Source organism: Mus caroli, unplaced genomic scaffold (assembly GCF_978045245.1).
Source record: "Mus caroli unplaced genomic scaffold, Mus_caroli_1 scaffold_6, whole genome shotgun sequence".
In the NCBI taxonomy this organism is placed as follows: Eukaryota; Metazoa; Chordata; class Mammalia; order Rodentia; family Muridae; genus Mus; species Mus caroli.
Window position 1 is genome coordinate 20,386,958 of NW_028227261.1, and position 71,078 is coordinate 20,458,035.

The 71,078-nt window shown below is 44.5% G+C and overlaps 2 protein-coding genes across 3 annotated transcripts in view; one reads left to right on the top strand and one right to left on the bottom strand.

The window, feature by feature from the left end:
• Positions 1-12,050: 12,050 nt before the first annotated feature.
• On the top strand, positions 12,051-49,484 carry Cdc42 (cell division cycle 42). 2 transcript variants are annotated; one of them, XM_021159845.3, is made up of 6 exons: positions 12,051-12,155; positions 34,158-34,312; positions 36,902-36,974; positions 40,168-40,277; positions 40,385-40,582; positions 47,994-49,484. In XM_021159845.3, exons 2-6 carry the CDS (start codon positions 34,208-34,210, stop codon positions 48,081-48,083), a joined length of 576 nt encoding a protein of 191 aa, XP_021015504.1. In that variant the 5' UTR covers positions 12,051-12,155; positions 34,158-34,207; the 3' UTR covers positions 48,084-49,484. The 2 variants fall into 2 exon arrangements, with proteins under 2 accessions (XP_021015504.1, XP_021015505.1); XM_021159846.3 differs by lacking the exon at positions 47,994-49,484 and adding an exon at positions 46,566-46,752.
• A 20,799-nt stretch (positions 49,485-70,283) lies between these two features.
• The window catches only part of Wnt4 (Wnt family member 4), a 21,898-nt gene continuing 21,103 nt past the window's right edge, over positions 70,284-71,078 (bottom strand). Inside the window, exon 5 of the mRNA XM_021161073.2 lies at positions 70,284-71,078. This exon is cut by the window's right edge and continues 2,280 nt beyond it. The gene's annotated coding sequence lies outside the window, so the exon portion shown is untranslated.

The following is a 71,078-nucleotide window of genomic DNA, read 5'->3' on the forward strand; positions in this document are numbered from 1 at the left end:
ACCCGCCTTTTTTTTTTTTTTTTTTTTTTTTAAGAGGAGGGTGGCTTTTTAAGACATGGCTTCTCTGTGTAACAGAGCCCTGGCTGTCCTGGACTCTCTTTGTACATCAGGCTGGCCTCAGACTCGCAGAGTCCTCTTGCTTCTGCATCCCAAGTACTGAGTACTGGGATCAAAGGCATGTGCTGGTGGCAAGCACCTTTTCCAGGAAACACCTTGTTGGCTCCTCTGTTTTTGTTTTTGAGATAGTCTCATAATAGCTTCATAGTGGCCTTGAACTTGCTATGTAGTCATAGGTGACCTTGAAGTCCTTATCCTTAGGCCTTGTCCTAGGATTACGGGTGCCAGCAGCACCTCCAGCTTTCTTTTCCCCTTCTCCCCCCTTTCTCTCCTTTTCTTTTGACTGGCTCACACCCTAAAGTGCCGGTTGGCTTAGAGTTTATGATTCTGCTTCAGCTTCCCAAGTGCTGGGAGTACGGGTGTTTACTGCCATGCCTGGCTTCCTTCATCCCTTCCTGGTGATTGAATCCTGGGTTTCTCGCATGCTAGGCAAGCATTGTGCCACTGAGCAGCACCCAGATCCTTTTATTATTGCTATTTAAAATTCATGTGTGTGTGTGTCTAGCCTACAGGTATATGTGTGCACTTCAAGTGTGTATGATAACCCATGGACCCCAGAAGCAAAAGTTTGATTCCCTGGAAATTGGAGTTACAGGTTATAGGTGATTGTGAGTGGCTATATGGGTGCTGGGAACCAAACCCCTGAGTGAGTCTTTTGCAAGAGCATCCAGTACTTTCAACTGTTAAGGCATTTCAATAGCTCCCATCCAGCCCCTCGGTCCTTTTTTTGTTTGTTTGTTTTTGTTTTTGTTTTTGTTTTTCGAGACAGGGTTTCTCTGTGTAGTTGTGGCTGTCCTGGAACTCACTCTGTAGCCCAGGCTGGCCTCGAACTCAGAAATCCGCCTGCCTCTGCCTCCAGAGTGCTGGGATTAAAGGCGTGCACCACCACGCCCGGCTCCTTTTTTTTTTTTTTTTTTTTGGTTTTTCTGTGTAGCCCCAGCTGTCCTGAAACTCTCTCTGTAGACTAGGCTGGATCTGATAGCCTTTGCCTCCTAAGTACTGGGATTAGAGGCATGTGCTACTATCATTTGGTCAGCCCCTCATTCTTTATAACAGACACTAGTGGCTTCTTTTGTGGTTTCTGGCCTGAAGCAACATCTGAAGGACTCCAGTATGCTACTGTGACATCTTAGACTTGATTCTTTCTCAGTCCCTTCTCCTCAGCAAATATGTATCATATGTCTAGGGTTCCCTCCCACATTCTGGTCTAGGTTCGTCGCAGCAGCAGCAGCAGCAGCAGCAGCAGCACACCCTCCTGGCTTATGCTTCTGGCTTCAGGAGGAGCAGTCTCTTCATTTTTGTAACTAGCCCAGCACCAGTACAAGGTGGGAAGCTCGTGGTTGCTCTCTGATCTTAGGCGGTCACAAAGAACTTCAGCTTAGAGGAGACCATCAAATGTTATTCTAGGGTGGGAACAAGAAGTAAAAGAAATTGCTGCTTCCTGTGATGGGGACAGGGCTAGAAATAAAACCAAGAAGAAGAGGAGGAGGAGGAATGGGGGAGGGTTTACCAGCGGCTACTTCCTTTTCAGCTTTTGGCTTCTCTGTATGAAAGCTGGAGGGCTCTTGGGTACTTAGCAACAACTGTGACTGCCCAGCACAGAAACTGGGTGTGTCTCCTAGGCAGGAAGCCACTAACTCAGCTCAAGCAGCCACTTCCTCTGGCCACAAACTCAGCCCCTAGTTAGCTGAAATTTAGTGGGTTTTTTGTTTGTTTGTTTGTTTGTTTTTGTTGTTTTCTTTCAAACAAGATCTCTTAGCACTAGTCCAGGATGCTCTGGAACTCACTAGGACATCTGAGCTGGCCTCCAACTGATGACAATCCTCCTGCCTCAGGCTCTGGAGTGTTGTGATTACAGGCATGAGTCACTACACCCAGCTGCTTGACATCTTGGGGCCCCATGATCACTTCTAGGGCTTAATAGGGTATATGAGCTCACACACACCGCACCTCGTCTTTGAGCTATTCTGTCTGTCTGATTTCTGTGTCTTCTCAGGTAGGAGCAGCCTAGAATAGCACCTGAGGTGCAGACGATCTCAGTCAGCATCCGTTGTCTGAGCCTACAGCTCAGGGAGGACCAAGTCATTCTTTCTCAGCTGCCTCTTGCATCCTGTTCTTCTGAGTAGCTCTTAAGCCAAGGCAATCTACAGTCTCACCCCTCCCCTGTCTGCCTCTGTCTGCCTCTGTCTCTCTGTCTCTCCTCTGTCTCTCTGTCTCTCTGGCATTTTGCCATTGTTATCATCATCATTATTATTATAGTCTGCCTGCCCTGAAACTTTCTATATAAACCGAGCTGGCCACGAACTCACAGAAATCCACTTGCCTCTGCCTTCTGAGTGCTATGGTCAAAGGTCTGTGCCACCATGACTTGTGCCCCACCCCACCCCCTGGTTAAAGAATTTTTTATTGTTTTTGTATGAATGCAGGGGTGTATGCACACCATGTACATGCCTGGTGTCTGTGGAAGATAGAAGAGGGCTTCTGATCCCTTGGAACAGGAATTGAGGATGACTGTGAGCAACCATGTGGGTGGTGGTAACTGAACCTGGATCCCATTTACAAAGAACAAGTGCTCTTTTTTTTTTTTTAACATTCCTTTTGGGGGGTATTTATTTCATTTACATTTTCAATATTATCCCAAAAGCACCCCACCCACTCCCACTTCGTGGCCCTGTCGTTCCCCTGTACTGAGGCAGATAAAGTTTGCACGACCAATGGGCCTCTCTTTCCACTGATGACCGACTAGGCCATTTTCTGATTCATAGGCAGCTAGAGACATGAACTCCAGGGGGAAGAACAAGTGCTCTTAACCACTGAGCCATCGCTGGGTCCTCCTTTCAACACCATCAACTTAATTAATTAATTGTTTGTTTGTTTATTAAGACAGGGTCTCTCTACATAGCCCTGACTGTCCTGAAACTCACTATGTAGACCAGGCTGGCCTCGAACTCACAGAGATCTGCCTGTCTCTGCCTCCTAAGTATTAGGTGAGTTTTGTCTTTTTTTTTTTTTTTTTTTAAATCTCTCATTTGTATATTTCACACACTGAATTTTAGTCTTCCCCTTTTCCCATCTCTCTTGGCTTTCTCTTTCCCAGGGCCAACAAACCTCTTTATTAAGATTTCCTGCTGGGGGCTGGTGAGATGGCTCAGTGGGTAAGAGCACCCGACTGCTCTTCCGAAGGTCCAGAGTTCAAATCCCAGCAACCACATGGTGGCTCACAACCATCCATAATGAGATCTGACTCTCTCTTCTGGAGTGTCTGAAGACAGCTACAGTGTACTTACAGATAATAATAAATAAATAAATCTTAAAAAAAAAAAAAAGATTTCCTGCTGGATCTGCAATCCCTGCACTCAGGGGGTAGAGGCAGGAGGATCACCCTTGCTTACACAGGGAGTTAAGGCCAGCCTGGGCTATTTAAAACTTTATCTCAAAAAAAAAAAGTGCTCAAATCTTTACTGAGTGACTTAGTATTTTTTGCAAATAGCTAACTAATATCCCATAGTTCCTGTGTGGCAGTCAAAGGCAAACAGGTAGGAGTTTGCTCTCTCTGCCCACCATGTGGGTCCTGAGGCTAGAGTTCAGGTTGTCATGCTTAGCAGCAACTGCTTCGAGCTCTGGGCCACCTCACTGGCCCTCCCCCCTCCTCTCCCTGTTGTGTCTCCTCTTCTGTTTTGTTCTGTTGTCTTTCTCTCCCTCAGTTCTCACAGGTTCCTTCCTGATCGCCTGCCCTTCACTCCCATTCATCCCCACATGGATGCACATTTGTAACAACCAAAGGCAAGGATCTACGTTCAGGAGGGAGCGTCTTTCTGAGCCTGACTTATCTCCATATAATGTCCCCCATGTTTTCCTTTATACCTGAATAGTATTCTGTTGGATATATGTGCCACATTTTCATTTCCACCCACTGGTCAATGGCCATCAGCTGATTCCATGACATTGCCACTTGAAAAGAGCATCACGAAGCATGGCCCAGTGCGAGGGAGTGCACTGTTTTGAGGCACTGCCTCGCCGGAAGCCCTTAGACAGCCTTTTTAACCGGAGGAGACAGAGCAGAAGAAAAATAAAGAAGTGAGATCATTGGAGATTGTGACAAACCCCTAGAGGGAAGTGAAGCATTGTGGTGAGGCAGAGCTGGGGCGCCACTTACACCCCATCAGGAAGGACGGATGTCCTGCCGGGCAGTGGTGGTACACTTGGGAGGCAGAGGCAGGTGGATTTCTGAGTTCGAGGCCAGCCTGGTCTACAAAGTGAGTTCCAGGACAGCCAGGGCTATACAGAGAAACCCTGTCTGGGGGGAAAAAAGGAATGGATGTCCTTAAAGAGGCAAGGTTCCTACCAAGACTGATAGGGGGATGAGCCAGCTGAGTGACAGAAGAGGCAGGCGCGATAAACATCTGTGCGAGACGAAAACAGCAAAGACCACAGCTTGCTGGAGTTCAGTGAGCAAGCGTGTGGTCCAGATAAGGTATCGAGGTGAACAGAGACAATTAACTGCTCACAAGAGCAGTTCTCAGATTGCTTTCCTCTTAGGGCTTCACCCTTATGTGTGTGTGTGGGGGGGGGGGTCTCATTGAATCCTACTGGTCAAGGGCAGAGATGCTTAGCTTTTTTTTTTCCCTTCTTCTTCTTCACTTTCCCTTGCCCACCATGTCTTTGTCTTCAGTCACCTAGCTTTGTCTGGAGATGAAGTGGGCAAGCCTGGGCCAGTCAAAGGAAAGTCAGCCAGAGAACAGGTTGAGTGAGTCCTTGTTTCTTTGACTCCAGCAAAGGTCCAGGTCCCTGGACAAGCCCATGTTGTGGGCACAGACTGGGGAGGATAGCAGGAGGGGTGGCACGGTTCATGGATGCCTGGGCCATGGAGCAGGCTACGGTTGCAGGTGCTGCATAGCCACATAGACTGGACAGGCATTCCTGGAGGGCATCTGGAGTCCAGCAGCAGGGTGGGGCTCCCAGCAAGGCCTGAGCTGGGTAGTCATGGATAACCTTGAAATTCTGGTCTTCCGACACTCCACTACCTCCCAAGCGCTAAGACAGAGTATCTCCACTTCCAACTTTACATGGTGTTAGGGATCAAACCCAGGGCTTTGTGCATGCCAGGTTAACACTGTACCGAGGGAGCCACATCTCTGCTATGGCTTTGAGACAGGGTTTCTTTATGTAGCCCTGGATGTCCTGGAACTCACTTTGTAGACCAGGCTGGCCTCGAACTCAGAGATCCACCTGCTCCTGCCTCCCGAGAACTGGGTTTAAAGATGTGTGCCACCCCCACCCCCACCCCCACAGCATGATTTTCTTTCTAAGGTCCAGCCTTAGACTGGTTGCAAGCTTGCTGTATGAATATGTAGCCAAGGATGACCTGGAACTCCTGATCCTCCTGTCTCTATCTCCCAAGTGCTAGAAGTTCAAATAGGCAATGACATCGGACCCGCTTTTTTTTTTTTTTTTTTTTTTTTTTTCTCGAGACAAGGTTTCTCTGTGTCGCCTTGGCTGTCCTGGAACTCACTCTATAGAACAGGCTGGCCTCGGACTCAGAAATTTGTCTGCCTCTGCCTCCCAAGTGCTGCGATTAAAGGCGTGAGCCACTACTGCTCAGTTGTAATTTTTGAGATTGTAATTTAATTATAACATTTCTCCCTTCCCTTCCTCCCTCCAAACCTTCCCATGGTGTCCTCCTTGATCTCCTTCAATTTTATGGCTTTTTCTCTCCCCCCACCCCCATTTTTTCATGTTACTACATGCATATATTATTTGGGGTACACCTTCCTAAATATAACCTGTTGGGTCCATATAATGTCATTTGTATATCTGTTTTTTGGGCTGGCCACTTGTTACTGGACAACCATTTGGTGTGCTCTTCCCTAGGAAGGACCAGCTCTGTTTGGGCCTGTTTGACTCAGTCACCTCTACTTCTTTCTGTAGGGCTCTCTCCTCATGGGTTTTCCCCCTTCGGTGTGGCGTGGTGGCCATGTTGGTGAGGCCTTACAAGCATAGCTTCTGATGTTATCTCACAGCAAAGTCTCCAATTCTCTGGCCCATACACTCTTTCTGCCCCCTCTTCCACAATGTTCCCTGAGTCTTAGGTGTGAGAGTATTTTGTAGGTGTATCCATTGGGACTGCACAGCTCTGAGTTTTGACTGGTTAAAGTTTTCTGTAGTGGTCTCCATCTGTTGCAAAGAGAAGTTTCTTTGATGGGGTGCAATCTATGCTTATCATCCTATTTGTTTTTGTTTTCTTTCTTTCTTTCTCTTTTTTGGGTTTTTGAGAGAGGCTTTCTCTGTAGCTTTGACTATCCTGGAGTTCACTCTGTAAACCAGGCTGGCCTCACACTGAGACCTGCCTGCCTCTGCCTCCCGAGTGCTGGAATTACAGATGTACACCACCACCGCCAAACCATCCTCACCTATTTAAAAAGGCCAGCGCAGGCTGGCCTAGCACTTGTGGAAATCCCCCTGCCTCTGCCTCCCATGTGTAGGATTAGAGGTATCTGCCACTGTGTTTGGCTAAAAGATATTTTATTTTATTCTAATATAATCTTCATGAAATAAAATCTATAAAACATTATTTGTGAGAAAAACCAACTTATAAAACAGATATGCAAAAATTATGGATGATCATGAAGCAAATGTCCATGCCCTGATCCTCAAGCCTTGAGCATCTCCCATTCCCGTCCAGATGGGAGCCCCTCGGATGATACCAGGAGCTGGGATTTTATGACAATGGCTATGTTCTCTCTCTCTCTTTCAGATTTATTTACTTATTTAATGTATATGAGTACACTGTAGCTGTCTTCAGACACAGCAGAAGAGGGCAGCAGATCCCATTACAGATGGTTGTGAGCCACCATGTGGTTGCTGGGAATTGAACTCAGGACCTCTGGAAGCGAAGTCAGTGCTCTTAACCACTGAGCCATCTCTCCAGCCCGGCTATGTTGTTTCTTCTTGTACTTTTCTCATGAATCATGGGAAAGTGTTCAATGAGACTTCACTCAGGTAAATCCCAGGAACACAGACCACAGGGCAGTCTCCTGTATGCAGGGCCTGGATCTTCCTGCTTTCCTTTCTTCAAAGGCACTGGGGACAAGTAGGGTACATTCGAAGTTTCAAGGCTCCTCCTGCTCATTCCATGGTTCATGTTCAAGGCATCAGTTTGCCGCTGGGATCCCACAGGAGACAGACCCAGCCTGGACAGACCTGTGAGGGAATGCCGGGGCTTACCCAAGGGCACCCATAGTGCTCTGGGGCTTTGAAAGGGGCAAGGATCACTTTTGGCAGGGGTAGGGGGAGTTGGCTTTGTGGAAAGAGTGCCACTCTGTTCATTCACGAGTCATTGTGCAATGTTAGTGTGTGTGTATCTGTGTGTGTGTGTGTTGTGAGGTCAACTCTGTACTCGAGGCAAAGGACCCCCCTTTTAGCTATAACCTTCACCACACATGTCGAATCATTTCCTTTTGAGACAAGTTCTTGTGCAGCTCAGGCTGACCTTGAGCTTTAAACATTAAAACATTTCATTTATTGAGGGTGTGCTCCTGCACAGGCACGCTAAAACATACCTGTGGAGGAGAACTCATGGGGGTCTGTTCTCGCCATCCACCTTTCTTCAGGTTCTGGGATTTGAACTCAGGTCCTCAGGTTTGTGCAGCAGGTGCTTTACCCACTGAGCCATCTTGCAGGCCCTATGATATTCTTTAAATGAAAAGATAGCTATTTATTTTCTTTTCTTATGAGTATGAGTTTTGCTCCCATGTATGACTATGTATGTGTGTGCCTGGTACCTGAGGACCTGGTCAGAAGAGGGCTTTGGATCCCCTGGAACTGGAGCTCCGGGTAGTTGTGAACTTCCATGTGGGTACTGAGAATCAAATATAGGGCAGGTCCTTTGGAAGAACAACCAGTTAGTTCTCTTAACTGAGCTATCTCTCAGGCCATCCCCATATTTAAATACAAAGTATCACAGGAGTGACTGGGAAGTTTCAGAGCTGTAGCAAAGATGATGGTGTGTCGGAGGAGAGGAGTTGAACCATAGTGAAAAGAGGAGTGGATCTCCAGACAGGAGGAGGGGAAGCACACAGGCTGTGCTCCAAGTCTGCGGTGGGCAAGGAGATCTGAGATTCTAGCCCTTGTGGAGGGGAGGCAGGAGGCTCAGGATTCTGTGGCCACCCTGAGTGGCATGAGTGTGAAGTAAGTCAGAGCAGCACAGCACCACCCTGTCAAAACCTGGGAAAACCTAATAAAGAGAGAGGAGCTTCCCTGTGGCTGGGAATCTGGAGATGGGCGTGGTATCAGGACCTGGATGAGATGGAGACCTGGGAGTTATGTAGAGAGGCAGTAGAGTGTGGTACTGCATAGGTGTGGCACTGCATAGGGGCAGACAAGGAGGCAGGGCAATTTTATCCAAGATCCTGGTGTTTGGAGTTGGTGAGATGGCTCAGTGGACACACCACACACACAATACAGTACCTTTTTTTTTTTTTTTTTCCTCTTTAAGTCTTGGCTACAGCGCTCTGAGAAATAAGCTCAGCACCAAGGGAGGGTTTGGGAAAAAACCCAAACAAACAGGGGAATAAAAAATAGTCAAGCCGGGCGTGGTGGCGCACGCCTTTAATCCCAGCACTCGGGAGGCAGAGGCAGGCGGATTTCTGAGTTCGAGGCCAGCCTGGTCTACAGAGTGAGTTCCAGGACAGCCAGGGCTACACAGAGAAACCCTGTCTCGAAAAACAAAACAACAACAACAACAACAAAAAAAAAAAACAAAAAAAAGTCATGTTTGTGATAGAAACCCATGCAGCCTGGTCCAGGCAGGGGAGGGTATTTGTTGGCTAATGAGACTGAATACTGAATAAAGCCCGCACCCAGCGGACAGCACAAAGCTCCTGGGTCTTGCTTTTGCATATGGCTTTGTGTGGATCCCATTCTCAGGAGTTAAGAGGCTGGCTGACAGGAGTAATACCTGCCCTCAGCACCTCCATTCGTTTAACTGGACACTTCTCACCAGGTTCTAGGACAGAGTCTCACTGGGTCCCATGCCTGCTGCTGATTCAGCATTGCAGTGATTGATCAAACCTGGGTTACACACACCTATCCCTACAGGTAGGAATGGCTTCAGGTTCATCTCTAGTGCCGCATTAAAGCTGGGATCGAGGGCGCTGAAGTGGTGGCTCAGTGGTTAGGAGCACTGACTTGCAGAGGACCAGGGTTCAATTCCCAGCACCCACATAGCAGCTCACAACTGTCTGTAACCCCAAGATCCGACACACTCACACAGACATACATGCAGGCAAAACACAATGCACATAAAATAAAATAAAATAATTTTTTAAAAAGTCGGAGTTGAGGCTGCTTCAAGAGAAATGGCAATGAGAGACTATGAGAGACAAGAAGTAGATGCTTGAACCAGAACTACAGGTGAGGTAGAATTGGGCACCCTATGATAACCAGTTTTATGTCAACTTGACACAAACTAGAGTCATCAGAGAGGAGGGAGCCTCAATTGAAAAGAATGCCTTCATAAGACCAACCTGCAGGCAAGTCTATAGGGCATTCTCTCAGTTAGTAATTGTCAGGGGAGCCCATTGAGAGTGAGCCATCTCTGGGCTGGTGGTCCTGGGTTCTATAGGAAAGCAGGATGAGCAAGCTAGGGGGAGCAAGGCAGTGAGCAGCATCCCTCCATGGCCATTGCATCAGCTCCTGCCTCCAGATTCTTGCCATTTGAGTTCCCGTTCTGTCTTCCTTCAATGATGGGCTACAACGTGGAAGCATACACCGAATAAACCCTTTCCTCTCCAAGTTGCTTTTGGTCATGGGGTTTCATCATAGCGATAGAAATCCTACCTAAGACACCTGCCGCCTGCCATCCTGTTCATTTAACGGAGCTGGAGCTAGGAGGACTGGGGTGTGGGAAGGAGGCAGGAGAGACTGGCATCTGGGCTGGCAGCAAGGGATTAGGGTCAAGGAGTAACCCCACTCCAACTTGGGGTGGTGGAAAGGTCAAGGTCAAGGGTACTTTCTGACAAAAAATCAGCCCAAGAGACAAAGTTAGTCCTTGTCCTCAGAATAGATGAGGAAAAGCCAAACACTTGGGTGACATCCCATCAAGATAGAGCAGCTGGTGGAAAGGCCAGACATTGTCTGGGACATTCATGGGACTGCGAGGCAGGATAAAAGAAAGGACACAGCCAACCTGCTTTGGGAACAGAGAAAACTGTACTCTCTCTCAAGCCGAAGAAATTGATGAGTTTTTTGGTTGTTTGTTTGTTTTGTAATCACAAGTTGCCATTTATGGTCGTCTGAGTGGAGGGTGTGGCTGAGTGGTAGAGCACTTGCCAAGTATCTGGTGGGCCCTGGGTCCTCCCTGGCATCGGAGAAAGGCTAGAAAACTTCGATCCCTACAGGGTGAGATTGCCCACATAGGGAAATGCCCACAGGGTAGAATGCAGCCTTGCTATAAGTGGGGCTTCGTTCGATACAGAACGATGTTTACAGTATAGCTTTGAAAGAAGTAGATTGCAGGCTGGGAGGTGGCTTAGAGGGCAAAGTGATTGCTGTGCAGGTGTGAGGACTTGAGTTCCAATCCCTAGGGCCCACATAAAGCTGGATGCAGGAGCACACATCTGAGGTCTCAGAGTTCTGCCTCCTCAACGACACACCCTCCTGTTTTTTGAGAATGGATGTTTTGTATCCTAGGACACTCTGAATCTTCTATGCAACCAAGGGTCACCATAGATTTTTCTGCTTCCACCTCCCAAGTGCTGGGATTACAGCTGTCCATCCCAGAGCTTGGATTATGAATGTGGTACTGAGGCACTAATGTGGGGCTTCGTGCATTCTTGGCAAGCTCTCTACCGACTGGGCTACATCTCCAGCCCGCAAGTGAACATTACTGAGATAAGGTTTCCTCTAATGTTGGGGAGCATCTGACAGTAGGCTAAGCTCTCTATTCTCCAGCAGCTAGTACACGGCCAGAGAAGGCAGCTATTCAACAGGCGCCGAGATGACAGGGAAGAGAAGGATTTGATAGGTCAGAAACAACCAAAGGGGCCGGGGGAGAACACTCAGGGACAGTAAATGCAGGACTTTTTGAGGGGCGAAAGTCTTTAGTTCTAAACAAAACCGAGGGTGATACTCAACTCCCACTCCAAAAACAGACAGATAAAGCTGTGCACAGCAAGTCACTTCCTCTCTCAGAGAAGCAAAGAGGCAGGCTATGGAGGGGCATGCCTACAAGCTTAGCACTTCCGGAGGTAGAGGCTTAGCAGTTCAAGATCAACCTCTGGTACCTAGTTAAGCGTTCAAATCCAGGCTGTGCTAAACGAGATCACGTTTCAAGTCATTAAAACACCAAAAACAGTAGCCTGAGTATGGTGATGCACATCTTTAATCCCAGCACCCAGGAAGCAGAGGCAAGGGATTCTCTGAGTTCCAGGCTAGCCTGGGCTCCACAGCAAGTTCCAATACAGCTAGGGCTACCCAGAGAAAGAAACTCTTGTCAAAAAACAAACAAACAACAACAACAACAACAAAAGAGAGAGACAGCTCAGGCATGGTGGTACATTTCTTGAAATATCAGAACTCCGGAAGCAGAGGCAGTAGGATTGCTGTGTTCTGGGACAGCCTGATCTACATAGCCATTCTAGGATAGCAAGGGCTACATAATGGCACCTTGTCTCAATAAAATAAACAAAAATATAAAAGTAAAACATATTTACAACACTTTTCTTCACGAAGTTGCAAGACTCAAAATAAACTTTAGTTACAACACCGTGCACATCGCTGTTCATAGTTTTATTACGGATAAAAATCACCGTTAAAAGGCGCAGAGAGCAAACCTGAGCATGCAAGGAACGCAGCCCGCGCGCGTGCGCGACAAGGGGCGGAGTCCGAGCCGCCCTCAGCCCCTTCTCTCTCTTTGTCCCTCCCACTTCCGCGGGCACCCAACCATGCGTCCCCTGCGTGCTGACGTCAGGCGCGTGCCCCTGTCCGGCTGCCGAGGAGGCCCCGCGCAGTGCTGCCAACGCCCCGGCGGAGAAGCTGAGGTGAGTGCGGGGCCCGAGTAGCCTCCCTGCGGGAGCGTCTTCTGCGTCGCCCGGTCCCCTTCGCGTGTACCCCCGTCCTCCCTCGGTTCTCGAGGAGGCTCGCGGGCGGGGGCATCCCGGTGCTTGCGGGCGGCGGGCCGCGAGGGAGGGCTTGCCGGGGTCGCGTGCGCCCGCCGGCCCGGGTTCTGAAGGGAGCGAGGAGGGGTCGCGGCGAGGCTTGGGGCCGGAATGGCGGCGCTGCGCGGCCGGGGATGGCGGCGGCCGAGGGCACAGCCCGGCCGAGCTGTCAGCGGCGGCGGCGGCGAGAGGACCGGGCACACCCATCCCACCCGCTCCCCTCCCCCTCCGGCTGCCCGCGGGCTCCGGAGGCCCGGGGGCGCGGGGTGGGAGACGCCCGGTCCGGACCGGGGTCGGAGGCCGGGGGCTGTCTCTCCGTTGTGGGCCTCGACTTCCTGCTTCCCCGGCCCCGCCACAGACGCGTTGCGGCTGGCGGGGGAGGGGAGCGGAACTGCGGCCGCAGGGCCGGGCCGGGCCGGGGCCGAGGTGACGGACCGGGCGGCTCTGCGCCTGCGCCCCTCGGCGGTCTCCAGCCCCGCGCCGTGTCCTCTCCTGCCCCGCGGCTCCCGGGGCTCTCCTGCCGGGGCCGGCCTCTTTGCCATCCGGGACCTGCCTAAGCACCTCCCGAAACCCCGCCTGGCCACTTACTCAGTTCCTCGTTCCTAGCAGGAAATTTTCTTTGTCGGTTATTATTACTATTTTGTAAATTCCTCTTTCCACCCCTTTAACTCCGGGAGAAATTCAGTGTGGAAGATTACGTCATCGCAGCATAAGGGGTGAGAGTTTTAACTCCTACAAGTCAGGGCTATCCAAATTAAGACAGCATCTTGCGGCCTTTGTGGGTCATTCCACATTGGTTCAGAGTAAAGTGGCAATTTTTTTTTTTGTTGTTGTTGAAATCCTTTTGCCTGTCTTCAGGCTGCCTGAGATGCACCTAAAATACGGAAGGTTCAAAATCTTAGGTTTAAGTTATTTTGGTCAGGGAATATATACACTGTCTGCAGTCACTTGTGTAGGTATGAACTTTAAAGGACCCCTTGACTATATACTCGGGTGAATTGCAGGAGCAATTCTTTGCCACACTAATTGTGACTTACCTGATGTAAAGAACCCAACTTCAGTGCATGGTTTGAAGGATGAGCTGAAAAGAGAATTTAGTCATACCCCTGATTTGTCTTTGTTAGGATTGCAACTTCAAAGTTGCATGTTTTAGTTTTACCATTAAAAGGGCTTTTGGATTTTTTTTTTAATCTTGAGACAGGGTCTCCATATGTAGCCCCAGTTAACCTTGAACATAGAGGGACCTCCTAGTCTCTGCCTCTCAAGAGCTGGGATTACAGGCATGAGCTACTTGAATTACCAACCTTGATTTTAATTTCTAACCCTAAAAACTTGAGTAATATTTTTAGATCACTAGAATGGTGTGGCCTTTGATTGTAGTACACACTAGTGTTGAAGAACATTAACACTGCAAAGCAAATGATATCCAGTGTGTTGTGCATCCCTGTAAGGGTGGCTCTTGTTTGAACAAGACTTTTCCCATTATTGCTCATTTGTATAGAAAATGGTGTTTGTAAAATACTGGGGTGGTGGATTCAAATTGGCTTTCTGTAGTTGGTAGTTGTGGAGCTTGAATCTTCCAAAATACATTTGTTAGCCTTAATGTGACATATAGGAATATAAAATTGGAGTACTCACCTACTATTGTGGGTTTTTTTAGCCTATATTTAAAAGGTTTATATGTGCACCATTTTTTTTTCTTTTTAATTAACTAGTTTGGGTTGGTGAGATGGTATAGTGGATAACAACACTTGTTCAACAGGCCTGACTGCCTTAGTTGGGTCCCCCAGAACCCAAAGTGGAAGGAGTGAATCCCCTCCAAAGTTGTTCTCCATTGGGCCTTAGTGGTCCTAGCCTTTAATCCCAGCCCTGGGGAGGCAGAGGCAAACTCTGAGTTTGAGGCCAGACTCGTCTACACAGCCTGTCTTGAAGAAACAAAAACAAAAGCTGTCTTCTGATCTTCACACTCTTGCCAGTGTGTATGTGTACACATAAATGCACACGATAATAATAAAAATTAAAAACACAGTTAGTTTGAATTTGACATAAGAGATTGGCAACTGAGTATTTACAAGGAGTTTGTTTTTAAACAATTTGTTCAAGACCCCAAAGTGCCTTATATTCTGTTAAACTCTTATTTAAATTCAAGATGTTTTCATATTGAGACAATACCTGTGCTTAGTAAACACACTCCCTGCTCCAGTGATCCTTGTAAACCCATCAAGTCTAAAGTTTACAAAGTTTACAAATCTTTGCAAAAAGATTTGTTTTCTTAGGAATATTTTTGTACTTGAAATATTTTATAGACTATTTTATTTCAGATTTTCATACATGTATGTAAAGCATTTTATATTTTGACCACCCTATCTCTCTCCTCTGTCCCTTAGCTCTCCCCTCAGTGAGTCCATCTCCCAACTCTTGTTCTTTTTTGTGACCCACTGAGTCTAATGCTGCCCCACATTTCTAGTTACTTTTATGATACGTATACTGCGAAAAAAAAATTTTTTTTTGGTCTAATGTACTTTTTGGAGGAGCATTGATGGGGCTTGAGTGCACAGTCAAACTGATTCATAGGGCTATAACTTAAGTGGTTCTTCCATTTTAGTTTTAGTTTTTTTTTTAAAAGAGGATAAGGGGCATTTAATTACAAGATCTCTTATGAAAGGGAACAATTCATATTGAGTGTATTTTTCTCCCATAAACAGCTCTCTATATTCCTCAATGTAAAAGGGCTATTCTTTATTTCTCTGATACTGCCTTTTCAGTCTTTGCAGAATGTTTGCTGCCAGTTTCCCCTGATCAAACATAAGTAAGTTGTGGGAAGTCAGGGCTTTGACTTGGTATGGTTATTCTGTATCCCTGGCACCTAGGTAGGATACTGCCATACATATGGTGGGCTTTAATAAATATTTGTTGAATGAGTAAATTTGGTAATAATGTCTGAGGGTTATTCATTTACTGCACATCCTATAGGCTTTCCTGTTTGTTTCCTCAGATTTGTTTACTTATATGCCTAGTCAACCGTATCCAAATCTGGGCTCACTGAAACTTGCTAAGCTCTTCTTGCTTGACCTTATCCATCTGTTTAGTACAGGGTTTTCTACAGCTACACTATCTGGAAAATTTGCCATCAACTAGAAAGTCATCTGGACATTATTCTTTTATTCTTCTAAAACAAATCCAGATTTAACCTGTTTCCTCATTTTCCTGTATTTATGTGTTTGCAAATAGTAGCTTATTTCTGTCCCTTTCTTCACCCCCTGCTGTGTCAAGTTTCCTGGTCATGTGATGTTTTGCCCCTTGTGAGTTTCTACTTTTAGTTGCTCATCTCTTCTATCCAAAGTATTTTTACTGAAGCGTTTTTTTGTTAGTGCTATTCCACTTTGTCTGCCACTGCTGGTGTTAGTTTAGGGTGTTAAGAGTTCCTCTTCACTAGTTACCCTGGGACGTGGATCTCAGACTGTTTATTCCTAATGAAGGACACCTACATGGTGTTCTTCCTTGCAGTTTTGAGAAGAATTAAGAAGCTGGTCAAGGCAGCACATCTCTATAATCTTACAGAAGAATCTGGAAGAAGTTTAAGGCCAACCTTGGTGACATGCAGTTCTAGGCTAGTCTGAATTACATGAGACCATGCCTTAAAAAAAAAAAAAATCAGTTTTCAATTTTTTTTTTTTTTTGGTTTTTCGAGACAGGGTTTCTCTGTGTAGCCTTGGCTGTCCTGGCACTCACTTTGTAGACCAGGCTGGCCTCGAACTCAGAAATCCGCCTGCCTCTGCCTCCCGAGTGCTGGGATTAAAGGCGTGCGCCACCACGCCCGGCTCAGTTTTCAATTTTTAAAATTAGAGTCTCCTAAGTTACCAAGGTTAGCCTTGAACTTTCCTTACTTTTATCTCACTTTCTTTCAGTAGCTAGGGTTACAGACCTGAGCTACCAGGCCCAGCTTAGAATTAGTATGTGTCTAGATTTATTTTGTGTGAATGAGTATTTTGTTTGCATGTGCGTATGTATGTGTACTGTGTGTGTGTGCCTGGTGCCCACAAAGGTCAGAAAATGTGGTGGGATTTCCTGGCACTAGAATCACTGCTGGCTGTTCATGCCAGGAGCTAACCTGGGTCTTCTGCAAGAGTAACAGGTAATCTTAACAGAGGAACCATCTGTCCAGCATGATCATTTTCTTCTACAACTTAATACCTAGAATTAGTCGTTAATGCTGCAGTGTGGGTACACTGACATAGAAAGAGAACTTAATGACTTGGCTGTGTTGCTCACTGTTTTTCTTTTCTCTAACACTTTCTACTTCTTACACATTATTTTCTTGAGGTTCTTTGTTTCCATTTGTTGCTTAAATTCTGCTGATGTGTATTCTTGAGCTGTTGCTGCTGCTTAGAGTGGTTAGAAGCATAGATTCTGGAGCCAGACTGCCTGAGTTGAAATCCTTGATCTGTCATTTATTAGCCATGTGCAATTTTAGGTCATGCCTTGTGACTTCAGTTTATCCTTTGAAAAATGAGGCTAGCAAGCCTGACAGGTAACTCACAACTATAATCCCAGCACTGAGAAGGAGGAGGAGGCAGGGAAATGAGTTTAAGGTCATTGTAAGTCTTGGCCATAGGAGTTAGATGGCAGTCTGAGCTACATGAGACCTGTCTCAAATAAAAATAGAAACAAAAAATGAGGCTAGTAACAACAGCTGCCTCACAGTGTGGAAGATTGTATCAGTGAATGTATATGACGTTTTCAAGACTACTTACCTGCAGGCAGAGCTGTGTAGGCGCTGCTCTCACTGTCACTGTCTCCTAGGCCCTACCCCTGACCTTCAGAAGCTGTGTTTATTTCACAGGTGAATGTTTTTTATGACCTTCCCTCCTACAGACTAATCTCGTGAATCCTAAAAAAATTCCCAACGCCCGGCGTGGTGGCGCACGCCTTTAATCCCAGCACTCGGGAGGCAGAGGCAGGTGGATTTCTGAGTTCGAGGCCAGCCTGGTCTACAGAGTGAGTGCCAGGACAGCCAGGGCTTCACAGAGAAACCCTGTCTCGAAAAACCAAAAAAAAAAAAAAAAATTCCCAGTGGAGATTCTTAGCTCCTTCACATTTTTTTGTTTCCCTCTGTCACAAATACTTGCAGGGGCTGCAGATGTGGCCCAGAATCGTTATTAATGTGGCCCAACACAAAATTGTAAACATGACTTAAAATTGGAGTTTGTGGGGTGTGCGTATGTATGTATGCATGTATGTGATTTAAAATTAAATTGTGTGTGTATTCGTGTCACAGTTTATGTGGAGTTAAGAGGACAACTTTCTTTTGCCATCATTATGGGTTCTGGCAATTGAACTCAAGATGATTAGGTTTGCATAGTAGAAACTGTTATCTTCTGAGCTATACACACTTAGCACTTTTCTTTCCTTTTCTTTTCTTTTCTTTTCTTTTCTTTTTTTTTTTTTTTTTTTTTGAGACAGGGTCTCCTGAATCCCAAGCAGGCCTTGAAATCATTGTGAAGTTACATATGATTTTGAATTTCTGTTTTTTTCTGCTTCCACCTCCCAAATATTAGGATTAGAGGCATGTACTGCTATGCTAGGTTTATGTGCGTATTGGAGATAAGGGCTTCATGAATGTTGGGCAAGCACTCTGTCAACCAAGCTGCATTTCTAGCACATAGCTCATTTAAAAAAAAAAAAAATTAGGGGTTGGAGAGATGGCTCAGCAGTTAAATACACTGGCTGCTCTTCCAGATATTGTTTAATTCCCAGCACCCACATGGTGGCCCACAACCATTTATAATGGGATCTGATGCCCTCTTCTATCACAAAGGCATATGTGCAAATAGAGCACTCATACACATAAATGAATGAATGAATAAAAAAAAATTAAAAAAAAATCTGTTGGTCATGGTGATGCAAGCCTTGACCTAGCATTTGAGAAGCTTGAGTTTGAGGCCAGCCTGATCTCCATAGAGAGTTATAGGACACCAGAGCTACACAGTGAAACCTGATCTCAAAACAACAGACCATATTTATTTACTGTGTACATGCTTATGTGCTTACGTGGAGGTCAGAAAACAAGTTAGGGAGAACAAGTTAGCTCTTTTCTTGCCCAAATGGGTCTGGCTATTGAACTAGACTGGTCCAGCTTTTGAGGCAACCGCCTTTGCCTTCTGAGCCGTCTCCATGGCCTAGACTGCTATTTTTAAAGGCACCTGAGTGTCCTCAGAGTTTGGTTTGTAAGATCCTTGAGTCGATCTCCCCAGATTTCAAGGATGATTGATAGCAGAGTGGCTGTACACTTGTTTAACTTTAAAGCTGTAGACTAGGATTAGGAAGAGAGTTCTCTTATTAGAACAATATCAGTTAATAATTGCCCAACAAAACTGCTCGTTGTTTAAGATACTTTTTCTAAGAATTATGATCTTTTAATCAGAACTTAGGCAGATAATCTTTTTTTTTTTTTTTTAAACTTTTCGAGACAGGGTTTCTCTGTGTTCCCTTGGCTGTCCTGGAACTCACTCTGAAACCAGGCTGGCCTCGAACTCAGAAATTGGCCTGTCTCTGCCTCCCAAGTGCTAGGATTAAAGGTGTGTGCCACCATGCCCAGCTAGGCAGATAATCTTTAACAGTGTACAAAAACTTTCAGATTCCCTTATGGACAGTCAAAGCCACTATAAAATACAGTGAAATTGTCACCTGATGCTCTGAACAGGCATGCTTACAATGAGGGTTGGCATTTCATTTTAACATATTGTTAAAGTTTCACAAGTTGACCTTGACTTTGAGGAAATGAAATGAAAATGGCAGAATTATCAGTTTGAAGGTCCACAGAAGGAAATACTGTGGGACTAGAGAGAGCTGACTTAATGGTTTAAGCACTGGCTGATTTTTTTTTTTCCCCTTCAGTATCAGAATTTGGTTACCAGCACTTGCAGGGCTCAAAACTACCTGTAGCTTCAGCTCCTAGAGCACCTACACATACATGTGCATTCATCTCACACACACACCCATCTTTTGAAGATCATGATTACAGAGTCACTGCAAAGCTTAGATTGTCTGACACAGTCAGGACTGATTTTAGGAGGTTGGAGAGATAGCTCAGTGGTTAAGAGCCCTGGCTGTTCTTCTAGAGGACTCAGGTTAGATTCCTAGCCTCCACACGCCAACTCACAACCACCTGTAACTCTAGTTCCAGGGGCTCCAGTGCCCTCTTTTGCAAATCCTCTGTGGTTGCTGCATACACATAGTATAGGCAAAACAGTGACATACACACAAAATAAAAATAAATATAAAAACAATTTTAGGGGATCAGGTTCTAACCTTTGTCTGGCTTAAAGGGGATTTGTCTGGTTTAAAAGGGATTTAGGGATTGGGAAGATAGCTCATTGTGTAAATCAAGTGTGAGGAATGTCAGTGGTCATGGTGTCCCATCTGTAATACAGCTTGAGAGAGAAGTAAGAGATGTGATCTCCAAAGCAAGCTGGTTAGCAAGATGAGCACATTAGTGAGCTTTGAGTTTGACTGAGATTTTGCCTTAGTAGAAGGGGAGGGATAAAGGAGGATTTTCAGGTATCAACTCAAGTGTCTGCATACACACGAACATACACATCTATATATGTACATATGGAAACTAAGAAAACTAAGAAAAGAATAGGGAGCTGGAGAGATGGCTCAGCAGTTAAGAGCACAGCCTGCTCTTCCAAAGGTCCTGAGTTCAATTCCCAGCAACCACATGGTGGCTCACAGCCATCCGTAATGAGATCTGATGCCCTCTTCTGGTGCATCTGAAGACAGCTACAGTGTACTCACATATAATATATATATTTAATTATTTTTGGTTTTTTGAGACAGGGTTTCTCTGCTGGAACTCACTCTGTAGACCAGGCTGGCCTCGAACTCAGAAATCCGCCTGCCTCTGCCTTCCAAGTGCTGGGATTAAAGGTGTGTGCCACCACTGCCCGGCATAATAAATCTTTTAAAAAAATATGTGGTGATGGTAGAGAGGGAGGAAGACAGAAATGAATTTGGATTTTCCACATCAGTGCATTTGTGCTGAGGTTAGAATTGTGCCAATATCAGGGAATCCCTCCTCCTGAGTACCAGCAGGGAACAGTGCTTGCCTCCCACATCAGTAAGGTTTAGGAAACATTCTGTTAGTGAGGCATTCTTCCACCCAAAACAATGAAGTGTTCTGTGTGCTGTCAACATATTTTAACAATTCCATCTCCAGCACCTTCAGCTTTCTGTGCTTGTTCTGTTTGGCTTCTCCATGTTTTGTGGTGTTTTTGCTATTCTACCACAGAAAAGTACCCTCTCAGCTCTTCTGTAGGTATCTTCTAGCTTTTGTTCTTCACCTTTTATACCTTAGCTTCATCACCTTAAACATTCCCTTCAGCCTTTGGGCAACACTATGATGTAGGTGACAAGCACAGGATATATACTTTGATTTATCTGAGGGTGACTTTTGCTGCTGCATCCAATTTCTTTTTGATTCTTTATGTAGATAGCAATAGATCAGGAAGCTAGAGGAATATATTATAGTTTTGAGTCCAAAGAACATGTTTTAACTTGATGCACTCTAAACCACTCTCACTGTCTTAATTTAGGGACTTTAGCCCTCTTTGAGTGACAGTCACAGTTCCGAGTGTTGGTAGTAGAGCAGTGACTGAAGAAAGACTGAGACAAATCTGTCATGAAGTGTACATGGGAGTGTGTGTACATGGGAGTGTGTTGGTTGGAGGTAAGAGTTTGGAGAAAAAGAGGTGGGTAAGACTTGGTAGCATGTCTTTACCCACTGAGCCATCTCCTAGGCTCCTCTCTCCCTTCCTCCCTCCCTTTTTAAAGTTGAGACACGGGGTCTCATGTGGCCCAGGTTGATCTCAAATTCACTGTGTAGCCAGGGATGAATCTGAACTTGTAAGTTTTCTCTCCCTACCTTCTGAGCTCAGTTTCAGGTTTTGCAACCATGCTGGTTTTTCTGTAGTGCTCGAGATTGAACCCTAGCTTTGTGTTCGGCAAGCAGACTACCATCCAGCCATGTTTTCAACCCTTCGTTTTCTTTGACTTGGCAGCCTTTACCTGATATTTCATCTAACTAGAGACTTACTCTTTCTAGACTATTTTGTCTTCTGTATTTGCTACTGTTTTAAACAGCTTTGGCATTTGCTTATAATATAAATTTTTAGCAATCTGAGAAAGTAGTGATTTAACAATTTCGTTTAAAGCCTGTAAAGGTGATATATGTTGACCATTCTAGCATTGTATATAGTGTAGCGTGTATAATCAATAAGTTACTGAAGGCCTTTGAAGACAGTAGACTGCCTAACTCAGTCTAACTGCAGTTCCAGGAGATTGAACACCTTTTTCTGGCCTCTATAAGCACTAGGCACACATGGTGTAGACATACCTGCAGGCAAAATATTCATACTAATTAAAAATTTTAAAATAATTAACTTTACAAAAAGACAAATCTAGACAAAGCCAAAGTGAGAGCCGTATTTAAGGCATGTAACTATCTTGCTGACTTGCATAGTTAATAGAGCAAGCCTATTAAAATAGAGGTTTAGTTCCTAACTTATGTCCTGGTAGATCAGACTTCTTAGTTGCTTAGATTTCCTTCCTTCCTTCCTTCCTTCCTTCCTTCCTTCCTTCCTTCCTACCATCCATCTGTCCATCCATCTATCCATCTATTTTTGAGACTTTGAAATTTTGTTATTTTGTTTTATTTATATACATGGTTTCTCAGTGTAGTGCTTGCTATTTTGGAATGTAACCATACTTTTGGCTACTTTATTGGGTTCTTTTTCTACTACCATCCTACTCCACCCTTATCCCAACCCCCCACCACTAGGTAGGAGAGAAAGGAGGTGAGAGGGGAAAGGGACTTAAACTGCTCTCTCATTCAGGCGTTGAATTCCTTGGGGCAGTTTTGATCTTTGTAGTTAGGCTGTCTCCAGCCAGCAGTCAGCAAGCAGCTGCAGCAGCCTCTCAGGGCTCTGGCATTTTTATACATCTCAAGAATCTCCAGAATTCCAAATGAAAACGTCTTCAGCTGGCATAATTATACTCCTGCCAGAGCAGGAGGCACATTACAGCCTGCTGCTGTTGACAACCCGAAGCGGCTCCATAGTCCACACCTGGGATGAAAACAAAAACATCACATAACATTTCAGTGTTTTTAAAGAAATCAAAATTCTCACATCATTGGAATTCACTCTGTAGACCAAGCTGACCCTGAACTCACAGAGATCAACTTGCCTCTACCTCTTAACTTCATAGTCTTGCTTGGCCTGGAACTTGCTGTGTAGTCCAGGCTGACCTCAAACTCATCAGAGATCTCCCTACTTCAGCTGGAAACACCATATCTGTGTTACCATATTGATATTCTTCACAGTTTAAGAATGTATACCATTTACTCCTGTGGTGTGTTGTTACTTATTTTTCTGTTGCATTAAACTCTCTTGATCTTACACTATTCCTGTGTGTGTGTGTAACATAAGGAGTCATGTTACATGGCTTTGAATTCCTAATCTTTTCTCTACCTTTTGAATGCTGAGATTATAGGTGTGTGCTACTGTGTTGGGTTTATACCCTTCTTAGGATTGAGTTCAGAGCTCTGTTCATGCTAGATACTCTACCATGGAATTGTAGTTATAGATGATTTTTAGCTACCATATGGATGTGGGGAATCAAATCTGGGTTCTCTGGAAGAGCAGCCAGTGCTCTTAACCAGGCACCTGTTTTGCTTTTTTTGAGACAGGATCTTACTTAATAGACAGTCCAGGCTATCCTATTACTTTGTAGTCCAAGTTGTCCTATTCACTATGTTGCTCACATTGGTCTTGAGCCAATAGCAGGCCTCGAGCCTCAACCTCACAGTGTTGGTGGATAATAGGTCAATGCCACCGCGGCTGCTTTGCCTGAATTATTATCAGACCTAGCAAGTCTGACACGTGAGTTCAGATCCTCTGGAAATGATTGTGGAAGTAGAGAACTGAGTGATATTTGCACCATGGCACATGCACACACTGTATACACATGTATAAATTAAAAAGTTAGTGTTACTTGTCTTTGAACAAATGCTTCCCCCAATGTTACTACTTTAAATAACATTTTTTGTCTGTTTTTTGAGACAGGGTTTCTCTGCCCTGGCTATCCTGGAACTCACTCTATTGACCAGGCTGACCTTGAACTCAGATCTGCTTGCCTCTGCCTCTGCTTCTCAAGTACTGGGATTAAAGGTGTGTGCCACCTTGCCCAGCTGATAACAATGTTTGAAGGTACTAAACCTTTATTTATTTATTTTTTTCTTGCTCCATATTATATTAGCTGCTGTGAGAGGGAGATAAAGAGAACCCTACTTTCAAATAGCATAACCTAGAATGGATGAAAGCGGGGATATGGTAAGGTAGCTTGATGTGTGATTTATTCAGTGGGAGGTGAATGCCTACTATGTGGCTGGTGTTCTGGACATAGAGCAGAGTCCTTGTCCTTTAGAATACAATGGGAAGTGTGCTAATTTCAGTATTTTTGTTGAATGGGGAGTGAATATTCACCCACTATAGCACAGGTAATCAGTTCACTCCTTTTATCACATGGGTTCCAGGGATGGAACTCAAGTTGTCAGGCTTTGCAGCAAGCATGTTTACCGAACTATTTTGCTGGATCTGTCTCTCTTACTGCAGCATATAAATAAACAAGATAATTTAAAATCACAAGCATATTAGGGGGAAAATAAACTGGGTGATGTAGAGTGTGAGGAGAAGGTATGTTCCTTCCTTTTCTATGACTGTGATGTGACCAACACCACTTACAGGAGAAGAGTTATTTGGGTTTCTGGTTCCAGAGGTTTAAGAGGCCTTTGGGAAGCACGGCGGCAGCAGCAGCAGGCAGCATGGTATCTGGAACAGTAAACTAGAGTTCTTAAACCACAAGTAGGAAGTAGAGAATGAGGAACTAGGAAATCTCTAAGCCCTCCCCCCCCCCCTTCCTCCTACAAGGCTATACCTCCTAAACCTACCCAAACAGTGCCACCAACTGGGGACCAAGTCTTCAAATACATTAAAATACAAGCCTATGAAATACATTCGTATTCAAACCACCACTGAGGAAACTGACTTTGGATTGGATAGTTAGAGAAAAATTTTTCTGATGACTAATTTGGACTGAGGTGTGAGGGAGAATCATATACAAGAACAGTGAGAAGGAGGCTGGAGAGTTGACTCAGTGGTGAAGAATACTTGTTGCTCTAGCAGAGAGTCAAGGGTCAATTCCCAGTACCCATGTGGTGACTCACAACTACCTATAATTCCAGTCCCAGGGAATCATCATGTATATGCATAAAATAATCTAAGAAAATCATTTTTTAAAAGGACTGTGAGAAAAGGAGTATTGTTAAAGACATGAAGGCAGGCAGCTTGGCATGTTTGAGTACACTGGAGACCTGAACCATAGAGAACAAAGGAAAAAGGATGAAAAATCTAGAGCCATGAAGGGCCTTGCTGTGGAAGCTGTCTTGGGTTGTGATAGAGAAATACTGAGGACTAGCTAATAACAGAAGCTAAGTTCTCTTTGTCTGGAAGATGGTATGTTCTAAGATGAAGGTGCTGGCAGATTGTGGTTTTTGTGGGACTGGCTTTCAAGTAAAGAGATGGTGCTTTTTTTAATCTTATTCACCAGTTAACACTTAATCCTCTTCTCAAAGGCTCCCTCCTGATGCCATTGCCATAGAGGACTTAGAGTTTTGTCATGAGATTTGTAACCTTGCTGCTTTCTGTCCACCTCAACTGAGGTAAATGCAGGTGTTACCTGGTTTCTCTCTGTGTGTGTGTGCGCACACACACTACCTCTATCTGTCTATCTATCTATCTAATGTACATTTGGTGTTCTCTCTGTATGAAGGTGTTGGATCCCCTGGAACCGGAAGAACAGTCAGTTTAATTGCTGAGCCATCTCTGCAGCTCTAATTCACATTTTAAAAATATTTAAAAATTTTTTATTTTATGTGAGTACACTGTAGCTCTCTTTAGACACATCAGAAAAGGACATCAGATCCCATTACAGATGGTTGTGAGCCACCATGTGGTTGCTGGGAGCTGAACTCAGGACCTCTGGAAGAGCAGTCAGTGCTCTTCACTATTGAGCCATCTTTCTAGCCCCCAATCCACTTTTTTCTTTTTTTTTTTTTTTGAGGTGGGAAGATCTCCCTTTGATCTGGGTCACACCTTCTAGTTGCAGTTTATGTAAAGGACTTGAATTTTGCTCTTTGCCTACTTGTTCTCGCTGGCAAGTCCATTTCTTTATAGTGCCTACCTCAGGATTCTGGTGTATACTGAAGATCTTCTGAATTGTCTAGCCTTTAGAGGTGTGGACTGAACAGTTACTGGATCTCGGGGCCTTCTCTTGGTAGACAGCCATTGTTGGACTACCTAGACCACAGCTTGGTAGCCATTCTAATAAATTCCCTTTCTTGTTACTCTGTCTGGATAGATGGATGGATGAATAGATAGATAAATACTCCTTAAAGAATCCTAACTAAACAGATTTTGGTACCAGAAGTGGTTCTAGAGCAATGAAAGTGTAAGGATGAACATTTTAAGTATTTGCCAACACCTATGGTTAGTAAAACCTCTCCTAAAAGCTTGGAGAGTACTGAAAGCCCATGATAAGAACTTTTTTTTTTTGGTAAACTTACGGAGGCAAATGCATACATTATCCCAGCTCACCAGTTTTAAGATACAAAGTATTTGGTGACTGTATATAAAACTTTTGACAGTTTGTGGAAAATAAGGAAAATGATGCTGCTGGTTGGTTGTTTTTAGCATCTCTGGACAAATTGGCAGAGGAAAAGAATTTGCTCTGTGATAAAATTAGCCAACTTCTAGCATCTCAGAATATAGTGAAGGATAACAGTAAACTCAGTAATAGGCTTTAAATGCACATAAACAATTTACAGGTTTCTAAGTGTGTCCTGGAAGAGAATCTACTCTCCTGTAGCCACAGAGCTATAATTTCTCAAGTTGTAGAAAATGAAATAAAAATTCTCATTATTAGACTGGCTGAGTTACAGTGAAAATTCAAGTCCCACACAGTTAAAGTAAGGGCATTAATTGATAAGAGTGCGATTCTGAAATTTAGGGTGGAGGAATGTGGGAGGACCATATTGAGGCTGAGAAATTTGAATTCTCAGATTTCTCTTGGGTTTATCTCACCTAAGGAAGTAATTCCCACCCTCAGCTGAAGATGTACTCCTACAATACTCCCTAAAATACTGTCATTGTCTGCTAAGCCAGCAATGGCGTTCCCTGAAGGAGATGCTGGTCAGACAATACTGATGTCTTTAGGGCCCTTCCATAGATGCTTCTAGACCTGCAACCAGACTTCGGGCTGGAAAAGCCATAAGTGTTCAAAGCTTGGTGAGTTGCTCTGTAGGCTCTTGGAAGATATGAATGTTGAGAGCAATGAAGACAGTAGAGGTCTGGCCTGTGAAGTTTCAGAAGGAAGATTGAGAGTCCCTTAATTTTGAGAGTCAGGGTCATAATGCTATTTTGAGTTAAGAATTTGTGGTTTTGGTTAGCTGGTGATGAAGAATCAGCTGTGATTAACAAGATAGTAGAACTACTAAAGAAAAACCTTGGCTTTGCTGGGACAGTTGATGCTGGTCAGCTGGGGAATGGTGTGCCATATCTAGGGCTCAGTCTGACACTCAGCAGCAGCTGTAGCCAGATGAGATTTGGTGAGTGGAAGTCCACGTTGTCAAGTCCATGTGTAACCTCCATCTCTGTCACCCTGGTCACTTTGTTCATAGGCCCATTGGACAATGGCAGGGATGGCTGGAGAAAGAGGCTGACTGTCCAGAGAATGGGGTCATTCTGTCTACTTGATTATTTAACCTCTCTGCTAAAGTCACTTTTTTTTTTTTAGATTTATTTATTTATTATATATAAGTACACTGTAGCTGTCTTCAGACACACCAGAGAGGCCGTCAGATCTCATTATAGATGGTTGTGAGCCACCATGTGGTTGCTGGGATTTGAACTCTGGACCTCTGGAAGAGCAGTCAGTGCTGAGCCATTTCTCCAGCCCTAAAGTCACTTTTTTTTTTTTTTCCCGAGACAGGGTTTCTCTGTGTAGCCCTGGCTGCCCTGGAACTCACTTTGTAGACCAGGCTGGCTTCGAACTCAGAAATCCACCTGCCTCTGCCTCCCGAGTGCTGGGATTAAAGGTGTGCGCCACCACGCCCGGTCTAAAGTCACTTTTTGATGAGCATTTACAGGGGACACAATATGTTCACATCCTTTGTTCATTTTGAGAGTCTCTACATCTTCCTCGGATATTTTTCTCACTAATTTTCCAATCATGTTCTTTCTAGTCTCTGACCATCCAGCCAATGAATAATCAATACACCTGACCATTTTCCTTTCAAACAAAATGTATGACCATGGGTACTGATGGAGAATGTGCCCAATGTGAAGATTTCCCTTCACTGGTGTTTTTCAGGGTTATCCCAGAAAGGCTTGCAGCTGTCCACTTCTGGGTGTTACCTGTATAAGGTGCAGAACTGTCAGTAAACTAGGCCCTAGTCTTCTCTTACTAAGACAGTAGCATTATTGCTTCCCCTCTTCTTTTAACCTACTGGGGATGGAACCATAGGCTATGTAAGTTCGGTCAATGTATTACGTCTGAATTCCAGTTGATCTTTCTAAATTACTACCTAGAAAGACATTAGTTATCCGTGATGTCAGGAAGGAAGAATGTATGGAGGTGATGAATACATATTATCTTTACTCAGTAGGCTTTTTGTTTCTAGGGGGCATAAACTTTGTTCCACAGATAGCTTTGTATGGTACAAAGTTTTGCACTTATCAGATTGTTGGGTGTTGGGATTCAAACCAAGGCTTTGTGTATGTTAAGGTTAAGCACATTGTCTGCTACTGAGCTATGCACTTCAATCGCCTTTCCTTATTTATTTGAGCCCTTTCCCTTCAATCCCATGTAGCCTAGGCTGGCCTTAGATATGCAGCTAGGATGGCCTTGAAAATCTGATATACTTGCTTTTGTATTTTGAGTGCCAGGATTATAGGCATTTGCTGCCATACCCAACTTTTTGTTTTGACTGTTTAAAGAGGTCTAATTCCTGTTTACTGATGGCTCTAAAAACTGTAAAGTTTAAAACAACTCTTTATAAATGCAGGTAGGTTCTCATATAGCCCATGTGGGCTTGAAACTAATGATGCTTTTGCTGAGGTGACAGGCATGTACTACCATTTGTTTAAAGTTTAGAGTTGGAAAAGAATGTCAGGATACATATATACTAGCTTTCTGGCTTTGAGACAAATTTGAATTCAAGTCAGAGTTCTCCTTTCCTCTTTCTCTCCTTGTAGCCTCAGGGCTCTACATAACAGACTGTCTTGAAGTTTGCTGTAATGTTCCTGCCTCTGCCTCTCGGGTGTTGGGATTGCAAGTATGAGCTACCACACCCAGTCCAGAATTTTCTTAACTATAAAATGATGGGCTGTAATCACTTCATTAAAATACCTTTCATATCTAACTTAATCATTCTTTATCTTAGTTCTTTTGAGTAATAGTGGGAGAATTAATACAGTAAGTTATATTTATTCCGTGGTTCAAAAACATTTACAATGTATTGCTTGTTTGGGGAAGAAGGTATTTATGGTGGAGGTATAGAAGAGTTTTATGTGAACTAGGGATATACTTCAGTTGCTTAGAATGTACAAAGCTCTGGTGCATATCTCTAGCTCTGAGGCCAGCCTAGGATACACGAGACTGTCAGACTTTTTTTTTTTTTGGTAGTAATTCCTAAGCAATAGTGTGCTCTTAGTAGACTATTTGTATCAGTTCATGTGTTCTGATGTAGAACCCTATAAATAGGACAGTGTGCTAGAACACTTCCATGTAAATGTGGACTGCTTCTGTAATATGAGCACATGTGTGAGGCAGAGATAGATGTCAGGTGTCTTCCTCACTTTGCAACTTACTTTGTTTCTGTGACAGGGTCTTTCACTGACCTGGCACTTGCTGATTCATCTAAACTAACTGTCCAGCAAGCTCCAGGAATAATTCTGTCTCCAGTGCCAGGACCAGTGTGTATAGATGTGTCTGCTTTTGATACTGGGGATGGACTTTAGGACTGCATGTTTGTTAGCACTTACCAACTGAGCCATCTTCCCATCACTACGTGAGGTTTAGGAGATAGTTCATTTGCTAAAGTGTGCAAGGAAGCCTATGAGTTTGATCCCCAGAACCCATGCTATAAAAAGCTGGTCAAGGTGCTAGGTGTGCCTTTAATCCCAGCACTTGGGAGACAGAGACAGGGGATCTTTGTGAGTTAAAGCTACCCTGTTTTACATAGTGAGTTCCAGGACAGCCAGGGCTACATAGAGAAGACCACTTCCCACTCCCCTACCTTCCCCAAAAGAGAAAAAATATCTGGACATGGTAGTGGTGTGCACCTATAATCCCATCACTAAGCAGCCAGAGACAGGCAGACCCCTGGGCTCATTGGCTAGTCAGCCTAGCCCTTTTGGTGAGCCCCAGGCCGATCAGCGAGAGACCTGGTCGGTCCGTCTGTGTTTGTCTCTGTCTCTGTCTCTCTTTTCTTTGGTTTTTCAAGACAGGGTTTCATTGTGTAGCTCTGGCTGTCCTGGAACTCACTCTGTAGACAAGGCTGGCCTCGAACTCAGAAATCCGCCTGCCTCTGCCTCCCAAGTGCTGGGATTAAAGGCGTGTGTCACCACTGCCCGGCTTTTTTTTTTTTTAAGATTTTATTTATTATGTCTAAGTTCACTGTAGCTGTCTTCAGACACACCAGAGAGGCCGTCAGATCTCATTACAGATGGTTGTGAGCCACCACGTGGTTGCTGGGATTTGAACTCAGGATCTTTAGAAGAGCAGTCAGTGCTCTTAACCGCTGAGCCATCTCTCCAGCCTTTCTTGCTTTCTTTTTTTTTAATACAGATTTATTTTTATATGCATTGGTGGTTTGCTGCATGTATGTCTGTGTGAGGGTACCAGATCCCCCTGGAACTGGAGTTATAGACAGTTTTGCCACGTGGGTGCTGGGAATTGAATCTGGGTCTTCTGGAAGAGCAGCTAGTGTGTTTAACCATTGAACCATCTCTCCAGCCTCTTTATGGGTTTTAACTCCCAAGATTCTCAAAGGGTATTTGAAACACCAGATGTAAGAACTAGAAGATAAAAGCATTAGTGTTGAGGGCTGGAGAGATGACTCAGCAGTTGAGATGGAATACCAATGTTGGCAGAGAACCCTAGTTTGTATCCTACCACTCATGAGAGGCTGCTCACAACCACATGCTTGTTTTGAGCCAGGGGTTCTCTGTGTAGTGGCTGTCCTGGAACTCACTTTGTAGTCCAGGCTGACACTGACCTCAGACATCTGCCTACCTCTGCCTCTGGAGTGTTGGGATTAAAAGGTGTGCACAGCACAGTCCTTCTCACAACTATTTACAATAGTAGTTCTAGGATACCTGATGCCCTTTTCTGGCTTCTGCATGCACCTGTGCATGTCTGCCTTTTTTTTTTTTTTTAAAGATTGATTTTGATGGCATGAGCATTCTAGCACTAATGAGGCAGAGGCATGCAGATCTTGAGTTCCAGGTCAGCTTGGTCTACATAGCAAGTTCCAGTACAGTATGGGCTACACAGAGAAACCCTGTCTCAAACAAACAAATAATTATTTTTTAATTATGTATAGTATGTGCACATGTGTTGTAGGTGTCAGATTTCCTGCATCAGGAGTGACAGGCCGGGAACTGAGCTGGGGTTGCCTCTAAGAACAGAGCAAGGTCTTAATTGCTGAGAACTCTCTACCTATTGCTGTTTTAAGTTTACATTTTAGGCCAGGTGTGGTAGCACACGCCTTTAATCCCAACACTTGGGAGGCAGAGGCAGGCGAATTTCTGAGTTCAAGAACAGCCAGGCCTACACAGAGAAACCCTGTCTCGAAAAAAACAACAAAAACAAAAGTTTTATCATCTATTCAGTTTACTCTCTGGGGAAGAGTTATATTTTTTTATCGTCATATGTAGAGAAGAAAGTTCAAACCTACAAAGATGGAGTGTGATGGAGCCAGTCTGATTACAGAACTCAGGCCCTAGACAAGGAACCCACAACGAGTTTCTAAAAATTGCTGAGGTTGGGAAACATGAAATGAGGAACACTTCGTGGGTAGATGATGGGTTAGGGACAATGGCTGCATTACTCTGTCTGCCCTCTTCCACTTAAATTCAGTTTGCAGGGTGAAGAAATGAAAAATGAACTCCTGTGTCTTGTTTTTACTTTATTTCTCCTTTCATCTTTGTATTGTTGGCAACTATCAAAGTGAAACATGTAGTCACCCCCCTCCCCTTTTTTTAAACTAATGTTACTTTTTGGAAGAGAGAGAACAGTGATGTTTAAGAGCACAAATTTGGGACTAGGTGCTTGGATATAAATGGCAGTTTCACTACTCTGCTGAGTGATTGTAATCAGTTATTTGACTTCATTGAGGCTCATCTCGCCTGTAAAATGTGTAGAAGACACTGGATTCCTTAGAATAGTGGTTCTTCTTTTTTTTTAAAACATTTATTTATTTATTTATTTATTTATTTATTTATTTATTTTTAGTACACTGTAGCCGTCTTCAGACACTCCAGAAGAGGGAGCCAGATCTCATTACGGATGGTTGTGAGCCACCATGTGGTTGCTGAGATTTGAACTCAGGACCTTCAGAAGAGCAGTCGGTGCTCTTAACTGTTGAGCCATCTCTCCAGCCCAGAACAGTGGTTCTTTCCTAATGCCATGACCCTAATATAGCTCTTCATGTTGTGGTGACCCCCCCCCAACCATAAACATATATTCGTTGCTACTTCATAATTAATTCGCTGCTGTTATAATCATAATGTAAATATTTTTGGAGGTAGAGGTTTGTCGAGGGGGTGGTGATCCACAGGCTGAGAAGCTTTGCCTGGCTGAGTGGCTGGAGGATGAAGAGTAGTGTGTGTTGAACAGTCAAGGCATCTGGTGAGCACTTGGTACTCATTATCATGGTTACAGTCCAAGAACAATTCTAGGTTGAACTAGTAACTGACTTGGTGATCAGACTATTTGCTCATTAAATGCTTTGCTAGTCTAAATGCTGTTTTTGCTTTTTTTTTTAAAGAGACTTAGGGCCTTGAGCTTCTGATCCTTCTGCCTCCACCTCCTCAAATAGTGTTGAGATTATTTGTTGAGTCTAATCTTTTTGGGCTGGAGGGAAAATCATTCATCATTGGTAAAGACCATGAGGACCTGGGTGCAATCTCCAGAGCCCACATAAAACAGTTGGTCCTTTTCTACAAAAGCTTATCTCTTCTGCTTTGTGAACAGCAGACTAATGAGAAAGCTTGTTAAAAACCCGAGGTGGATGGCGGCTCCAGAATGACATCTGAGGCCATCCTACACTTTTGCACACAAGCACATGTGGACTTAAACACATTCACAGACACACAAAGATTCCATATCTTAATATCCCAGATTAAAAAATTAGTGTGGGGTGGGGGTTGTAGGGGTAGGGTGGCTCACTGAAGAGATGGTTTAGTGGTTAACATTTGTAAAGAATCTTGGTTCCATCCTAGCACCAGTGTTGTGGCTCACAGCTGTCTCTTCTGATATCTGTGGGCACTAGGTACACAATAGGCATATGCATGAGCAAAACATACATACAACAGATCTAAACATTTTTTTTGAGGGGAAATCTTTAAGTACAATAAATTCTTGATGTATTTGTAATTGACAGGTGGTAAAACAGTAGTAAGAGAAACTAAAGTGTGTATGTGCACACATGTGTTAGTGCTTGCATGGCATGCGTATTTGTGTTGATGTGTGTTCATGCATGCATGAACACACTCTCTGGTATACTTGTAGAGGTCAGAGGACAACCTTGAATGTCAGTCCTTGCCTTTGATCGTGTTTTTTTGAGACAGGGTTTTCTTGTTTACTGCTTCGTGTACCATATATGCTGTAAGCTTCTTCCTCCAGCCTCCCAGTGGGGCACCCTGGGATTACTGGCACTGTCTATCACTACTGCACCTAAGTTTTATTTGATTCTGGGGATCTGAGCTTAGGTTGTTAGGCTTGTGTGGAAAATGCTGTACCTCTGAACCATGTTCCTAGCCCATATAATAATTACAATTTAAAATTTATCACTATGGCTATAAGAGCTGATATTTTCATTGTAAAAATGTAGGTTGAAACTCTTGAGGCCATGAGTAATAACTAGGCTAACTGGTGCTGACATGGCTGCTGAGAACTAGAGGTCACTCTGATGATTGTCCAGGCCCTTATGCTCACAAGTTCTGAGGGGGATGGGCGAAGGCTGTGCTGCTTGTTACTCTATCCTGAGTTACTGCAGCTCTAAGGCTGGGCAGTGAGTCATTTTTTAGAGTATTCTTTGGGCTGCAATTGGTCTTGCATATAATACGTGTGTGCTCACACTAAAGCAGCTTTCACAAACTATACTTCATATACCACATGAGACTCTTTTTATAACACCTTCCTTGCCCAAGGCAGGCGGATCTCTGAGTTTGAGGCCACTCACAGAGTGAATTCCAGAACAGCAAGGGCTACACAGAGAAACCCAGTCTCAGGAAAAAAAAAAAGGAATATTTCGGTCACTGTTCTACTTTGATACTTAAGACAAAACAACAAGGTCCAGAAACTTAGCAAATGAATCCTTGTAATTGCTGCTCTGAGCAAGTTGCCATTTTTTCTTTTTAGAGGTTTTCAGTCATAGCAGTAATGCTAGTTCTGGTTTGAGTGGCCGAACCTGTTGTTAGGGGAAAAAAGTATGGATTTAAATATAAATCAATAAAATAATTGTCTTTAATTTCTTTTTAGGTCAACATCTAATTTGAAATATTAAAAGTGGATACAAAACTGTTTCCGAAATGCAGACAATTAAGTGTGTTGTTGTTGGTGATGGTGCTGTTGGTAAAACATGTCTCCTGATATCCTACACAACAAACAAATTCCCATCAGAATATGTACCAACTGTAAGTATAAAGGCTTTTTACTAGCAAAAGATTGTAATGTAGTGTCTGTCCATTGGAAAACACTTGGCCTGCCTACACTATTTTTGACTGTCTTGCCCTTTTAAAAAAAATTAAATTTTACTACCTTTATTACTTTGTGGGGTGTGTGTTATATGTACATACCTGTGTCCTGCTGTGGTGTATGTGTGGATGGCAGAGGACAATTTGAAGGGGTCTTTTTCCATTGTGTGGGCTCTTAAGTTGAACTTAGGTTGTCATGGTTGGCAGCAAATGCCACACACAGCAGCCCACTGTTTGACAGTTTAAAGGTTTTTGACTTCTCATGCATGATTACTTTAAAATAGAACAGCTAGGGTTGGAGAGTTGGCTCCACAGTTAAAAACGCTGGCTGCTCTTCCAGAGGACTCAAGATTCAATTCCTAGCACCCACATGGTGGTTCATAGCTACCTAGAATCCAGCGCCCTTTTCTGACTTCTGATGGCACTGGGCAATCATGTGATACACAGACATACATGCAGGCAAAGCACATATACATATAAAAATAAGATAATAATAAAGGTAAGTAAAGTAAAAGATGAAAATGAGTCTTAGGTAGAAGGGGTGACACACGGTCTGTAAGAAGGTCTGGAAGGTCATGAAGCATGGGCTGTCAGTTTGCAGAAGTGCATCCTACATTTGGGATGAGGTGACTTTTTGTGTCTGTGCCATTGATTAATAAAGCCTAGAGACCTCCTGGGGCGCAAATATAAGGATCTTATAATTTCAGAGAAAGTAGTAATGTTTCTGCTTACCTTGTGGAGCTGTTCTCTAAATAGTGATGAGGTTTCATTTCACACTGAATTTTAGGGGTAGAGGGCAGACTTTTCTAAGAGCATTCAGATCTGCCTGGAGTCTTGGGAGACTCACTGTAATTGCTGTATTAACTCCTCCTTAGACGGGAAGAGGAGAGAGAGGAATAATTCAGTAACTAGAGGAGACACTGATTGGAGTGATACTTGGGAAAGCATGTTTGGGGCTACAAGATTTATTCAGAGTTGCGTGTGTAATTATGTTAAATGTACTTGCCCTTTCAGTGCTGAGAGGAGAGTAAGTTTAGGAACTATAAGGGTCCAAAATATACCTACTATGGAACTCGTATCTTTTGGAATTGACCAAAAAAAAAAAAAAAGAGTCTGGAACCTGAGGTCAATCTTCAGAGACATAGTTAACATAGTTAACTCATAGTTAGCCTCTGTGATGGCGCAGCTGGTGAGGTTAGGCTAAGGCTGCATGAAAGAAGATGAAGTTTCTTTGAGGGCTGAGAACTTAAGGATGTAATTTGGTAATAAAACTACAGTTTTGAGTTGGCCCATTAATCAGAAGATGTTTTAAAGGTACAAGGGGCTTTGTGAGACGTGATGTGGATCATTTCGTAAGGTGAGATAGCCATTGGGAATTTGGTGTCTTGAGTTTTTACTTGCAAACATGATTTCCAAGTCTTTCATGACTTTATTTGATGTGATGAATTGACAGCGGGCTTCTAGGGGGTTGGTGAGATGGCTCAATGGGTAAGAGCATTGATGCTCTTCCAAAGGACCTGAGTTCAAATCCCAGCAATCACATGGTGGTTCACAGCCACACATAATGAGATCTGACGCCCTCTTCTGGTGCATCTGAAAACAGCTACAGTGTACTTATTTATAATAATAAATAAATCTTTTAAAAAAAAAGAAGAAAATGGGTTTCTGGGTGTTTTATATGTCTGTGTATTGTTGGGGAAAGAATAGCAGTAGGGTAAATTTTTAAATGGGCCTCCATTTAAAATGGCTAAGATAGATGCTATCCAACATACCTGACACATTCCTGTTGTTCTCTTTAATCAATTATTTTATTAATTTTTATTTGTGTGATATGCCATGTCCACAGGAGTGCAAGTGCTTACAGAGGCCAGAGCTCCCACGCCCAGCCATATTGGACATTGTTAAAGTCTAGCACTGTCTTAAATTTTTTAGATTTGAAGGTGGTTTTTTAAAAAAATTATATTTATTTTTGAGACAGGCTTATATAGCCCATAGTGGCTTCAAAGTCACTAAGTAGGTCAAAGTGACCTTGGTCTGCTTTTTTTCCCCTGCCTCTACCTCCTAAGTGCTGGGATTATAAAAGTTTTTTACTGTACCTACTTTATTTTTTCCTTTTTCTTTTTTTTTTTAAGCAGATTTATTTTCTTTAGCAAAATGTTTTATTCAAAAGCTTCTCAATACCACTAGTTGTCAGAAAGAATGACTATCACTTTTCCTTTACTGCCCAACCCCATTGAAGAGGCCTGTAAGGGTCCTCTGTAGTTGAAGGCCCACTTTCTGTGATATACTTAACGATTTTGTGTTTCCTTGTGTATGAGGCTGGTGCCAAACAGATATCCTAGGGAAAAGTCTTTCATTTTTTCCCCCAAGAACCATTCAGCTCATACAAGAACACGGTTGTCGAGATTGGTTACAAAAAAGAAAACGGACTAAGGGAAAATGAATCTCCTTCTTGGGAAGGAGTTAAATGGCTAAGAGTTATGCTATCTCACCCACTAACAATATTGCATTTCTTTGTTTTGTTTTTAGGTTTTTGACAACTATGCAGTCACAGTTATGATTGGTGGAGAGCCATACACTCTTGGACTTTTTGATACTGCAGGTGAAAACTTACGTCTCATAATATTTTGATCTGTAACAGTTGCTGCTACTGAGTGTCTTTTGGACACCATGAAATGAGTGTCTCAGTAATCATTTATCTTTTGTTAATAGCTAAGCAGGGTTGAATATACTGATGGGTGTCACACACCCAGCATCCAGGGCTGTAGACAGACCCCCATCTGAAAAACCTGCCTGCCTGCCTGCCTTATCTGCCTGCCTGCTTCTTCCCTCTCTTCCCTCCCTTCAAGCTTCTCTTGACTTTGGATGGCCAATAGGAGTTTGGAGTATCCTGGGTGTATGAAAGAAGATACAATACAGTCAGAAAATCCTTAGGTAAATTCCAGTGGGTTTGGAGGCTGGAAAGAGACTAAGAAGATGAGCTTAGAAAACATGTCTGCTGATCATTTCCTTCACTTCCTTGTTCTGGCCTCACAGTTGGAGACTAGGGATGTAATTTAGTTTAACATACTCCCCTTGTATGCACGAGGCCCTGATTCACTCCCCAGCATTACTACTTAAGTCTGTTCTGTCTGTAATCACAGCAGTCCTGGGCAGAAGCAGGAAGATCAGAAACTCAAGGTCTTAAAACAAATTTAAGGCCAGGCAGGGCTACAAAAGACCATGAAATGAAATAATCTTAGTTGTGTAAATATGACCAAGGCTGTAAACTTGGTATTTATTTATTAGGGTGGTTGTTTCATTAGAAAATTTTTGTAGTATATTTTGTCTGTATAATGCAGATATAAAGAATGTCTTACTACACATAAACCACATTTAGCTGAGAGCACTGTGCCTTTTTTTTTTTTTTCTTAAAACAGCTCTCTAAATTATTTTCAGTTTGTTTTTAATACTGGCTTCTTCATTTTTTTCTGGGTAGTCTTTTAAATAAAAAGAAAACCAAAAAACCAAACCAAACCAAACCAAAAAAAAAAAAAAAAAAAAAAACAACCCAGTGTCTTACTGTGGCCTTGCTACTTGGAACTCTTTATGTGGATCAGGCTGGCCTTGAACTCACAGATCTACTTGCTTCTGCTTCCCAAGTACTGGCATTAAAGGCATGTGCCACCACACCTGGCCAGTTGTAAGCATTTAAAAACATTCTTCAAAAGTTTGTTTGTTTGTTTTTTATGTTTTTGAGAGAGTATCCTTATGTAATCCAAGTTAGTTTTGAATATAAAATCTCTCTGCCTCAGTCTTCTGACTGCTGGGATTACAGGTGTGCCCAGCTAAAAAGTGTTACTGAGTATGACAAAATTAATTTTGGTGGTGTTAGGTTTGATGAATTTTAATGACCTCCACCATAATCAGTGGTTGTCTCTTAGCAATTTTATCTGTCTATCCATATCCATATCTGTCATCCATATCCTAAAATTCTGCTTCTGCTTTGCAGAGTGTTTTGGCCTTGGCAGCCATAGATGGTTTCTGTTTCTTTACTCTTCTGGGATTTCTTACGAGTCATTTATGTTTGACATGTGAGAGAGCCATTCTTAGGCAAATGCCAGTGCTTCTTTTTGTTGCTATGCTCTATTCTACTCTGACTGAATATAGCACAGTTGTGTTTTCACATGTGAACTGATTTGTTTGGTTCCAATTTTAAACTACTAGAAATATTGGTGCAAAGAACTGCTCCTGTTTATCTGTTGTTAGTAATGTTGCTGTGAACATAGGTTAACAAATCCTTCTTGGAGACTCTGCTTTCAGTTCTTATAGCTCTGCATAGCTGTAAGTGGAGTTGCTGAACAGTTGAAAAATCTGTTTTTATTTTAGGAATTTCTGTGTTTCAGTTTTATGTTCCTGTCAATACTTTGGAGAAATGTTAATAAGCCTTCTGCCTGTTTTTGTAAATTGGATTCGCTTGTGATTTGGTTAACTCTTGCCTTTCTAGTTATTATTCTCTCATCCAGATCATGGTTCTTTTTTCCCCTTCAAGACACCCTACCAAGATCGATCAATTAATTGATCTTTATATCTATTTGTATATTCATTCATTCATTCATTCATTCATTCATTTTTGATACCTTAAGTCATCCTGCATATGAGCATAGGGTGTCTTTCCATTTTTTTTAGGACTTCCTATGTTTAGTTTTTGCCATTTTTATTTTGTGACTCTTTCACCTCTGGCTAACTCCTAATTATTTTACATCTCCTTCATTCTTGCCAAGTTCCTTTTTTCTAGGCCCTTCCAGTTACAGATACTGACTTTAACATGTACCTATGGACCGAGCATTGGGTTTAGTCTGGTAGTTACTATGGATGGTGGATGCCTTCAGTAGAGTATTTTGTTAGGTGGTTTCACTGTGGTCTTTAGTAGCTAGAAGTAAATATGATTTTTTTCTTAAGCTACACCTGTAGTAATGATTTATTGTTGTTACATTATTACTGAGTTATTAATAAAGAACTTAAAAAAAAAAGTAGTATGCCAATTTCCTTGCTGTTTAATTTAGTGGCATATATAAATAGGACTAGCACAGAGAGAATTGTCCAAACAGCATATTATTAAGCTATACCTTTGATTAGGAAAATTGCTTTGTCACTAAGGGCTGATATGCTAAGAGCTGAATACCTGAAGTGTTACCGGAGCTGTAATCCCCCTGCCCTCCTCTTTTTTGAAACAAGACTTTTACTATGTAGTTTTGGCTGTCTTGGAGCTTGGTTTGTAGACTACCCAAACTTGTAGTGCCTCTGCTTCCTGAGTTCTGGGTTTATGGGCATGCACACTATCTCCATTTTTTTCCTTTTAAATTACATGTGTGTATGTATGTATGTATGTATGTATGTGGAAGCACATGCCATAGCATGTATATGTGGAAGTCAAGAAGCTAAACTTGGGGGAGTTGATTTTCTCCTTTCACCATCTGTTTTCTGGGGACTGAATTCAGGTTGTTAGGCATGTCAGCTACCATCTTTACCACTGAGTGATCTTGCTAGCTCCGCCATGCTCATCTTTGACAATTTTTTATATGATCTCATGCTCACACTTAACCTTCCTGCCTCGTCTCACTAGTGCTGAGATTATAAGCTTATGCCAACCATGCCTGGTTTTAATGTGGTATAGGGCTTGAATCCAAGGCTGTATGTGTGCTAGGTTATCACTCTGTATACTAAATACCTATAGCTTTAGCCCTTGACCTGTGATTTTAATGCCGCAAGGATACCAGATCTCAGTTGCCAACCTCTCTTAACTTTTTCTTTAGGGCAAGAGGATTATGACAGACTACGGCCGCTAAGTTATCCACAGACAGATGTTTTTCTAGTATGTTTCTCAGTGGTCTCTCCATCCTCATTTGAAAATGTGAAAGAAAAGGTAAGTCAGGTTCTGCCCCTTGAAACCTGCAAGCACAGAATTTCTGTTGCCCTGTTACAGTTTCAGTGGCTTGTGGATTAACAAAGCATTTAAAACCTTGCTTTTAGTGGGTGCCTGAGATAACTCACCACTGTCCAAAGACTCCTTTCTTGCTTGTTGGGACCCAAATTGATCTCAGAGATGACCCCTCTACTATTGAGAAACTTGCCAAGAACAAACAGAAGCCCATTACTCCAGAGACTGCTGAAAAGCTGGCGAGGGATCTGAAGGCTGTCAAGTATGTGGAGTGCTCCGCCCTCACACAGGTAAGGAGGGCTCTGGAACCTATGTCTCTGTAGTCAATTGTTTTGAGCATTAGGATACAGAGGCTCTTTCCTTTTATTCTTTCTTTTTTCCCTTAAAAATTTGTCCGTGAATGTATACTGTGTGAGTGTAGTTCTGCAGAGTACATAAACTGACATGACTATTCCAAGGTAGAGTTGAGAGGAAGGTTTTTTATTGTAGATATGAAGGAGAGACATCAGGACGAATCCAGAGATGAGAGAGAAAATAGTAGACTGAACATGGCCAGCAAACTGGACTTGGCCATGGTGGTGGTGGGGTTTGAAGGAAGAAGAGAGAGGAGGACCAAGAGAGGGCTGAAATAGAAGGGAATGAGAAGCTGGAGGTGGAGTGGGGTGGGGTGGGATGGGGGCTTCTGAGCTGGAGAAGTTGAGGGTAAGGAGTGGGTGGAAGTCAGCATGCACTTGGTTATGCTAATAGGCACCCTACGTAGCAATTTGTCCCTTCTGCCAGTGATAAGAAAATGACTTCCTGAGGAATGAGGGCTTTTGTCCAACTGTCAGAATTTGGCCCTGACATTTCAGCCTTTTGTTTATGATAAGGGCAACATAATCTCTTCTGATTGCTTCTTAGCTGAAATTAAGACATTGTTGTCAGAGCTCTGGAAGACTGGGATGCCTGTTTAAGATTGGGAGATTCCAGTGCTTTGTGCAGTCTGGAATAAAAAATGACAGAGACCACTATCTAGACAGTTGTCCCAGATTCCTATGGTCCTATTGCACTGTGGTCAGAGGTGGTCTTTGGCCATTAGGCCAGGAGAGGGAGGCCTTTTTTTGTGGAGAAGGAACATGGGAGAGACTGACCTCCTCTTGTCTTCAGCAACACTTAGCAATAAATCATAGCAGTAAGTTTTCCTGTGTCTGGTTTGCCCACAGTGCAGGCTGGGCCCTAGTGGGCAAGGCAGTGGGCCAGTCTGCCCACTGGTTAATGTACTATAAACCAGGTTTAGTCCTTTGTCATGTTGCCTATATATCTTCTTGAAGAACCTGAAGAAGTGGGTTGTGTATCACTGTTAGGATTTGGGAGTCACTGTCATATAATAAGTTTAAGCATATTAAATGCCATATTCAACAGGTCTCTGACAGGCTTGAGGGCTAGTACCCACCGAGCTATCTGAGTTAAACAATCTTTGTCTGTTTTCAGGTATCTGTGCTAAACTGTACCTTGCAAACATAAAACAAGGGGCTAAGTAAAACTTAATCTTGTAATTATGTCAATTCATAGCGAAACCTCAAATATATTTTTGGACACATTAAAAGATTTGATCATTTATTTATAAGGTTACTATCAACTTGCATTTCTTTTTCTTTTTTTTTTTTAAGATTTATTTATTTATTATATGTAAGTACACTGTAGCTGTCTTCAGACACTCCAGAAGAGGGCGTCAGATCTCATTACGGGTAGTTGTGAGAGCCACTTTGTGGTTGCTGGGATTTGAACTCAGGACCTTCAGAAGACTAGTCAGTGCTCTTAACCGCTAAGCCTTCTCTCCAGCCCCTTAACTTGCATTTCTTAATTATCCTTAACAGTTTACAATAATTTAGTAGCTTCCTAAGATTAGGACTTTGTGGGGTTTTTTTGTTTGTTTGTTTTTGTTTTTTGTTTTTGTTTTTTTCGAGACAGGGTTTCTCTGTGTAGCTCTGGCTGTCCTGGAACTCACTCTGTAGACCAGGCTGGCCTTGAACTCAGAAATCCACCTGCCTCTGCCTCCCAAGTGCTGGATTAAAGGCGTGAGCCACTACCTGCTAGGACTTTGTGTTTTATCTCTGTTAAGTTTAGATTTAAAAATTACGGATTTTGATTTTGCTCTTCTAGTATCAAAATAAAATTTGTAAATCTATAAATATAGTTTGTAGTTAGAGACTGGGCACGTTTCTGACCTTTATGGAATATAAAAGCATCCTTGGTAACCTGTTTCCGTGGTCAGCTCATGTCATGCGTTGCTTGCGGCTTAGTTAGATGTGGATGAAGCCATGACTTGCAGCATCTTTATCCCGTAGCACAGATGGCAGGCAGCCGTTTGCTGTTTGAATCCCAGAATGGAATTGTGTTATGTGGTTTACGATTATCTAAGTACAAACTTTCAATTACTAACCCTGATCATGAGTTTTACCCGTATCCGATGATTTATAAGTCAGTGGTCCTGCCTTTGACCCTGGGCTTTAAAAACATGCCTGGGTCTGACAGCAGCGAACTAGAACAGTATAAGCCAGCAAGGGAACAGTATAAACAATTTTAATATTATCCATATTTAAATAACATCTGAATCCTTGTTATATTAGATCCAATGGCCAGAAACCAAGACATGTATTGAGTGAGCCTAGGAGGCTGGCAGCAGGAGAAAGAAACTGCATTTATTCATGCATTCAGACCAGTCAGAGACAAACACACAGTGGCTGTGAACATTTTAAGTTAACTTTTGTTAATCTGAATAGACCTTTATAACCTTGAATTTTCATCATCATCTAAAGAATATTTTAAATCAGGGTTGAATCACATATATAGTGTGTTAATATTCTATCATAATAAAAACCTGCACCAATTTAAAGTATTTGAGACTTGTTACTCTTAGTCTAAAAGGAGATACAGTAATAAACAGAATTCATTAGGACTAAGAAGTTTTATAATTGTTACTTTATACCATATGGTCATCTTAAGATGATGAAATCACATGTCCAGTTGAAAGCCTTTTATATACAACCCATACCTGGTGCTAATGCTAGGTCCCTGGAGGAGCCCAGTGGAAGTGTCTGTAAGCTGACAGTATAGATGGAGTTAGTAAACTGTCAGGTAAGGTTCAGATAAGTGCAGACTTAAAAGTGGGTGTGTGGGCTCCCCCTCCCCACCATTTTAGATACTTAAATTTTTCTTCCTTACTATACCACACAATTTCTAGGTTAATTCAACTGGGACAGAATTAAGTGCAGTATTTGATGCTTTTGAGTCAGAGGACGTTACTCTCTGGGCTACTTTTGGCATAGTCTGCAAAAATATATGTCTTATATGTTACCTCCAGTCTCCTGTGTTTTTAAGGGTATTATTTCCCTTACGGAGTTTTCCTCTGGCCATTTTTGAGTGGTGTGTCTAGAAGTCCTTGGAGCTGAATTCAGGGAGCAGTGAGTGAGAGCAAACACGTGTGCAGTTCAATTTCCGTAACTTTATACCACTGTGTCTTGGTTCCTTTTCTCTTGTTCTAGCAAAATACCCTGACAGAAGCAACTTTAAGGAGAAAGGTTTATTTGGGCTCACAGTTAAAGTACAGTCCATCATGTGCAGAATGTCAAGGGAGCAGGGGCTCAGGCCACTGGTCACATTGTATCCAGTCCAGAAACAACAGTGCTGCCAGTGCTCAGCTTACTTTATCCTTATCCAGTCCCAAATCCTCTGCCCAGGAAATTGTCCCACCCATAATTAAAGTAGCTCTTCCCACATCAGTCAGTATAATCATGTTCATCTCCACACGCGTACCCAAGAGGTCATTTCCCAGACCTGTCTGGATTCGGCCAAGTTGATAGTTACTCACCATACATTGCCCATTCCTGGTTCTGAGTGTGGTTTTAGGAACAAAGGAAAGAATTTTGGTAGGAATTGGCATTCATACAACAGATCTACATGCCTAATGAAAATGAAGGCTACTAATATATAAAATACAATTTTTAATAATGTTGGGTTCTTGATCTAATATATGTCAGTAATATGTACAGTTACACATAGTTAAATTTTTTATGAGGGAGTTAGTGTGTGAAGGGCTGGATGCATAATTTAAGCTCTTGGCATTTTGCTTGGTTTTTTTTATTTCAACATAAAGCCATTATACTTAATAGATTCTGCAGAATAATTTTAAGGACTAATTTCTTAGTTCCATATCCCCCAAGCTCAGTTTAGCAGTTGATGTCATTGTAGAAGCAAACATTTAAAACTAACCCTTTATAGCACAGACTGAGACAAGCAAAGTGTTCTCGTATTATATCCCTGCCTGAGAGGCGAGGGCAGGCTTGCCTGTGTGAGTATGTGTGGGGAGTCAGGAGAAAGTATGTGGAGTCCAACAGCATGTATCTGAGGCAAGCTGTCTGTTCTTTAGATATGGGATGCTTTGGAGAAAGAGTTAAATAGATCATATGGACTCAGTTTCAGGTTGCTGGCAAAGCTTGTTCTAGACAATTGGACACTTTCTGTAAGATTTCCATTGTATTATTGAGTCATTTAGAACTGGACGAGTGGGGAGTTATATTTTTCTTTCCAGATTCTGAAGTTCGGAGAAGTCAAAGAAGTAAAAGATCAAAAATGGGGTTTGTGGTTATATGTAGAAGCTCAGTTTGTGGACTTCTCTTTAGCTAAACTTTTATGTAATAAGATAGTAATGAAGCTAAGATAAGCTTTGTCTCATAAGTTACTTGTTGATCTTTTCCTGAAGTAAATACATAAGAAAAGATTCTTTTTTTTTTTTATTAAAAAATGTTTGTTTTTCTTTTTCCTTTCCTTCCCTTACCCTTCTCCTTCCCCCTTCCCTTTCCCCTTTCCCTTTCTCTTTTCCTTTCCTTTCCTTTCCTGACAGGTTTCCCTCTGTAGCTCAGGTTGACTTCAAGCTCAGGATTCTCCTGTCTGCCTTCTGAGTGCTGACGTTAAGTCAGTCTCACTTGGCTAGGAGTTCCTTTTTCAATCTAGTATACCCTACTTTCTCACAGTCCTTTTCCCCATTATAATTATTACAAAGAATTTCGCTCCCATCCTCTGGTTTCTTTTTGTATTTGCCTGTGAGTATTCATACAGATGCATGGATAGACTTCAGAAGTACTTTAGCATTAGTCTAGTATTTCTACTGGGAAAAGGATGTAAAAGAAGAAAATGTGTAAACCTTATTTTTTGATTGCTATCTCATTTATTTTGTATCGAATGGATTGTGAGGCTATGGTTCCTCTGGGGGTGTAGGGTCTAAGGAGGACAATGACTGGGGTAGTGGGTAGTCCAGTGGTTGACACCACTGTGGCTCTGTTCTGGGATTTGGGAGACATTCCTACTTAAGATCAAACTGACCTAAAGAACATGTGAGACTGCTCTGAGTGGTAAACTGTGAGCTCCTGGGTAAGCCACCTGTCTGGGCCCAGAGTTCCACTGCTGTGAATTGCAGTATCCTTGGAGTTTCTTGCAGAGCTGTAAGTGTATTTCAAGTCTAGTCTCTAGATGTGAGGATGTTCTGTTTTCATTCCATGCTACATGTGCTGGACCCATGCAGACATCTGAAAGCATTGGACTGCTTGCTGACTCCCATTCTGAGACCCCATTCTCTGTTTCCTTATGACTTGGGAGGTGGTTCCCTGCTCTAGTAACATTGCTCAATACCTGAAGTGCATGCTGTTTCTGGGGTCCATTCCTTATGGTTACTGCTACTGTTGCATAGGGAATACTCCCGAGTGTCTGGGAAACTGACTTTTAAATCCTAATTAATCCCATCCAGATAGGTCACTGAACATGTGGCATGCCTGTTAGCTGCTGTTGGTGCCCTTTAGTTATTCAGGGGCTGAATTCACAAAAGCCTGTGATACTGTAGATTTATCCTCAAAAAGGGGTGTCGTCATCATCAATAGTAATGTTGGGGGGAATCTCACTTTTCTAACATATCTATCTTGTGTTTATAGAGTTATTTTTTCCCCTTGAGATTTTAAACCAAAATGTAATATTAGATTTCAGTATGTGATTCTTCTGGAAATTAACATACTGCATTTTTTCATTATTTTTCTTTGTTTAACTTTTTTGAGTGGAAATTTCTATCCAGTTATCTATCCTCTCGGTACTCACTCCCTTAAGAATGAACATTCTAGTTTCTACTTTCCTTAACACATTGCTTCTGTGAATTCAGCTCTTTTAATCCAGACTGCTATTTTATCTGCTAGTCTCTCTAATCCTCTAACCTGGCTGCTATTCTCTCTCCTCCCCTCTGTCTTGTAGAGAGGTCTGAAGAATGTGTTTGATGAGGCTATCCTAGCTGCCCTCGAGCCTCCGGAAACTCAACCCAAAAGGAAGTGCTGTATATTCTAAACCGTTTTCTCCTTCCCCTCTTTGCTGCTGCTTCCTGTCCCACTACTGTAGAAAGATCATTTAAAACAAAGGAATAAAACCATCCTGTTTGAAAGCCTCTGCGTCTTCTTACTCAACACTTTAGAGCAAACTCTGTATTCATTTTTGATCATGAATGCAATTAGAATACTTTTTGTGATCAGTAGTCACGTTAGACTTGTTTAACTTTCTGCTGCTTGAGTTGCCTGATGCGCAGAGCTTTTGGTTTGAATTATTGCAAAAGGGAATGTGGTCTGGCATTAAGAATGATGTCTTCTTGGAGAAAATAAGAGTTTTAAAGCTTCTAGATGTTAGTTCTAGATGGAGAAAGCATCACTAAACATCATTTTACGCTTACTGATTGTTAATTGTAATTGCATGACACACTATGAAAAGGGTTGACTTGCTAGTAGAGTGTAATGGGGAAGGGAGGATTCTCATGGTTTTCCTGTGTGCAGTGAAACTTTTGTGTTGCTCTTGCTTTGGCTGTTTGTGCCGTAGATGGAGTGTTTGTCATTCTGGGATGGGGAAGGTATCCATGTATCTGCTTACTGCTTTATGAGTTCATTGTTACACATTATCTCCTAATCCTAGCATCCATTTAACAATTGACTTAAGCTTTGCTGATATTGAAATGTAAAGCTACTGCCTTTATATTTTCCTGCTTTTGATTCTATTGTTGTGAGGGAAACATACAGTTGTGGTTATCTTTACATTTTGAAATTAAAAATATACAATTGTTTGTATAAATGCCTGGTGAAGCTTTATTCCTATTGCAAGAACTGGCTCTAACCTCACTCTTGTATCAGGTACCCACCTCTGCTTCTTTGACTCCCCTTGGCTTTGTTTAATTAGTGGGATAAAGGGAGTTCAAGGTGATTATATTTACAGCTGCCATACCCTCGCTGTCCACTCCCTGCCTTCCATACAACATGGATGCTGTCCGGATGTATTCTCTATTTCACATGCTGCTGCTCCATTTGAATGCAGAACTGCTTCCCATGTTCCCTATGGTAAATGTTTTAGCTACACATTACACAACTCATCGAATGAGCAAATGACATGTGCTTGTTTGTTTCTTGTGATATATATTGGTTTGCAAAAAGTATCTCAGAGGACCACTTACGAAATCTGCTCACCTGTGCCAGCATTGCTGAATCTCTCCTGTGCCCTGACAAGACAACTGAGTGAAGCAAAATTATTAGGTTGGGTTTCAGGGTTATTAATGTCTTTGGGGTTTGACTGTTTTAAACATGAACTCCAGTTCTGTTGTGATACTGAAAATCAGATTGCCCATTTCTTCTTTCTACCCCTTTTCAGAAAGGCCTAAAGAATGTGTTTGATGAAGCAATATTGGCTGCCCTGGAGCCTCCAGAACCGAAGAAGAGCCGCAGGTGTGTGCTGCTATGAACGCATCTCCAGAGCCCTTTCTGCACAGCCGGTGTTGTCGTCATACTAAAAGCAATGTTTAAATCAAACTAAAGATTAAAAATTAAAATTCGTTTCTGCAATAATGACAAACGCCCTGCACCTACCCACATGCACTCATGTGAGACAAGGCCCATTAGTATGGCCCCTCCTTGCCCTTCCAGTAATAGTTAATTTTGAATAATTATGTATTGTCTGAAAAGCGATGAGTGCTAGTTTTTGTTTTCCTTGTTTAAAAAAAAAAAAACAAAAATCCCCACAAATGTTTGTTGTTTTTTTGTTTAAAAGCAAGCATGCTTGTATTGACTGTAACAGACTAATTCAGATTGTCAAAGCTGCTCCCTGGTTCCATTTTGGAGAGTAATCTGGGGCATCTTAGTGTCTTCTGTTTTTGTTTTGTTTTTTCTCAACCCTTCTCTCCTTTTGGGGCGTGTATGGGGTTGTTTCTTAGACTTGTATTTTAAAATTTGTTAACCATAGGACAGCCTGTGGGGAGGAGGACAGAGTATTTCCACATTCCACTCCCTAGGTCTAGTTTAGCAAGCGTGTCCCCACCTGGTGCTCTTAGAAAGGAGTATAGAAAGGCCTCGATTGACAGCGTACTCCTTCTTGAAAGTTGCCTTTTCTCCCCACCTGAGTGGGTCCAGTCTGTGATGGAACTCATGAAGGTGGGCGGACGCTGTCTCGCCCCTCTTTCTAGGATGCACTCTGTATGTGACTGTGACTTTCAAGGGTATTTGTTTGCCAGTTGCTGATTTAGGGAGGGGAACAATTTCTATCTTCTTTCATTGATAAATGAAAAGTATTGCACCTTTGAAATACACCAAATGGATTGAGTTCCTAATTAAAAAAAGTTCTTTTGCCCCTGTTAGTCATTTTCTTACATGCTTAGCACAGATTCACAACTCACTGTGTAGTGTTCCTAGATTCAGCTGAAGACCTGGTACCTAGGGTTCCTGACGGGATGGTGTTAGGAAACACATCATGGCTGATGATTGCCATCTCCTTACAGGTGATGAGGTCACAGGCCTGCTTCATTAAGAAGCTATGAGCGCGTGGGCTGGGGAGCACACTTTTAACCAACATGGGGTCCAGTCAGGGCTGTCCCCTTTCTTCCTCCATGCCTATGAGGAACCTTTGAACAACTGGCTGAAGCTCTCGCAAGAAAAATGGCGAGAGCCTCATGATTCTTTCTAAGTGTTAATAGAGACTTTATCAGATTATTTTGTTTGCAGGTTCCAGTTTTTAAATAATGTTTAGGTAATCTCCTTTCTCAGTCCTGATCTTGTGGATTCGTTAGTGCCGAACCGATGCTTTCTTGTGTCTCAACTCTTTGTATATGAATTCTTTTCAGATGTATTAAACAAACAAAGCCCTTCCCAAGTGAGCCTGAAGGTTGTTATTTTCCTCCGTCTCTTACTTTTCAGGTATTTAGAAATGAGAATGTGACTCTTACATGACATCAACATCTAACACATTTTGGTATAAAACTTTAAAGCTTTATTTTTGTTTTCTGACAGTAAGCTTGAATTGTTTACCTCCATATGTTTAGGTTTATGTCTTCTCTCCTAAAACGGACAGGTGGCTCTGAAACTCACCTTGTGTGCTGAGCAGCTCAGAGTAGTAAGTGCAGAGATGTTTGTGACGCTCTCACCTCATGGAAGGCCACATTAGCATGCTCCTGTAGCACAGTGGGATGTAGACTGATTGCCCCAGCTTGCCTGCATTAACGTATAGCTTGTATAGTAAAATCTTTTTTTTTTTAATTTTTAATATTTTTATTACATATTTTCCTCAATTACATTTCCAATGCTATCCCAAAAGTCCTCCATAGCGCCCCCCATGTATAGTAAAATCTTAAAAACAGTAGTTTTCGGGACATCTAAAATGCAGGCAGGTTTGAGAACCACTGCTCCTAGGTGATTCTTTTTCTCATATTACAAAATTTGTTTTGTTAGTACGCTTCATTTTCTTTGTTGGCAAGAATGATGTACTTACCTCAGTTGCATTATACTGATATACTGTATGAGAAGCTTAGAACATTAATCCAGTCTGTGTAGTCTCGGTTCCCTATGGGATTCCAGATTTGCATGTTATGTTAGAACTAAGCAAAGGGGCTCGAAAAGGCACAGTGAAGCTTTTCTAAGTTTTGTTACATGCCTTTCTATTTTGTGAGTGTGTGTATGGGCGTGCCATGGCATACGAGTAGAGGTCAGAGAGCAACCTATCTTCTTCACCAGCTAGGTCGCCATGATTGAACTTAGGTCTTCAAACTTGGTAGCAAATGTGTTAACCAGTTGAGCTGACTAGCTGACACCTTTGCATGTCTTACCAGCGCATCATGCTTCTTTCTGACCATTCTAGGGAGAGGTAACTGGATCTTGCCATGATATTTTGGAGAAAAGAGATTTATGTCCCAGGATCTTAGTATAGTAGCTATGAGTCCTTCATTATTGCTCTATGCCTGCCTTAGAATGGTGCTTAGCCTAAGATTTGACTCTGAAAGTAGTCATTGGATGAGCATATGATTTTAAGAGTAAATATAGAAAAACGTGTCATGTAATTGTCTCAGCAAATTTTTGAGACAGGGTCTTGCTGTGTAGTCCCAGCTGGCTTGGAACTTGCTATATAGACTAGGCTGTCCTTGAACTCACGGAGATCCACCTGCCTCTTCTCCTGGGTGCTAAGATTAAAGGTGTGCACCACCACTCCTGGTAGTGCTGGCAGATTTATGCACATTATTAGAAGAACAAGAGTGACAGGTAACTGAAGTTAAATTAAAATACTTTTCATTTTGGCTTTTTCTTATTAGAACACACAGGTAACAAATAGATGGAGGTAATGTGTTTTTCTACTTAAATATTGTTTTCTTTGACTCAGTATATGTCTTTATGGTCTTGGCTTGGTAAGTGAGTGCTGTGTGGGTGGGTTAAAAAAGTCATGGCATGTTCAAACTTTTTGTTTTTTTTTTTAAGATTTATTTATTTATTATATGTAAATACACTGTAGCTGTCTTCAGACACTCCAGAAGAGGGAGTCAAATTTCGATACTTATGGTTGTGAGCCACCATGTGGTTGCTGGGATTTGAACTCCGGACCTTCGGAAGAGCACTCAGGTGCTCTTATCCACTGAGCCATCTCACCAGCCTGGCATGTTCAAACTTAATGTCAATTTAAATTGTGTGATTTTGTGGCGCGAGTGTGTGTGTGTGTGAAGGGAGTTATACACACAGGAGTGCAAGATGAGTTGGTGGAACGCTTGCTCAGTATGCTTGAAGCCCCATTTTCCATCTCCAATGTAGGAGATAGAAGGAGGAAGATGAGGTGATCTTCCTCTGCTTGGGTTACACAAACAGTCATCCTTGGCTATATATGAAGTTTGGGGCAAGTCTCTTACTCATGCCCCAACACATTGTGAGCCCCTCACCCCCCCAAACAAGCAGGTAAAAACCAAGATTGAAAAAAACAAAAACAAAAAACCAAGATTGAAATTTGATCCTTGCTGTTCCTTGCTTCCTCCTTAGATGGAAGTCTGTTATGTGACTGGGGAAGGTACCATCTTTCCTCTGTGACCTGTCAGGAATGACAATTCATCAGACTATGATATGAGGAAAGGGGCTTCCAGTCCTACTCCTGGTTTAGGTTTCCTTGTTCTCTGTCAACCATTCCCGGTGCCCACCCAGCTTCAGAGCATAGGACGTAATTACACAGAAAAACTGGATATCTCCACGAGTGTGTGTGTGTGTGTGTGTGTGTTTCCACTGCTGCTTAAGGCATTTCTGTGAGTCTTTGCAAAGTGCCCCCACCTCTGAAAAGCCTTGTTTCATGTGTAAACTGCAAGGACAGTCATTTACTATATAGTGTTTATCCTCTTGCTGTTGGATTGTTTGCACACACCTCCAGTTTCAGGTTGGGCTTTGTATTTATTCCAGACCTAGCTCTAGAGAGCAATGACTTCTCATTGACTGCAGCATGTTGTGGGTAGGAGGGGGCCACATTCAAAATACATTTAAATTTTCTCATTCTGTTGCTTGGAGGATGCAAAAAAAAAAAATGCTAATAAGATAGCTCAAAATGGTGTTCATTATTTCTCAATTATTTGGTAAATTTAATAGTGTATTCAAAAGTACTTTATGCAAGCTGTGTATACACCTTTAATCCCAGTACCCAGGAAGCAGATTTGTGTATGAGGCCAGCCTGGTCTACACAGTATCAGCACAGCCAGGGCTACATAGATTCTCCCTATTAAAACAAAACAATAAAACAAAGTGCTAACTTCACTGTAGAATATAGCAGAGACTCGAGTAGCTAGCGCCTGCTAGTTGGAAGTTTTGACAGCTACCTCCTCTTGAATAGCCATGTGGTCTCATCCTACTTTGAACTGCTCTCAGTCCAGCCAAAGGCTTGCTTCTGTGCATACCATGACACATTTATTTCCCATGTTCAGTGAGGCCATGTCTCACATTGGAGAAACTGGAGAATGAGTGTCAAGCAGTGTCTGTGTAAGCAGGCAGGCTAAAGGTTTCCATCTGGATACCGCATAGGTTGCTTTGTTCACTGTTTGCTGTACGTGTGCTGCAGTACCCATAGTCATCTGGAAGGCATGATTGGTATGTAGGCCATTTTCAGCCCCCATAGGACTTTGAAGGACAGTGTAACTGCACTAGTAATCTTGTCTCCCCCCACTCCCCCTTTCTTTCTCTTTCGTTTTTCTTTTGAAACAAGGTTTTCATTGTATAGCTCTGGCTGGCCTGGAACTTGCTTTGTAGACCAGGCTGACCTTAATACATAGAATTCCTCCTGCTTCTGCCTCCCAATTGTTGGGATTAAAGGCGTGCACTATCACATCCATTTTCTCATATTTTTATGTTTGGGTGTTTTGCCTGCATATGCGTCTGTGCAGTGCATGCATGTAGTGTCTGGGGATGCCAGAAGAGGGCGTCAGATCACCCTGGGACTGGAGGAATGGGTAGTAGGAATTGAACCTAGGTCCCTGGAGGTGTAGCTAGTGCTCTAGACTATGGAGCAAAGCACCTCTGCTGAGGTGGTGGTTACTTTAGGAAGGAGAGTTTAAAACAGGCTAAGGACAGCTCAGTGGACAAGCAGTCCTGTGGTCCTTCCATTTATGTAATCTGCTAATTCTGTGTGTGGTGAAGAAAAAGAGGCAGTTTAGACACCTTACACAACTGTATGGCATCTGGGCCCACATCTCTGACTTTTCCTCATCAGTGTTTACCTTCAAGTTCTTGGCTCCAGGTTTGAGTAATAGGGCAACACCCCAGACTCCTCAGTGCTGAGCACTGCTTTCCACATCCTTTTCCTGGACTCTCTTCATACTGTCTTGCTGCCTTTGGGTAGTGTGGACGTTAGAGCCAGCTATTGACAGGATGGTCCCTGGCCACTCTCTGCTCTCCATAGGAATCACTGACCCTCAGGCACACATAAGCCATTCTTTCATGAGGTGGTTATCCTAATGAGCTGCTCTGGAGCGACTGTCTGTCTTGAGTCTGTGGCCTGTAAAGTATGCTCTTGTTAGAGACTACTTTCACTGGAGTGCACATTGAGAACTCGAGAGACAGTAGATACTTGCCTATTAAAGATAATATACATTAGAGTCCTGTGTTGGAGGAAGACTGAAATATATGTCTAATAGGGGAGGTTTAAAATAATTGTGCAGACTAATGTGGCCAGGATGTAAAGAAAACCGTGCAGTAAGTGTGTCATGGGTCTGCATTGCATTCTTCTTCTGAAATAGAAAGGACAGGTTTTGAAGGTAAAGGTGAACACTCCATTACCTATTAGAGTACAAATCAAAGGCATCCTGTTCAGCAGCATTTCCTGTGAGCTCTAGCCCCTGGCCACTGTCTGTAGGCAGATAAGCTGAAGTGCTCATCTGCCCTCTGGCCTGTAAAGTAGCTCTCTGTATGCTTATTGTTAGACTACTTTCACTGGAGTAGTCAATCTGATACCAGGAGGCCCAATATGTTAATCTTAGCCATTCAACACCCCCACCCCCATATACCAACCAAAGGTATGAATAGTGAAAAAAGAAAGAGTTAGCAAGGCCATGTTGGTAAATACTGAAAAGGGTATGTTGACTACAAGTCCATCTTGGGGGCTGGGATGTGTGTGTGTGAGTAATGACTGAAGCTTTAAAGAAATATAGAGGAAGAGTTGGGAGGTAGGGAGGTACACATAATTAAGCCTTTGGTCAAGGTGTGGTCTGATTGGTCAGTGAGTCAGGTTCTGCTGGGTGATTTGGTGAAGTTACTACCTGAGGCCCTGTTCTGGCTCCCAGAGTTGATGGCTCCTGCTAGGGATGATCTCATCTTGGTGTGATCTGTTTGGCAGGCGCTGATGGTCTGCAGTCCAAAGTAACTGCTGGTTTATGACAGTGACTGAAGACTTCCAGGTGCCTTTATGGGGGTCTGGAACAGGACGCTGTAAAAGCTGACAGCGAGGTGTCTCAGTTACTCTTTGTGTCTTAAGCCTCAAAGGAGAATGAAATCGTATCACCGGTAGACCAGACAGACAGAGATTGGGGTGCTTCTGAGTAGAGTTCAGCAGCATTTTGACCTGGAAACTGGGTAGGGTGAAGGCTGGTCGACCTCTGCCATGTTTGAGTTGGGAGCGAGTGTGAAGTGAGTGCTTTTAGTAAAAGCACTTTGTAGTACCTGATGGTGCGCTTGTCTAGACTTTTTTTTTTTGGGAAGTTGGTATTATTTTCTTCTCAGTAATATTTCAGTTCACCCTGCAGAGGGAACGCAGTAGCAGATCCCAGGTGTTAATTAATGTTAGTAGAGATGAATATGAGTGGAAACTGTCCTCATTAAGCCAAGGTGGGCTTCTGGGAAAAGTATTGAAACACCGGTTGCTTCGTTCTGTTGTTCATGATCTCCTCATTGAGTTTTATTCTTATTATTTAGGGCTGGGTTTTTTGTTTGCTTGCTTGCTTGCTTGCTTTTTGAGAGAGGGTTTCTCTGTGTAGCCCTGGCTGTTCTGGGACTTGCTCTGTAGACCAGGCTGGCATTGAACTCAGCCGCCTGCCTCTGTCTCTTAAAAGTCGTACACCACCACTGCCTGGTGTAGGGTTGAGTTTTAGCTGTAAGGGATTTAACAGTAGTGCCCGCTTTTGTGGGTTAGTTTGACGATCAATTAGTATTTGATTAGGGTAGAGTCTGAGCTCCCATGTCTTGACTGTGGTTAGCTATAAATGAGGTATTAGGCCAGTCCTAGAGGCAGAAAATAGAGGGTTGTTACTGAGCTCTAAGCCTGAAACTGAAAAGCTTCACTTGTGCTTTGTGGCCATGAGTTTTGGAGCTTCGGAAAGACCTGTGCTAATACCACACTGTCTAGTGCTTCAAAATGATTATATAGAGAGATTTTAAATTCTGGTGCCAGTTTTTGACAAGAGTTTCTTAGATGGTTGAGATTAGCTCCATCTAGTGGTAAATTTAGGTTAAAACTGACAATTCACTCCAGATTACACTCTAATTTGGATACCAGTTCCTTACTGGGATTTTTCTTTTTCTTTTTTCTTTTTTTTTTTCTTTTGAATCAATGACAGAAAGTCATGGAGCTGACTTTAGTACCTTGCTGCACTGGGAAAACTACTGAATTCTTCAAGAAGTTAAGACTTAGTCTAGAAATTCCACAGACTATCAAATTATAAAATCTATGGAACTTCTGACTTAGGGAAATTGTGCAGAGCCTTGACTGCTATACAGTCTTGGGACAGTGTTATGAATACCTTTGATACTTCGGTAGGTTGGAGTAACGGTTGACTCTACAGCTGGGTATAGGACTAAATGAGACCATAGCCCCTGCTGTGCAGTATAAGTAGTTTGTAGAGTTGCATTGCAGGGGACCACACATGGTACACACAGACTGGAACCACTGGTGTGAGTGTCAGATACTTCATATTTCCTCTGGCCAGCTATTGACTTGTTTGTTCTTCTTGAGGCAGAGCTCATGAATTGCAGGCAAGGTCTCTTGGATCCTGTGCTGACCTTGAACTTTCTATGTAGCTGAGAAAGATTTCTTTCTCCTGCACGCTGTGATTATAGGGTTGGACTGCCACACTTACACAGTGCCGAAGATCACACTTGGGGGCTTGTACATGGTAGATGAGCGCTCTACCAATTGAGCAGGAGCCCCAGTCCCAGATTCAGTGTGGTTTTTTGTTTTGTTTTTTGTTTTTCTTGAGAAGAATATTACCAGCGTAAGGAAGTTTCACTTCCTTAGGATGAGCCTGAGATGAGGGGTGGTTATTTCTCCCTAACGTATTTCATACAAGCACATCATGTGTGCAGTATTGTAGTTCTTGATGAGTTCCAGAGATCTTGCTCTCTGAGATGGTTTCTGTCCTTTTTGATGTCCCTGGATAGTCAGTATGTGAAGATCAGACAGGCTGTGTGGTTTTCTGTGTCTCGAAATGACAAGGACCATCTTTCTCAGGTTGGCTAGCAAAAGGATCCTCTGGGAGGAGTAAGAAGTGCTTAGTGGACATCGTTATACTAAATACCAGACAGCTCCCAAATGGCTTTTGTGTAGAAAGTTGCCGAGAGGCCTTTGAGATAGAAACTGGGATGGAAGCTGTGGAGAGAGAATGAAAGGAAGCAGGGGAGTACTGACTACTGCAGGAGAAATCAGGGTTAGCTGTGGCTACGTGGGGTGGAATAAAGCAGGAAAGCTTCTGCAGAAAACGATGTTTCAGGGCTGCGGCAAAGCTCAGTGGTAGTCGCTTGCCCAGCTGCTCCCCAACAGTGACATCTCGTTGTTTTTATAATTGGCATGCGGTAATAATGTGATATATGAGTGAGTGTATGTAGGTGTATGAGTTAGGTGCACGGCCAAAGGACTTCTAAGGATGGGAGAGGCTGGGCGTGTTGAGGGGTAGCCAGCAGTCCTGCGCCAGCACATTATGGGAACAGGTGTGCGCAGTGAAGCGCTGGCTCTCAAGGGTAACACGGAACACTCAGAGGGCCATAAAAGGACTGCCACGTGTTTGCTGGGTGGGATGATAGCTGTGTTGATTGAGTGCGGACCGTGCATCACACCGACGTCTGTAACAGCCTGTGAAGTGGATAATCCTCACTGACTAGAGGGCCTCGTTCCTGCCGCCAGAGTCAGAGCGTAGGTCTGTCTGATTTGGAACCTTCGGGTTTGGCGAGTATTCTATAGAAGTAAAATCTGTGTGACTAATCGTGCGGCTGAAAACTGTATCCTTAGCATCTCAGCAGTGGCCAGGACCAGCCAACAAAGCATTGGAACAGGCTTCCTGTGCAGGGAAGATGTGGGAAAAGTGCTTTAGGGCTAGCACAAGAGCAAGGCCCCCTTTCTCTTCATGACTTAGAGCAGAGGTTCTCAACCTGTAGGTCGCCACCCCCTTGACAAACCTCTATATTCCAAAAGTACATTATGATCCATAACAGCACAATTATAGTTATGAAATAGCAACACATCATTTTATGGGTGGGGGTCACCACAACATAAGGAATGTAAAGGGTCAAAGCATTAGGAAGGTTGAGAACCACTGGCTTTTAGAGTGTCTTGAAAGGGCTGAGGGTGTGGCTAAGTAGAAAGCAGTCACCCAGCTTTACCCAAGGTCCTGGGTTTGATTCTCAGCACTGGGGAAAAGGGGAAAAAACCGAGTTTCCAGTTTTTCAATATCTTGAGGTGACTTCGTGTGTAGTGGTGTAGCCATGCAACTCTAGTTCTTGGGAGGCTGGGCCTCGGTGAGTACCCAAGGCTGAGGATGGAAATTTGGTTCTATCTCCATCCCTTTTTAAATTTGTCCTGAATTAAGATGACAGACAGGAGAATGGAGTTGCATCTTTCCTAACAGAGGGACTCAAACCTTGTTTGGGTTTTCGTGACCTTGTCTCATCCCTGATGAGAAGGGCAGGGAGCTAGTGAGAGTAAAGTTAGACAATTTGACGTTGTGGTGCTGTGCAGATTGCATACCGAGGCTTAGGGCTTAAGTTTGGCTCTGCTGCTCCCTTGGTCTCTGACTCAAGGCAGATAAACATTTTCCTGTGTGAGATGGAAGTAGCTGTGCTTTGCTGAGAGTAGAGAATTGCTTTATGTCAGGACGTGAAGTGGGTGGGCTCCACTGCCACGTAGGGCCAGAGGAGTCTGTCGGCTCCTGCCCTTGTGCTGCTCGGGAGGGAGCGTCCTCAGTTCCTCCCTCTTTCTGTCTCCACTTAGTTCTGAAGGTGTGGGGAATATGCCTGAAGCTTTGGACTTACCCTGGAGCCCTGAGGTGGCCTTTGTGGAGCACTGAAGACTGACCTGGTCTGATGGAAGGGGATTTGGGGCTCCATTCTGAATGCTTCTGCAAGGATGCCCTCTCCTATTGACAGAGGGCATAGAGGTACTGGAGTTAGATCCAGCCTCCCACCTCAGCAGAGTGGACAGTACCTGTTAATTCACACCCCCTACCTCACCCCGTCTGCCTTCCATGGGAACAGTGTCACTGGCAGCCGTCGAGTTTGCACTTAGTGCTTCTGCTGCTCAGGACTGTGCCTTGGCTGACAGCTTGAGCCCTGGTTGGGCTTTCTGCTACACAAGTTTTCTTTCTTTTCCTTTCTTTTTTCTTCTTTCTTTTTTTTTTTTTCTCCTGGTGTTCCCTTCCACTTCTCCCACTGCCCTGACAACACCACTGGAGGAAGCTCTGGGAGTTAAAAGATCCAGGTTCTGTTTGGGGTATTTGCTTTGGGTGGTAGAACCCCATTACAGAAGCAGAAGCTGGCATGAAGTGGCTCCTGTAGATCGTGGTTCATCAGTTTTGCTCTGCACTACTGCCTACTTACCCTGGGCAAACTGAGCAGTGTGCCCTGTGAGGCACTGCCAGGAGATCTAAATACCATTGGTTCTGGTTGACACTACCTTCCTAATCCCCTCCCCCCCCCCATCCAATTTTAATAGCTTGGGCTGTCCTGGAACTTACTATGTAGAGAAGGCTGGCCTTGAACTCACATAGATCCAGTTGTCTCTGTCTTCAGATCCTGGGATTACAGGAGAATATGACTCCCGACAACCTGAGCTGTCTCTGCTGGCTGTGGGTAGATAACTTCAGATGCTGCCGCTTCCACTCCCAAGTAGGCATGTGCTGCCACGCTTGATTTATGCTGTGCTGGGAATCCAAGCCTGGTGCACGCGAGGCAAGCAAATGCACTGTTAGCTAAGCTGTATCCCTAGTCCTTGCGTGCATGTGTTAGAGAAGGTTTTATATCCGGAAAAGAAACCCAGGGTTCTCTCCAGTCCCTCAGTGTCTGAGAGGACAGCTTGAGTTTGACTAATGCTCACCGAGGGGCAGGACTAACCTGGGTCATACATCCTTGGATTTGGTTACAGCACAGCAGGCTCTCCCGAAGCAGGTTTTTTTTTTTTTTTTTTTTTTTTTTTTTTTGGTTTTTTTGATACAGGGTTTCTCTGTATAGCCCTGGCTGTCCTGGAGCTCACTTTTGTAGACCAGGCTGGCCTCGAACTCAGAAATCCGCCTGCCTCTGCCTCCCGAGTGCTGGGATCAAAGGCGTGCGCCACCACGCCCCGCCAGAAGCAGGTTTTTGTTGAAGGTTCAGGCCTTGGAAGACTGAAGGTGGGGGGAGAGCTGTGCTCCCGATGTCTTGCTCTGGCCTGGCTTAATGCCTTCTAGGATTGTCCCCACTGACACAGGATACTTCTGTCAGAGTGGGCAGAGCATATCTTCAGGAGAGGGAAAGATCAGGGGAAATGAACAGTAATCTAATGTGTTTAGGGTTCATAGCAATTCTTTTTTTTTTTTTTTTTTGTTTGGTTTTTGTTTTTGTTTTTGAGTCAGGGTTCTCTGTATAGCCCTGGCTGTCCTGGAACTCACTTTGTAGACCAGGCTGGCCTCGAACTCAGAAATCCGCCTGCCTCTGCCTCCCGAGTGCTGGGATTAAAGGTGTGCGCCACCATTGCCCAGCTTCATAGTAATTCTAAGATCATATAAAGCCAGGATCGTAAGATCATCCTCAACCTGCCCCATTGACTCTGGAGACTCTACAGCCTGTCTAAAAATCCCAAGGCTGCTCTGGAGCCCACAGGTGTTCCAGAGCCCTGAACATTAGTGAAGAAGCCCCTGAGCTATGCCTTTGGAAGTCCTTGCCCCTTCTTAGCCAGAAGGCTGTCTCTGTCACCATAAATTCTCTCGGTGTGGAGATGATAACAGCACGTAGTGTTTTGTGCCTGGCTTCTTGCACTTAGCATGTTTTCAAGGGCTTTGTGTAGCTTCTTCATCTCCCCACTCACAAATTCAAGGCAAGCCCTGCTACTGAGCCCCAACCCCTGTCCCGTTATTTATGTGTTTTGTGACTGTTGTATTTTGCTTATTGATCCACGAGCCAGTGACACTCTGTCTGTTTCCATACTTTGGCTGTTATCCCTCCAGTGAACCCAAGTACACATTTTTCATATGGCCCTTTAATTTAACGGGGAGCTTGAGAGTGGGCCAGTGTGTGCACATGTGTTTGGGGCTAGAGGAGGCTGGTGCCCTCTGCTTGACTGGTAACTGCCAGAGGGAACATCAGCGTGTAGACCTGGAGGAAAACTGAAGCTGCTCTGAGTTGGGAGCCTCAGTCTCTTCAGTAGCAATGGTGTTGCATAAGGGATGTTTGGGCAGTGTGTTTTCTGTTGTCTAATACAGCCTAGAATGGCTCCCCAAAGGTCAGCTATCAGATTCATATATTACCATTCATAGCTAGTAAATTTATAAAGTAGCTACAAAATAGTTTTATGGTGGTGGTGGTGGGGTTGGCTCACCACAACAGGAGGAACTCTGTTAAAAGGTTGCAGTTGTAGGATGGGTGAGATCCACTGCCCTGACTACAAAGGGCATCTGGCCTGCTTTGCAGTGTTGGAAAGTAATGAAGATCAGAAATCACTAAGTACCCGTGACATCATGGACCAAAGAAAATGACTTTGAACTAGCTCTGTAATGATGGAGAACATCCACTAGGTGGCAGAAAAACAATAAGAAAAGGCTGGCAAAGGTGGTTGTCCAGGACTTAACAAGCACAGACTCCACAACTGAAAAGAGCTCGTTGTCCACAGTCTTGTCACTAACCTGCAGTCTTACTTTTAACTTCTGAGAAGCCCCACTCTGCCCCCAACCCAAGGGTCCTGTTTCCAGTTCTCAAACAGATTGCTTGCCCACATCCTAGGCCCCAGGGAGCTCCGTTCTCGGGACTGTATCCTTTCAGGTAACCTTCTGCAAGGGTCATCTTTTTCTAATTGAGTCGTGATAAGTTTTTGATATTGACTGCCTTTGGGGAGCTTGTCATCTGAAATAGCCTCTGTTGTAGACAGACTTAGGAATACTGGAATGTAGTTGGGGCCTTAGGAGGAATTGGTATATTTCAGGGCTGGTTGGATGTGCAAGTAGAACTCATGAGAGCTTGCATCAGGACCCTCAGATCAGAAAGCCTCCATGTATTCTTGTGATTCAATGCCAGTTGTGGAAGTAAGGAAAATGCTTAGCATTTTCTTGGCCACTTAGGGTTTTTAAACTTTGGTTTCTCTTAGTGGCCTCCTCTTCCCAAGGAGGGCAGATATGTACCCAATAGAGTGGAGGCTCCCTGGTTTGCAGAGGCCTATAGATAGAGGATAAGGAAAATGGCGGCCGGGCTAGATTGCTCCGTTTGTAGCTGGAGGTCTCATGGAGACACCCGTGGTCCCGTGAGGAGCGGCTGGATTAGAAGGATGCTATCCTGCACTGCTGGGGCTCTGCTGTCAGGTGCGAGTGTCTGGGGATTGACAGAAGTAGACAGATCTTGGCCCTTTTTGTGCCGTAGCAGGTCTGTTCCTGCTTGCTCTGGGCTGACACTGTGTGGTGTGTCTGTTGTCTTAGCAGGTGTTTGAGCCCTTCCTTGGCCCCCTTTTTGTGTGTGGCTGTACTAGAAGAATCATTCCCGGGTTTTTGTGCATGTTGAGCTAATGTGAAACTGAACATGTTGAGATCAGATGTTTGACAAGAAGAAAAGGGGGGGAGGAGGGGACATCAGGAATGCAAAAGAAAACACCAGGGGAAAGGCACACGTGGGCTGTGATGTCATCTGTTTGTAAAGCTGTCACAAGGCGCTGTCATGTTCATCTTTGCAAGGGCCCGTACAGCCCATGGGACAGGTGTTTATTTTGCAAATGAGAAAACTGGCTTAGAGTTGAGTGTTACAAGACTTCGCAGGCTGAACCTGGGCTTGTAGGTTCTTTCCCATGCTCCCTCTGCTTATACGTGTGAGTGATGCCTCTTTCCAGCCACTGAGGAAAGGTCAGGCCCAACCTTCCACGTCACAAAGTGTCCCAGATTCATCCTTTGCCTCTCTCATGGCCCTGTGCTCCCTTCATGAAGTCACTCACCCTCGTGACAGGCTGTTGCCATTACTTGGTCATACTGAAAGTGGAAGTGACTTGGGAGACAAGGCTGGCAGCTGTGGCTTTGGCTTCTGGGTTTGCCTCCCTCGTATTGATTTTCTCCTTAAAGGGAAGCCTCCTGTCCCACAGGGTTGAGACACTGGAAGCTAGGGAAGAAGGAGCATAGGGGAGGTTCAAAAACAGCATGAACCCAGGCAGTAGTGGCGCATGCCTGTAATCCCAGCACTTGGGAAACAGAGGCAGGTGGATTTCTGAGTTTGAGGCCAGCCTGATCTACAGAGTGAGTTCCAGGACAATACAGAGAAACCCTGTCTCGAAAAAAACCAAAAACAAACAAACAAACAAACAAACAAAAACAAAAAACAAAAAAGCCTTTTAACCTCTTGGAGGTTTTGTTTCTTCATGCCTAAAAGTTAGGCCCTGTGTCATAGGGCAGTTGAGAACTTGAGACATGCGTACAGGGAATGGTTGTCAGGCCATAGTTGTGGTGTGAGTGATCACCGCCTAGTTAGCCACCCTCTCTTGTGTGTTGCTAAGGGCTGGCCCTTGGTCGTCTCATGCTCTGCTGAGCTGGGAACAGGAGTCCAGCCCAGGCCTGGCTCTTGGGAAGCTAACCCCACGGGCCATAGAATCCCATGAACGTGTACTTTCCCAGGAGAAGGGGGAGGATCTCTTTAAACTTGCAGGCTGCTGAGCCCTGGGACAAAGGGGAGACAAGCCCCAGGGCTGAGACAGTCATGTCTTTATTATCTCAGATGTCTCAGGCCTGTCCACCCGCCTGGAGATATATGGCCGGGAAGGCTAGCTCCACGGCCTCGGCGTGATTCCAGGTCCTAGGAATGTCTGGCTGTTTTATAGCAAACAGAATCACGCACAACAGCCCAGCATCCAGGCCTCGCCACCCTATCGAGCCCACTCTCCCCGACAGCTTGTAAAACAGTGGGACCTACAGCAGTGACACAGGCTCCATGGGGTCCCAGGAGCTTGGCACTAGTCACCCATCTGAGGTGAGGGGCGCCAGGCCAGCAGTGAAAAGCTTCCCTAGACCCAGGGACGACCTTTAAGGCCAGACCCTGCCAGCTCAGTCCTCACTTGTGAGCTATAGGCTGCCCGACTCTAGTCTGTTTCTCCCTCTTTGACCTCATGGGGAGCAGCTGCAGGGAGCCACTGAAAAGCCTTGTTTATAGATGCACTTGGCACAGGATGAGGAGACCAGCCATAGTCCTTGAGTTCTAGTGTCCAGCTGCTCCCAGGTGCTGGGGAGCCTTCTATTCTGGGCCCCAAAGAAACAAGCCCACACTGTTGTGTTTGGCTGTGACTTCAGGAACTTGGAGATGAGGAGGCCAGGAGACAGGATGGGTCAGATGGCCATTCAGGGCGTCATTTATAATAAAGTCACGGGGGCTGGCTTTCCAGGGAGGCTTATGTTGGGACCAGGGGTCACAGACCAGGCCAAGGCTCTCTTCTGGGGCCCTGGAAGGGGAATTATGGGGTCCTGGGCTTTAGTGAGAGTGGCAAGAGGGTTCTTTTGTGCCGGAGGAGGAGGGATCTAGAGCAGCAGCTCTCAGCCTGTGGGTGGTGTGACAGCCTTGGGGGGGTGGGTGTCACATATCAGATAAACCTGCATATCGATATTTACATTCTGATTCATCACAGTGGCAAAATTACAGTTACGAAGTAGCAATGAAAATAATTTTATGGTTGGGGGTCACCACACCGTGAGGAGCTGTATTAAAGGGTCGCAGCCTTAGGACGCACCGGTCTGTAACAGACACTGAACTCATCTGCGACAAACCAGAGCCCACTCTCATGCTTTCCCTGGTTGGCTCAGTCTGCCTTGCACCATTGGCAGCCTCCCCTCCACCCCGCCCCCAGCCTCATGCCTCAGTTCATCTGATTGTTACTCAGTGCTCCTCTCTGTGGAATGGACGCACCATATCCCCCTCTGAAAGATTGCATGGCTGGGAGCGGGTACAGTACATAATAAGCATCGAAGTGCGTTGTGTTTCACTGTGGGCCAGGTGATGTATTTGTGTGCTTTCACCTTCAATGTGGGTATCCTTCCTACAGCTAGGAAGTTGTAGAGTTGGGGTTTGCTAACGCCAAAGCTCTTCCCCACTTGACAGCCCTAAGGGGAGTGACAGAGTAGCTGATGGCCAGAGGGATAAACGGCCCAAAACGTTCACTTGGAAACTGCTATTGATTTGTTTTCTGGTCACATTTGAAGCAGCAGCAGCAGCTGTTTCTCCCTAGGTCCAGATCCTCCTCCTCCGGGAGCTCGATGGGGTTCAGACTCTTTCGAGACAGGGTTTCTCTGTGTAGCCCTGGCTGTCCTGGAACTCACTCTGTAGACCAGGCTGGCCTTGAACTCAGAAATCTACCTGCCTCTGCCTCCCAAGTGCTGGGATTAAAGGCGTGTGCCACCACCGCCCAGCCGGGGTTCAGACTCTTGAGAGCTAATTGAATGGGAGTCTCTTCTCCGGCTCTCTCCTTCGGCTGGCAGTCTTTCCAAACTAGGGCCTGCTGTGGGTGAAAACGGGCATCTAAGCAGACTGAGAACGTGCAGTCACGTTCCGTTGACTAGCTCCCAGATTCTCCGAGGAGACCATTAGAGTCCATGTGTGGTGCCACCATCAATGTCCAGCTCTGTCCTTTGTCCTGACATGGAGGACAGTGCATGGCCCCTTGCGAAAGACGACAGGAGAGGGAACTACTTCCTGGATACCGACCTGCACCGTGGTTCGGTTCTTATAACAACCCTCAGCTGCTCCGAGTGGGAAGGCTGAGACTCCCAGGAGCTAACCTATCTGAGGTCACCTGGCCAGGATGGGGCAGGAAGGGTGCACACCCAGATCTCTGCAGCTTTAGGCCCCAGGCTTCTTTTACCATGGGTCTGGGGCTCTCTCTTCTTGCCCCCTTCCGATGTGAATGACTGAGCTGCCCCTGCTCTGAGCCTCCTTTTGGAACAGCCTGACTTCATCCACAGCCCCACATTGTCACAGTCGCTTCTCTGCTCCATCTGCTGCAGCTCCATGGTGATCAGGAGGGTAGCTGCCCACCATGTCACAGGTGGCTCGATCACCTGTGATGGATGGCTTTAAAAAAGGGATGGGGATGGGAAGGGGTGACGAGGAGTCGATACCGTAGGAGGGGCTAGAAGATGGAAGAAGGGAGGGATGAGGGAGATTCAGAGAGAAGACTCAGCTGGTCCTAGTGCCTGCTGAGCCTGCAAGACCAGGGCCTCACAGTGCCACCCTTTCTGTCCCACCACACATTTCCTGACTGATAAGGAAAGGGCCAGGATGCTTACTGGCTTGTGACTGTCATCTGTACCTTTCAGGGGTCTTCCCAGCCAACAGACTCCACTGTCATCCTCACTTGGTCTTCCATAGTGGAGAGACGGAGAGTTGATATGCAGACACAAACTTCAGAGGACCTACTCTGGCTCTGGCTCCGTGGCTTTCCTCTGTTTTCAGGAGGGAGCCAGACATTACTGTCTTGCTTTAGGTTCTCAGGCTGCTGGCCTAGGAGCTGTCAGGAGACAAGCTGTGTGTCTCCATTCTTGAGTTAGGTGCTAACTGAAGTCAGCCCTGCCAAGGGGTCTGCTTGTTTCTGGGCTTATATGGTTTGTTTTCCAGTTTCCCAGCGAAACATCTGTTTTGGATGTAACCTCCTGTTTTGTTTGAAACTATAGGGGGAAAGGACTCCTCTCATCTATATACCTTAGTCTATGCTGAATCCTCTAGACCAGTGGTTCTCAGCCTTCCTAACGCTGTGACCCTTGAATACAGTTCCTCATGTTGTGGTGACCCCAACCATAAAATTATTTCATTGCTACTTTATAACTATAATGTTGCTATATAAATATCTGTGTTTTCTGGTGGCCTTAGGTGACCCCTGCAAAAGGGTCGTGACCCTCTTGGGATTAAGAGATCTGTGGTTCTAGAGCCAACTGTCATGTAGCCCAAAAGTAGTAAAGGGTTTAGATGGTAGATTGACAGCCCCTGGGTCCTACAAGCAAGAACATGACAGTCTATCTGGCAGTTTGGAACAGGGACAGAGTCTGCCATAGCATCTGGGTGGCGGCTGCAGAGGGCTCCTGTTTCCTGTTCCAGCTTCCTCACCCTCTGCCTTGAAGAGAAAGCTGTGTGCAGATTCCCTTATGGAGATCAGCACAGCCATAGACGCTGCTGTGTTGTAGGGGTTGTGGAGGGTCGGGGGGGGCAGGGGGAGACTGAAGGCTCTGTGGCCCTCTGGGTAGGAAGCATCAGAAGCAAGTGTGGTGGCACTGGGCAGGGCCTCTGCTGACAAACTGGCATCTGATCAGAAAGCCAGAGCTCTGGGCTTGGTCCTGAAGCAAGTGTCTTCCCTTCTGTGGACTTCAGTCTTCAGCTTAAGCATGCACAGAAACCATGCCTGCCTCAGCGCTGTCTCACAGGAAATCCTTATGTTCAGCTATTTGTGTCTAAGACAGACGCTGGTGAATGGTTTTCATGGTGCCAAGCACTGGTGACCCACTCAGTGACCCAAAGGTGACCTGGCCCAATCAGAGGCGTGTGTGGTCCTCACTCTCCCAGGTGGAAGCTCCCGGGAGGCTGTTGTCCTTTTGTAGCCAGTGTATCTCACAAGAGCCCTGTGAAGACACAGTGGGTGAGGAGCCGGAGTCTTTGGGCAGGGAAAGAATCAAACTGAAAGTAGAGGGCGTGATCCTAAACTGATGTCCCAGAGCTAGTAGGTCTGATGAAGGTGAAACTTGTCTGGAATCCAGAAGTGGGGTCTGAGAAGGGACTTGTCTGTCCCAGTGATCACTGAGCCGAGCTGTCGAAGCTGACAGAATAGCCTCTGTCCCCAACCCCCAGCTTGTGGCCATCTTCCCCCACACCATCTCCTCCCTTCCATTTGCCAGTCTTTGAGTCTCTGCTTGTTTCTTCTCATGTACTAGCCTTCCCACTTTGTCTTGGGAATTCACCTTTAACCTCACCAGGTCTTGAGGTTGCGGGGATAGATTTTGGCCACGCTTCAGAACCCAATCTGTTCTTTGACTAGATTGGTGACAACTTTTTGAAAGCAAGGGCCTGGGGTGACCTGCCTGTTGGCTCCCAACCCAGCATGGAGCCTGCGTCCTTGGGCCAGACCAAAGGATCCCGCTCCTGCTGGCCTCAGTTATTAGATTGGCTAAGATGGCAGAGGCCTTCTCCCTCACAGGTGGCATGGGTGGAGGCATGTGCTGACTCAGAACGCACCACTCCGTGTGTCCAGCTTCCTCTTCCCTGCTGGCCCAAAGCATGGGAACAGCGGCAGTCTTTCTGGGGCAGCGCGGGCATCTGGCCAGAGCATGCTCTGTTGGGCACTGTCAACCCTTCAGTGAGGCTGGGTCCCGCTTTTAACCTAGAGAAGGCCCTGGGTTACAGATGTTGTTCTTGGCGGACCACCGGGCCCCTCAGCAAACAGGGAGGCGAGTGTGCACCCGGCCTGGGCCTGTTTGTGTTGGCCCTGCCAGGCGGGGGGATTAGCTCAGCTGGGCTGCTAATTGCCTCCGAAGTGCCGGCCGGGATGCTGACAAGGGCCGGGCCTTTAGTCCCCTTCTCTTTAAGCAGGCACCATGCCAGCCTTGGGGTCCTGGCCCTAAAGGGTCCCCTCTCTCCTCCCTTGTCAACGCCTGCTTGGCCTGGGCCCTTGAGAAAAGGGTAGGGGGTTATCAGAATCGACTCAAGAAGAAATGGGGGGTGCCTGTGAGATCATCCCCTGGAGAAGGCCAGGCCACACTCCTCACGATTCTCTCCTGCATTCTTAGATACTCACCCCACTTGGAATCCGTGCCGAAGCTCAGCACTTCCTGCTCCCATCTAAGAATCTGCTGAACTCCTTACAGCAGCTGCCACCCATAAAACCTCGGCACCTTCCCACGCCTCTCTGTCCCTCCTGTGTGTCCTCCCCATCTCCCGCCCTCTCCCCACTCAGTTTCTACCCCATCTTAGTATGAGCACCCTTTGTGTTCTTGGCCTCGATTGGCAGAGTTGACCAGAGCTACCTTTGGTATTGCCATACATCTCGTGGAGGAGGGCCTGTTTGCTCTCTATGGCCTTTTCTTTTCTTTTCTTTTCTTTTTTTTTTTTTTTTTTTGGTTTTTCGAGACAGGGTTTCTCTGTATAGCCCTGGCTGTCCTGGAACTCACTTTGTAAACCAGGCCAACCTCGAACTCAGAAATCTGCCTGCCTCTGCCTCCCAAGTGCTGGGATTAAAGGCGTGCGCCACCACGCCCGGCTTCTACAGCATTTTCACACTCTACCCAGACACCATTGAGCCCGAGTTCCCAGGACATGACCCAGCCTGGGAGTTGAGTGCCGTCCACTCTTCAGGACCTACGGCACGCCCACTGCAGCTTTGAAGTTCCTGCCTGCACCTCCAACCATGCTCCTTTCCCCTGTTTCTTGACCGCCGTGGAGTGGAGTGGCTCATAGCAGTTTCTAGGCTGCTCGCCGGCCTCAGCTTCCTAGCTGCTGCCTGAGTGTCTGGTCCTGGTGATCTCAACTCTGGGCGGCTGGTGTTTCTTTAGCTTTGTACTTCTCTATCTTCTTCACTGTATCTCCAAGAAACACATCCTGTTATATATCCCCGATGAAGCCTGTGGTGGTAAGAGCCATATTGCAGAAGAGGAAATGAGCTCCACAGAGGACAGCAGGTCATCTACGGGACATGGTAGCATGGCGGTTCTCACAAGCCCCGTGTTTGTGACTGCGATCTCCTCCGAGTTTAGGAAACAGCTTCCCTCTGCTCCACCATCCCAGCTCCTCCCCTGACCTCATCCTGCCTGCTGGTCAAACACACATTGGCCCTGCCACTCAAAAAGCACACTCCTAGTGTCAGCAGGTGTACGGAAAGCCAGACACAGTCTGTCTGTCCCCAGGCTGCTGTGCTGTGTCTGATGAAATGTCTCATCATTTCAAGTAGGAACAGACTGGTGAGAATGAGTGAGGACTTCACCACTAAGGATAGGGGTTCCCAGGGTCTGTGTGTGTGTGTGTGTGTGTGTGTGTGTCCACGCGCACAGTGTCATGTCACTGTCTTATAAACACCCCCATCCCTCCATTTGACTGGTTTCATTTCTCTAATTCCCTTCTGGCCACAGGTCTCTGGTTCCTTCATCTCAAGATGAGAATGCGATTCTGTTTCATTGTCCCGTTATGTCCCGCATCAACACCTGTTTTTATCAGGTCTCTATCTCCCCCCGTCCACACACACACACAAACACTTGAAATGAGCGATCAGTTAAGTCAGGGCAAAGTTCACATAGCTGTTCATGGAGTAGTGAGGTGTAGACCAAGTTGCTGTCGATGGTTTCCGACAATGTTGGATAGGTCCTGATAGGCCGCAGTCCAGTTCTTTAGAAGTAGAAGGCCAGGGGTGGGATGTTCCCATACTCAGAATTTACTCTATAAATACTTACTTAGCAAATAGTACCTGCTTTACCCATGTGCTTCTTGAAGCATCTCTCTTCTCCCTATTTCTCTCTCTCTCTCTTTTTTTTTTTTTTTGGTTTTTCGAGACAGAGTTTCTCTGTGTAGCCTTGGCTGTCCTGGAACTCACTCTGTAGACCAGGCTGGCCTCGAACTCAGAAATCCACCTGCCTCTGCCTCCTTAGTGCTGGGGTTAAAGGCGTGCACCACCACTGCCCGGCTAAAGGAAACAAGTATTTTTTTTTTTTTTTTGGTCCCTATTCTCTTTAAAAAAAAAAAAAAAAAAAAAAAAAAAGAAAGTCACAGCTACAAATTGGCAGATAGAGAAATAACCATTTTATCGTGCATCTCAGACTATGCTGTGGGGATGTCACAATGCCAAGGAGTCTCATATAAAAACTGGAGGACGGGGTGGGGCAGCACGGTAGAGTAGCAGCATCCGGAGCTGGCTTTATCCAGCCCTGGCCTTGGAGGAAGGAATGCCACTTTTGCCTTGTGACAGCAACAGTAGAGAGTGGTTCAGGTAGGATGTGGACCTTCTGGACAGCTTCCTGGGTCCTGTGGGACCCAAATATGCTACGTCAGGCCTTTGCCAGCTCTTTATATTTGAGACAGTTTGGAGCTGGACAAGTCCAGTGAAGCTCCTCCCCCCCCCCCCATGCCCCCCACCATGGCCGTGAATTCCTTTGGCCTGGCAGTGGTTCTAGCCTGTGGTCTGATTCACCTAGTCACAGCCTGCAGGACTCCGGGAGGATCAGCACAGGGGAGCTAGGGACCCGCCTTCTTAGTACAGTGTCCACAAAATGACAAGCAGTCTCAACTCCACTGGATGTGGAACTTGGCTCAGCATTCTCTGAGGGGGTGGCCCCATGCTTCCTTAGTCTGGGTCTGGCTCTGTGTATGTGTGTGGGGGGGGGTCCTCACATCTTCCCTAGTGCTGAACTAAGTCTACCAGAGGATCAGTGGGCGCAGCCGGGCAGCTGTGGGGACCCTTGGTCAGCTCAGCTTTCATTCACATCAGAGACGGCCTACCCAAGATTATCCTTGCATTTGAATGTGGTTCCAGCATCTCACTTGGTTTTGGCTGCTTCTTCAGATGGACAGTGAGCAGAGAGCTTGGATGGGG

Excerpts from the sequence above, each read along its gene's own strand:
- Cdc42 (XM_021159845.3), top strand. The coding sequence starts at position 34,208 with ATGCAGACAATTAAGTGTGTTGTTGTTGGTGATGGTGCTGTTGGTAAA. Across the intron at positions 36,975-40,167 it reads TGGACTTTTTGATACTGCAG|GGCAAGAGGATTATGACAGA; the intron begins GTGAAAACTTAC and ends CTTTTTCTTTAG. Across the intron at positions 40,583-47,993 it reads AGTGCTCCGCCCTCACACAG|AAAGGCCTAAAGAATGTGTT; the intron begins GTAAGGAGGGCT and ends ACCCCTTTTCAG.